Source organism: Lolium rigidum, chromosome 3 (genome assembly GCF_022539505.1).
Source record: "Lolium rigidum isolate FL_2022 chromosome 3, APGP_CSIRO_Lrig_0.1, whole genome shotgun sequence".
Lineage (NCBI taxonomy): Eukaryota > Viridiplantae > Streptophyta > Magnoliopsida > Poales > Poaceae > Lolium > Lolium rigidum.
The window spans coordinates 154,373,795-154,445,883 of NC_061510.1; the positions used below are offsets into that span (position 1 = coordinate 154,373,795).

The 72,089-nt window shown below is 43.0% G+C and overlaps 3 protein-coding genes across 5 annotated transcripts; all 3 read left to right on the plus strand.

Annotated features, from left to right (window-relative positions):
• Positions 1–2,834: 2,834 nt before the first annotated feature.
• On the plus strand, positions 2,835–8,348 carry LOC124702530 (polypyrimidine tract-binding protein homolog 1). Of its 2 annotated transcripts, none has more exons than XM_047234675.1 (10): positions 2,835–3,144; positions 4,117–4,326; positions 5,090–5,152; positions 5,229–5,302; positions 5,410–5,505; positions 6,126–6,183; positions 6,295–6,399; positions 6,494–6,575; positions 7,397–7,462; positions 7,653–7,770. In XM_047234675.1, exons 1-10 carry the CDS (start codon positions 2,956–2,958, stop codon positions 7,661–7,663), a joined length of 954 nt encoding a protein of 317 aa, XP_047090631.1. In that variant the 5' UTR covers positions 2,835–2,955; the 3' UTR covers positions 7,664–7,770. The 2 variants fall into 2 exon arrangements, with proteins under 2 accessions (XP_047090631.1, XP_047090630.1); XM_047234674.1 differs by having other exon boundaries at positions 2,837–3,144; positions 7,397–7,509; positions 7,653–8,348.
• Positions 8,349–11,525: 3,177 nt separating this feature from the next.
• Positions 11,526–17,894, plus strand: LOC124702532 (uncharacterized protein KIAA0930 homolog). Of its 2 annotated transcripts, none has more exons than XM_047234676.1 (12): positions 11,526–11,655; positions 12,117–12,339; positions 12,854–13,046; positions 13,148–13,222; positions 14,025–14,131; positions 14,647–14,764; positions 14,837–14,911; positions 15,339–15,485; positions 16,270–16,324; positions 16,547–16,669; positions 16,938–17,149; positions 17,603–17,894. In XM_047234676.1, exons 2-12 carry the CDS (start codon positions 12,239–12,241, stop codon positions 17,624–17,626), a joined length of 1,230 nt encoding a protein of 409 aa, XP_047090632.1. In that variant the 5' UTR covers positions 11,526–11,655; positions 12,117–12,238; the 3' UTR covers positions 17,627–17,894. The 2 variants fall into 2 exon arrangements, with proteins under 2 accessions (XP_047090632.1, XP_047090633.1); XM_047234677.1 differs by having other exon boundaries at positions 11,539–11,655; positions 12,121–12,339.
• A 2,625-nt stretch (positions 17,895–20,519) lies between these two features.
• On the plus strand, positions 20,520–21,505 carry LOC124698455 (expansin-A10-like). The gene is made up of 3 exons (XM_047230939.1): positions 20,520–20,646; positions 20,770–21,079; positions 21,199–21,505. The coding sequence occupies exons 1-3, from the start codon at positions 20,520–20,522 to the stop codon at positions 21,503–21,505; spliced, it is 744 nt and encodes a 247-aa protein (XP_047086895.1).
• The last annotated feature ends 50,584 nt before the right edge of the window (positions 21,506–72,089 follow it).

Sequence of the window (72,089 nt, forward strand, 5' to 3'; positions counted from 1 at the left end):
ACCTGAAGGTGGACTTTTTAGGCATAGATGCATGCTGGATAGCGGTCTATGTACTTTGTCGTAATGCCCTGATTAAATCTCATATTAGTCACCATGATATGTATGTGCATTGTTATGCCCTCTCTATTTGTCAATTGCCCAACTGTAATTTGTTCACCCAACATGCTATTTCTTATTGTAGAGACACCACTAGTGAACTGTTGACCCCGGTCCATTCTTTTACATCTGAAATACAATCTATCGCAAACTCGTTCTTTGTTGTTCTTCGCAAACAAACATCATTCTCCACACCATACGTTTAATCCTTTGTTTACAGCAAGCCGGTGAGATTGACAACCTCACTGTTAAGTTGGGGCAAAGTATTTTGATTGTGTTGTGCAGGTTCCACGTTGGCGCCGGAATCCCTGGTGTCGCGCCGCACTACACTCCTTCACCAACAACCTTCACGTGGCCTTCATCTCCTACTGGTTCGATAACCTTAGTTTCTTACTGAGGAAAAACTTGCTGCTGTACGCATCACACCTTCCTCTTGGGGTTCCCAACAGACGTGTGTCTCACGCGCCATCAGTGGTCATGAAGGACTTGGTCAGATTTGATGTGATTTCTCTAGCATCATCTTCCGAAAGCCTGGATAACCTCGATCGGTGCTTGCCTACGCCTTGACTGCTTCGGGAGGCGCTTCCTCGCGAGCCCCTTCGTCGCTCGCTAGATTGTTCCGCGGCGAATAGACGTTTCTCGAGGGTGGCTTGCTCTTTTGATAAGCGCTCCCGGTTCTTCTCCAATATAGAGCGATAGGCGTTGAGGGTTCCAACAGAGGTTTCTGCAGGGAGCGCTGTGTTGTTAAGCACGGCTGCCCTGGCTACTGCCCACTCTTCCTCCGCGATGGTGTAATCGCTGTTGTTGTTACTAGCGTTGTTTTCAAAACTTAGCCACCTGCTGGAGAGGGGGGTGTGATCTCCATCTCCCCTATTCCTTGTGTTTCCTGTGTTATTGGCGGCATAAACTTGGTGGTGCGCTGCTTTCCAGGTGGTCCTCTTGACGACGCTGTCGACACTGTCCTCTCCCGACGAATACTGGGCGCTGCAGATGAACGGTGTGTCGCTCGATCCCAACCCGTGCCTGGTGTCGCAGTTTAAGCAGTAGTACGAGGTCATCTCTGAAGATACGGGGTTGTCGGATCCAATTGATATTGAAGACGTCGACCGAGGGGTTGAGGGCGAGGATGAGTCCGTTGAGTCCGTCAGGCCAGCCGAAAGGTCGACTGATGATGACAGGCTTGGCCCTGCGGCCGGCGGTGGTGATTTCCTTGCTGACCTGGGGGTGTATGGTTCTAGCAACCGAAGGACTCCTTCTGCGTTGACGTTGTAGTGGACGCTGCCGAACGTCATCTCCATGTTTCCTTGTAGATCTGAGAAAGTCGAGCGTGAAGATTCGCTGTGCGGCGTGAACTCGTAGGAGCCGAATCGAATCGGGCTTCCTAGACTTGGCGATGATGACGATGATGGGGTCGACGAAGCTGTCGACGACATGACTGGATCTGCCGATGTCGGATCTTGTGCCGACAGGTTTCCCACAGACGGCGCCAATTGTCGAGGGTACTCCTCGGCAATGCCCTCCGATTGGGGCTTAGGGTTGATGAAATCCTGTAGGCTGACACGAGACATCGGTAAACGTACAAGCGCAGAGAGCAATTTACCCGAGTTCGGGGCCCTCGATGAGGTAAAACCCTTACGTCCCGCCTCGTCTCGATCTTGATTATGAGAATAATGGGTTACAATGGGGTGCCGAAGGTTTCGGCTGTGATCTCGTCGAGAGGCTAAGTGCTGCGGCGACCTAGCTCTAGACTTCTGGTGGCTAAAGTTGCTATGATTGATTTTGTCCCCCGGTAGCCCCTCTCTTGGCCTTTATATAGAAGACCAGGTCTCAAGAGATCTGTCCGGGTACGACTAGGTTTACAAAAGACCTAGCTCTAAATTTTCCTTGTTCGGCTTCTCTCTTGCCTTGTTCTTCAAGAGATCTTCTCCTGCACCATCCCAGTGGCCCGCCTTGCCATCGGGTATCTTCATGGGCCTCCAGTTGGGCCGCACAGGATAGGGCAATGTCAGTTACTCGAAGGGTAATGCCTACATCAAAGGCTCCAAAGAGCCAACACGCCGGAGCAATAACCATCACCAATAATGAGAACCGTATATCGAAAGAGACTGGCATGAAACCACACAAACAAAAACGAAGACCTATTTGATCCCCAGAGATCCACCATGCATATGACTCCACACGCCCTCCACCAGCGCTAGACAGCCCAACAAAGCGAGGATGAGGATAGAGAAGGTCTTATTTCGACTTCTATAGTTGTGACCTCACCATCTCAAAAAGACAATGAAAAACAACGTAAATAAATTAAAAAAAGTGAAACTCCCCACTAGCAAAAGGCCGTGGTCTACCACACCTCCAAGGCTCCAGAAGGCGGAGCGAAGCATGCAGGTAGAACAAAACCCTAGATGGGTCTTGGCCGCCCTTCCTCGCCTTTTTTTACATTTGGTCTCCTTTTATACTAGTGGAGATGCACACATCTTTCTATAGCATAGCTAATTTCTCCGCAAGCACACCTATAGACATCACAACTTATGAATATGAAATGTAAAATTCTATTCAACAACATAATAAACATTATTTGTAAACCGAAGTTTAGTAGAATTGTAAACGATTTTTTTCTTATTTTCTGTGGTATATATGCTCAGAGTACTACGGAGTATTTTCTATTTTTCATCATCTTGTAAATACGGAAAAACTCAAGTCTAGCAGCATATACGACGGCTTCCCTGAAGCAGACGCGGTCCTCTTCTGCCCCGCTGCGAACGAAAAGCACAAGTCAGTCCCTACAGGCAGGCAGACGGCGAACCCTAGCTTCGCCTCCTCGACCTTGGCCCTCCTCACTCACGCGTGAGACCCAGCGAGATGTCGTCATCCGGCGGCGGCGGGCAGCAGTTCCGGTACACGCAGACGCCGTCCAAGGTGCTGCACCTGCGGAACCTGCCGTGGGAGTGCACGGAGGAGGAGCTCGTCGAGCTCTGCAAGCCCTTCGGCCGCATCGTCAACACCAAGTCCGGCGTCGGCGCCAACCGCAACCAGGCCTTCGTCGAGTTCGTAAGGACCTCCTACCACTCCCCTCACTCCAGCCCCACTTGCCTGCCCCCCCCGTCGATCGATGCGATCCGGTGGGGAATTCCGGATTAACTCAGCTGCTGGTACCTGGATGCTCCTTTTAGTTTATTATTCGGCACGATCGTCAAGTAGTTGCAGGTGAATCATCGGATCTAGCTAGCTTTAGCTGTGCAATAAGTGGGGATTTCTTAGCCTCGCGGATACGGATTTGATATCGCAGGGGGCCGCAATATCCTCGCCTAGAGTAAGTACATGGTAGATCTCACCTGGTTGGTTTATCTGGCCTGCATTTCAAGCGTCGCCTTGTCTACCCTGGTGTTGGGCTGATCGATTCTTAACATATGAGATTGTATGGTAATGATCTGTTGGGTTTTACAGATCAGGCTCTTTGTAGTCACATGCTATTCCCACATCTGCTTTGTTTCGGCTGGTTTACTGTGGGGCTGGTGAAGAGCGATTTTCTCTGGGATTCATATGGATTGATAGGCTGGGGACTGTGGAAAGGATTTTGATTTTGTGCTGACATTGCTGGATCGGTTTGGAGGTGGATGATTCTATTTTATGATTCAAGTTAATATAGTGAATTTGGATTTTCTTATTCAAGTTAATATAGTTAGAGAATGTTTTATTATATCAATATTGTGAAGTGATCTTTAGTATACACCATCATATCACCAATCATGTGCAGCTGAGATCTCTCGTGGTTGCAAGATATCCTGGATGGCATACGTTTAATTCTATTGTGTGAATTTTGGCTCTGTTAGTAAGTTGGGACTGCTGAGTGGATTGCAGTTCTTTATGGCCTTAATGGTTTTTCAAGTAAGGCAGACATAATCTGGAAACATTCTACTGCTCGAATTAATGTGTATTTTTTTGCTTAATTCTTTACCACTGTTTTACTTGTTGAAATTGATAATACCAGGGTCACTTACGCAGAGCATTTGTTCTTTGCAGACCGATGTTAATCAAGCCATTTCAATGGTTTCTTATTTTGCATCATCTTCGGAACCAGCGCAAATTCGAGGAAAAACTGTGTACATTCAGTATTCAAATAGGCAAGAAATAGTTAACAACAAGAGCCCTGGAGAGACTGCTGGAAATGTGTTGCTTGTTACCATAGAGGGTGTTCAAGCTAATGATGTCACCATTGATGTGATCCATTTGGTGAGTTACAAATTTATTTATTTGCTCCGTCTTGATAAAAATACTTTGATGCTTGGGTTAATAACACGACAACAACTCATTCTGTATTGATTGTCATTGGCTGAAGATATCCAAGGGAGTCTACCTGAACTGATCCTTGTAAATCAAAGATTTTACATAGATGTTCTCGTAGTAACGTATTCTGCATGAATCAGCAGGCCCATGTTAACACGGAGAAAATGTCGTTATCAACACCTGCAATTGGAGATATACCATGTTTGTTTTGCTGCCTCTGTCTTCTAACTGTTGCATTTGAATTATGACATCTTGAGGATGCCACTCTCTAATTATCCTTCATCATCACGCTTATCTCCGGTGTAGGTCACCTCCCTGTTTATCCAAGTTATTGATGAAAGGTTAAATTCCCAACCTTTTTTAGAGATTAGTATATCTTTGGAGCTTCTTTCAGATCATTTTGTTAGGGGTTATTTCCAGCCAGCTGTAAATAGTACAGTTTAATCTCATTCATTGGCTGCTGCGTGCATTTTTCTAAGACCTTCCCCCTTGTATGGTAGAAAACGGATGAGCTTCAAGAGTTAATTACCTTTATTTCGAGTTCTGGCTCATGCATCCTTCATCATTCATCATGGCAAATTGAACATTTAATAATTGAGTGTATCCTGTAATTGTTAGTACGGCCTTCTGTTTACGGTAGATTGGCAACCTACTACTATTTTTCTTCTTTTACTAATATATATGACCCTTTTCTCGTATTGTATTTCAGGTTTTCTCTGCTTTTGGTTTTGTTCACAAAATAGCCACTTTTGAGAAGGCTGCAGGTTTTCAGGTAAGTTCATGTTTCATTTTTCTCAAGTACTTGATCATTACAAAATACAAGGCCCTGATCTTAAATTTTCCAACAGGCACTAATCCAGTATACTGATTCGCCCACTGCTTCAGCCGCAAGAGAAGCCTTGGATGGAAGAAGTATCCCAAGGTGATATCTTTTAATCTTAGTTTGTATAATGCTTTGCTAAATTCTGTTTATATACTGGCTTGTACCTCTTATAAACTGAATTTATATGAAACTTCCATGCAACGTAGGTACTTGCTTCCGGATCATGTAGTATCTTGCCACTTGCGGATATCTTTTTCTGCACATAAGGATTTGAATATTAAGTTCCAATCACACCGCAGCAGGTATAGTTTATAGTTCAATTTCCATCTGTTGATTGATTATTTCTATTTCCGATAAAGGATTTATATCTTTATTCCCTCTCAAGTGATCATTCACTGGTTGTTGGTGTTGCTAAATGAGTAGATTTCTAATGTCAATGAGACAATGACTTGTCATCACTTTTTGGAGCAGACTAATTGGGAAAATCAGAAGGGATAAAAAAATGCATCGGTGGATAGGATCTCTTTTATTTTTGAGAGAACAATAATACTACCTGCAAGTATGTTAGGACAATCAAGATCATATGTCAGGGGCCCTTAAGAAATCGCAAGTCCTTAGGTTTATTTTCCTATGGAAAAATATTCATACAACATTTGGTGAGATTCTCATTCCATGGATATTTGGATTGGGTGGGTTACAACATAATAACACTTTCCTTCCAAGTTTATGCCCTTTGAGGTTAGTTGTTTGGAACATAAGTTGGTTGGTTCCGTGGTTTAACCTATTGTACGGCGATATAGCAATAAGTCTGAACTTGTTACTGGACCTCATCCTTTTTCATTTCTTCCTCCTTATCTTGTTAGGAGTTCCTTTTCCTGTTAATCGAATTGCTTTATATGACATCTTGTTCAAAACATTGCAGAGATTATACCAACCCCTACCTTCCAGTTAACTCCTCTGCCATCGATAGTACATTGCAGGTAATCCTTCTACACATTATCACAAACATTCTAACGAGTTAATATTGTATGTTTTGCATTTTATGTGACCCTTCTATTTTTCACGGATTTCCCTTTGATATGCTTTGGCAGCCTGCTGTTGGTCCCGATGGGAGGAGGGTGGAGGCTGAGGGCAATGTTCTTCTTGCGTCAATTGAGAATATGCAATATGCGGTTTCAGTGGATGTTCTCCATACTGTAAGTAAAATTGGGGAAACACTTACTGAAATATGCCTTAAGATCTTGGTTGAGCGTGCTTATATTGTGCTGATTATGATTAATTTAATTTCAGGTGTTCTCTGCATTTGGCGTAGTCCAGAAAATTGCTATTTTCGAGAAGAATGGTGGAACACAAGCTTTGATTCAGTACCCTGGTATGCACCAAGTAGACCATATTGGGTGCCATAGTACTGTGTCATTTTTTGTGCTTAGCTACTGTTTTCATTTTGTTGTCATGTGAACTGGCAGAGGGTAGCACTATCTTTCTTTCTCCAATATTCTGGTTTCCTCTAAAAGTCTAAATATCATACAACCCTGTGTCCTTTGCTGAAGTAGTCATGTTTATGCATTCAGTAAAGGCCAAGTCCCCAATTTTGAACGATTTAAGTCAAAGCGCAAGAAAGCTTCACTGTACTGCAGAGTTTATCTTCTCTTTCATAAGGCTGTTTGTTTTGTTGCTTAGTCTTTCTTTAGCCTTTTGGTGCGTTGATTGTTATTCAGTAATTTGATTTCTGTTCGAAAAAAGCAAAAGCTTTGCATTTCTTTGTATTGATAGATAGAAGTTGTTTACAAGCCCAAGACTAGGCTGACACCTGCCACTCAAGACCAGTAATATGATTTCTGATTAGCACAAGTTGATGTATATTGGTGGTGGCCCCACACCTAATATTTTTTGTCATTCTCCGTCATTGTAGCAGAACATAGCTCATTTTCCCCTTACAGTAACAAATATGCCAATTCTTCTGACTGAATTGTGAAGGGGCAACCATTAGACCAAGTTATGTGAATTAAACAAAGCAGACACACTTTTCCTGTACTGTAGCCTCAAATCAGAGGCTTTGCATTTGTAGTCCTTTTACCTGAAACATCTTATCTTATCATGCTAGCATTCATTTTCTTTGTTGGCCGCATGCCCACACATGTGAGTTGATTTTGGTTATTCATTACCTGATTCTTTCATCACATTTCCACACAGATGTAAGTACGGCCACAGTTGCGAAGGAAGCATTAGAAGGGCATTGCATCTACGACGGTGGCTACTGTAAGATTCACCTGTCATACTCTCGTCATACTGATCTCAATGTAAAGGTATAATGGGTTCATTTTGTTTAGTGTGTTTTGGGCATGAAAACCATTTCGAGGATGTGATTTACTGCCTCTGTAGAACCCATCATTTCAAACTCCCTTGATTTGCCTTGCCATGAAAACTGTATCTCTCTTTGTTAATTCAGGCTCACAGTGACAAGAGCAGGGATTACACAATCCCAGAAGGAGCACAGCAAGCAGCACCGCAGTCAGCCGGTCTACCACCTACATCAGCTGGGTGGCAAGGTAATCCTCAAGCAGGTGGACCATACGGACCACCTGGTGTCCCTGCTCAAAACCACAACACCAACGGACAAATGCCAAATTGGAATCCAGGCAACTCAGGGTACCCACCAGCTCCAGGGAATTCAGGGTACCCACCAGCTCCTGGGAACTCAGGGTACCCACCAGCTCCAGGCCAGTATCCTGGCCAGATGTACTCCGCCCCGCCACAGTATGCGCCATCAGGGGGCTTCTCAGCCCCTCCTCCGCCACCACCTCATGAGATGCACTCTTCACAGCAGCGTGAGATGCATCCTTCACAGCAGATGCCACCTGCGCATCATGGAAATCAGCAAGGACCGGCAGGTGCCCCTGGAACTGGCCAACCTCCGTATTACCACAATTAAGTTAAATGTGTTTTCATGACTGTACCTTGGCCATTTCTGATTCAGTTATGGCACTATGTAATTCTGCAGTACCGCCATCTGGGTAATGCTTTTAACCCCTTCTGTCCTTCCATGAAATATTTTTGTCAATGTATTCTCACTCTTTGCATTTCGTTGGTACCACAAATTGGAGAGCTGCTCTGTTAAAATGCAAAAAAGGGTCTTTATTTGTTACCGTTGTCAACTTACTCTTGAATTACTATTTTATTATATGCTATGCAAACTATTTGCACAAATCAAGTTAGGATAGAAAGTAGGTATCTGGACCAACCACAGCTTTTATTAAACATTTTATCTGCCAAACGATTTACTTCAGGATAATTGATCATAACACTGTACCAAAGCAAGCAGAATAATAAAAAGATCCCAGCTTTTGCCTTGGCTGCAAAAAGAGAGAAGATCATAGCCAAGTAAATGTATACTGAACCAATGAAAAAACTGATCAACTAACGTTTACTTATGGTAACATATCTTGAATGGGCTGTATTTGTCAGGGCCAGCGTGAGCAGGGTTATGTATTTCCGAAGTACGTGTACGGGGTTGAAATCGAGGCACAAGTGACTGCCCTTGGGGCACTGTTTTCATCTTTGTGGTGTCATCGCCTCTATTCCCTGTGTTCTAGTTGTCTGGTTGAAACCCCTTTGGTTCTAGCTAGATTTGAGAATAGCAGCAATGTCGATGTGACCCTTTGATGCGCGAGTCGGTGGCAGACGCCTTGGCTCTACGCAGGTGTTCTTATGTGTTTGGGCATCATGCAAGCAGGACAACCTTGTGTGGAATGGGCAGTGGGGGAAGGCACTCGACGTGAATTGGCTGCTGGAGAGGTGAAGCGTTCGTTTGCGTCGGGTTGCTGGAGATGCCCTTATTTGTGGATCTGGACTCTTTCTTCATGTGGTGAGACACCTTTGCGCTCGCGGGGACGATATTTGTCATGGAAGCGCTCAAGCGCTACGATTCACAGATGTGTGCTAACTGCGGGAGCAAAACTGTAAGAGCATCTCAACTCGTCCTCGCTAAATGGCTAAAAAACTAAAATAGAGGCACCGGTGGCAAAAACCGCTCATAGCCGGCCCTCTATAGCCCTCCTCCCCCACCCCAAATGAAAAATTCATTTGGTGCCCACGATGAAAACCTTCCATTGGGCAAATATAGGTTCGATAAAGATTTGCTTTTCTAGAGACACTGGCATGGAAGCAAATGATAGTTTATTACCTCTCCTCACGTGATAGATCTACCTTCAGCCTCACATGCAGGAATCTTTACTCTCCTCTCACGTGCATGCTTATATGGGAGCAGTGGCATCAACCTTTAGTCGGCGACTCTCCAAATAGCCCCCAAAGGCCATTACACGAACATGAAGACAGTTATACATAGATGTACCTACCCATGACATATCAAAAGAGTGGCGTGCCACAGCTACTTGGTGGTGATATATGGATGTACGGTGCGTCACGCCTATCTGCTCTAGTTGTGGCTTTCCGCAAAAGTGGTTCGCCGCGTCTATTCTCTCACCTGGCTAATGTAGTACGCCATGGGTATTGGCGCACAAATACAAGTGCACCAAAATTTAAAATTTAAAATTTAGGGTCAGCATAGGCATGGTGCATGGGGCTATACCATTAAACTTTGCTGCTCGCACGTGCTCATCTGGAATGGATCCGTAGTACACTCTTGTTCTTCTCATGGTCCTTGCACCCACACAAAATCTGCAGCTCTCGAAATTGAGAGAAATGGGAGCCTTGAAGGGGTGAATATCCGCCAAAGAGGGGAGAAGGAAGCCATCACGGTCGATTCCCGATCGCACATTCGCACTCAACCCATCCGCCGACCGCCGCCCCGCCATGGTCGCCAGCCACCATCGCCCGCGGGAGAAGGATTGGAATTGATGACTGGGAGAGAATAAATCACGATTTGCGGATCTCCAGCGGCGCGTTGCAAACGGACGCTGAACAACCGTTTGTGTCCGCCGTGACCGGAAATGCGTCTGGGGCCTGATCCAGTGGGGCGACGGAAAGTGACCGGGCCGTCCGCGGAGACGCAAACCTGGCCCAAATATGCGCCAGGTTTGCGTCTTCGCGGACGCTCCGCGGTCGCGCCGAGTGTCCGCCGAAAAAGACGTAGGACCCGCATGTCAGTGGCAGGGAAGCCGATATTATTCCCGCCACTGGCCATTCCCCGCGCGAAATACCAAACTAGACCGGCAAACTAGACCGGCGCGAGCAGTCCAGAAGCGATGGACGTCCTCGCCGCCGTAGCCACCGCCATGGATGCGGCGCAAACCCTCGCACCCGCCGCCGCCGCCCCACACTCCCATGTAGCCACGACCATAGCCCCAATGGAGGTTGCAGCTCCGGCGGAAGCAAAGCGGGCCGCCACCGGTGGCGGCCGGAGGCAAAGCCGAAGGCGGCAAAGAAGGTGCTCTTCCCGGAGGAGAAAATCATGCTTGCCAACCAGCAGGCCTGACAGATGCAGATCAAAGCCGGCGTCGCGCAAGTAGCCCTCCATCCGACATTAGCGGAGGGCTCCATGCTCGTCAAGAGAGAGGGGATCGCCGGCGTCGCTCCTCCGGCCTCGTCGGTGAGCTCGGTAAGTTCCCAGTCGAGGCTAAATTGCATGCAGAAGACACAAGGATCATGCTTGCCAACTTGAGCGGCGTCAACGACGACACCAGGGCATGGTTCATGAAGAGGCGTGCCGAAATCCACGCGCGAGACGCCTGATCGCCATCGCCATGCGCCCAACACCTTGGCCTCCTTTTGGACTTTTTTTTATTGCTGTTCAGGCCTTGTAGTGCCCCTTTTGCTCCACTTTGCGCCCTACCTTGTGCAAAGTGTGATGAACATATTGCAGACCTCAATTTGCGGCTGTAATTTCATGCAAAGTCGATGCTAGTTCATCTTTTTTTGAAATCCGGCCTGCGCTGAAAATGCGTCGCCCCGCTGGAGTCAGCCCCAGACGCAAACGGACGCGCGACTATTTTCGCGTCCGCCAAGCGACAGCAATCGTAAGTTCGCGAATATTTTGGGTGTCCGAGATGCCCTCACGGTTACGGTTAGACTGCCACGGCCCACCAAACTTCTCACCCCACACGTCATCGTCCGCGTGGACAGCTTGAACCCTCCAACCGGTGCCACGTCATCGCAACCGGGGATATAGGTTGTGGGAGAAATAGGAATCCTCCCGTCGCCTGCGACTAGCTGCTCGCCGCCACATCTCCACCGCCCGCCGCCTCGATCGCCGTCCCACCCGGGCGCTCCCGCTCTCCCACCTCCAGAGTCCGGCTCCCCAGTTGCCGTCCCTTGCCCTGCCCCTGCCCCTAACCGGCTAACCCTAGCCGAGAGCAGGGAGGCGCCGCACCGCGGGCGTCCCGGCCCCAGCAGACAGCAACAGGCCAGCCGCCAGCAGCAGGGCTAGCGGCATCACATCATCCAGCAGCCGCTCCGATCCTCCAACCGCAGCGGTCAACTGTCAGCTCAGCCCGGTACTAGTCCAATCCCCATTTCTCCAAGCTTTGCAACCTGTTCACAACTGATTTGGTAGTTAGGGTTGATGTCCAATGGATCGTATTTAAATACTCAAATGTACTGTGATTGATCGTCACTGGATTGAACATTTTGGGTGGTAGATTAAACATTTTCTGCAATGAGTTTAGTGAGAGAAGTAAGATGGGTGACAGTCTAATACTAGATGATTGCCTAATTACATGCATTGAGCGAGACATTTTCTCCAAAGTGGATGAGGATAATATAATTGAGACTTTCATTCCCATGAGAAGGCGTAAGCCTGTCATATAATCTTCTTTGATCTTTTGTAGGTATATAGGCCTCCGTCTTTTTACTCTTAATTGTAATTGCTAATACAGTATGTTCACGAGACCATAGTGCTATTTGTGAATCCTACACCAGTAGGTTGGCATGTCTTATTTGTGTTGCAATTTTTTAGGAAGACGGACCATCCTGCTTCAAAATCCTAGATCCGCCACTGGCTGTGCGCTGCGGTACGCCACACTCGGTTCCTACACGCGTCCCCTGTTGATCCCCTTCCCAGTGTCGCTGTGCCACGCGATGGCAGCGGCGCCTTCCACCTCCTCACCGTCCGGGGAGATCCCCGTCGAGAGATCGCCTACTGTCTTCAGCAGCGGCGACGGCCATGCATCGCCCTCAAGGTATGTGCCATCCCATCTGACTTTCTCTTCTCCCCTCTTCGATGCAGTGGAACCTTTAACCTGTCTCCTGTTTGTTCCCACACTGAACTAAGCTTACAATCAACTGCGCCGCACGAGTAACTCGGTTTTAGCCTGGGTTGTCTGGCCAAGATCGTCATGCGAAATTTCTGTCCTCGGTTTATGGCTTTAAGAGGCACGGTTCGATCATAGAAGCAGAATTCCGATTGGCACAACTGCCCAGAAAGAGGCAAAAGTTGACTAGTTAAGGGTTAAGATTTCGAATTTGACCTCAGCATAGCTATGTTCATTGTTGCATGTACTTCAGTCGCCTTGTCCAATATGGTTGCGTTGCACACTGGCTGTTATGAAATGCAAATACACATCCAGTTTTCCTTGGCATCAGTTTGGTTATTTATATGACCATAACAGGATCACACTTGTGAGTTTTGCTGAATGTTTGTATATGGTCTGGACACTATCCAATCTGCTATCTTGTACATGTTTCTGCTTTCAGGGCCGAATTGCTTAGCATGGTGAAGAAACATTCACATTTGATTGGTTGGACTGTCGTTGAGGCTGAAGATGATCCATCAGATGTCGAGATGGATGATGAATTCTGGCATGAAATGCTTGATCTTTTCTTTGTGCGTGGTAGGGTGTCAAAGAGCAGGGAAGAGGATGACCTTGTCTTCTTTGTCAATAGCATGGTACCTTTTAGTCCTGCTGATGTATTTCTTATGTAGCCCGATACGGCACTACTCTGTGCAATATACATCTCACCATTTGATGGTACTGTGTGTTAATGCAGAAAATGCATGGCTATGGGTTCAATGATAAAATGGAAGATCCACCTCCCTTTTTCGTCCGGAGATGGGCCCCTGCGGTAAATAAAGCTAGACTAAAATCAGTTCACTTCAAATTGGCTATTGCATGAGGCTTTCATGGTATTAGATTAAAGGAAAAATTAGAAATTACGTATTCTATCTTCACTTTTTTGTATTTATATGACATGTGTTGTTGAGTGAATTCAGTTTTTAATTGTAACAAAGTGTGCTCTGTATTCAGTTGTGAATTTTTTGCACTGAATATTGTCACAACTGCTTTTATCCGCAACATTTTTTCTTCTTTATTTTACTTATCTAATGCAGTGTTTTTAGTTGTTTTCTTGCACTGAACAATCAATTCTTTTGCTAAATATATGAACGTGTACTAGTATCCACTTAAGCTAATTGTTTTTGCTCCTATAGTTCAAAGATATGTTTTCAATGCAAGCAAACCTATGTTTTCAATGCAAGCAAACCTACTGTTTTATTAACCCTCTGTATCTAGGAAACTTATTCTAACTTTTGCTCTTAACTTCTGAAGGAGCTCTTTTTGGGTACATCCTCCACAATTTTTATATGTATAACTTTAATGAGCATGCAGTACTGCAAATTTATATTTTTGAGTTGCATGATGACAATGTCAGAACCCTTAACATTATAATTTTGTATGCACAAACATGGTGCAAATTTCTTGTTTGTGAGGTGTAGTTTGCAAGACAAGTGACAATGTGCAAATCCTTATCACTGTTGTTTAATGCCTTACTTGGTTCACATAGTGTTTGTTGGAGAATACGTTTAAAGAAGAATAATTTTCTGTTGAGTTACTGAGCTAACTATGCTCCTTTTGTTTGCAATTACCAGCTTGAAAAGCTCATCAATGTTAATTCATCTGAGCTTGATTGGGAACGTTCGTTCTATTTGAATTTAGTCGCTCACACGTCATATACTGTCACAGTTGCAATATGCAGGTACGTTTCTGGCAGTTATGCTAAGATCTTGCAATCTTTTGTATACTCTGAACAATTGACTGTAATTATGCATAACAAAAACTAAAAACCTTTTCTGGTGATCTGATGAAGTAAATCCTCTACGATACTAAACCGACACTTTTGATCTGTTGGCCATAGCCAGCTAAAAACTCTCCAGATTTTGGTTCATCATTTCTCATCCTTTGTCAACATGTGATACGTAATGATTTTCATGTCATCTAAGTTCCATGTGAATCGCTATTCCCCTTTTCAGCAATAATGTTTAGAAATTTGTCTGGGTTAGTGGTACATTCACAATTTGTTCATTATCTGACTAAACAATTTACGACCACATATTTATCTTTCAGTATGAGTTTGGGCTGGAATGTGAAGGGGCTCACAAATCTTAAGAGTGCTAGTAGTATCCATTGCCATGCAAAACAAAACAATTTTTACATGCCTCAGTAATATTGGCATATATGTGCTTCTTATAATGATATAATCTACTTCCACAGAATTGGGGATCTCCGCAATCGTGCAGAGAAAAGCAAACGGGTGCCTCCAGTTTACAAGGTTTCGAAAACTGTATATGCATCTCCTAGCCGCGTAAATTTCCGTCTTGATCGAAGGAAGGTAAATTCTTTTGGCATCATCTTTTTAGAGAGAAGCCTTTAATATAAATAATCTGACATATCTCTTCAACAGGCTGTAGAAACAGTACCTGCATATCCTAACATTTGTTTCTCAGTTGATGACTTTGATGATCCTTTTGATGCGGTGGTGAGTTCTAGTTTAACTTACAGAATACTTTTGCAAATGTTGTAGCTGTTGGAAATATGTAACTTGTATTTCTAGGCCAAGGGCCAGTATATATTCACGTACAAGTGTGGTAAACATGCATAAAGCCCTTTATACAACGGGGGAAATTCACAGCAAAACACGATAAGTATAAAATACTAGCTGTAGATGCCTACGGTTGTTAATTTATATCAAAGATTATTTTATAAATGGTATCATTGTATTTATCTGAGAAATGCTTATATTTCACATGTACTTATACTAATTTTACAAGCATACTGTAAATGAAATTCATAGTCAAAGTTGTGTGTTGTTGACCAGAAAAAGTCAACTGTGTCTTATTTGGGGATGACGGGAGTAGTTTCTATGTTGACCCTAAAGAGGAAAGTGATCTTCTAAATTTGTGCAGGTTTTGTCAGACCCTGAGCACTGCTACTGTGTGATTCTCAATGCGCATGATGGGGCAGCATTTCCTGAAGAAACTGAATCAAACAATGCCAGTTCAAACATGCAATCCGGGGCCAACTCTGGGAGCAGTGCCGAGAACCCACCAAAGGTTCGCCGTCTTTCTCTATCAAGGTTGCTTTGTAGCAGTTTTAGGTTCACTGCATCAGATAATATTTCTGTATGAACTATACAGTATACACCCCCATATTTTATCGTTCAACTAACTACTTTACAAAATCCATCCATTGAACTATTCAAGCGTTGTCTCTGCTTTGTTGCACGAACCAGCTCCTCAGCCTGCCAAACCCCAATCCTTTTTTTTTTGAACCATGCAGGAGAACTGCATGTGTGATATTAAGAAGGGATGCCAAACTCCAATCCCCGCCCCCGCCCCCGCCCCCTTCTCTCTTTTCTCCTCTGTTTTCCATCTGTTTTGTTGTAACCTGCAGCTTCAGTCACAACCCTGCTCACAGTAAGGCCAACGGCCGCTTATAAGCACTACAAACATCTATCACTCCACAGCCCACACCATCTTTGTTTTATTAATCTATATTTGAACTACTCTCTGCAGGCCCGTATTACTTTTGTCACCTAGTTATAAAACACATGCAGTATTTGCCTCACACCTTAAACTTTGGTTCACCCCTTGTAAATATTTATAAATATGAAAATGACGCAGTAGAGAGTTTTCCCTACTGCTTTTCCGTAAATTGTTTTTGGCCTCACACCTGTCTCTTTAGGATGAAACCCATATTACTCCGTGGTGTGCTTCTCTAAAATCCAGTTTAGACTTTAAATTCAAACCGAAGTATTTCATACCTCATCCTTCTAATAAACAATCCTGGATTTTGTGCTGATTTGGCTACATGGATTTACGATGATTTCGACTGCAGAGAACTCTCTTCTCGGGCTTTGTCAGCTACCAAAACGTTCGTGAAGCTTATGATGGTTAGTCTTTCACCCTATTACTCTTTTTGCTGTGAACTATTGCACTGATGCTGATAGTAGTATCAATCAAATAGTTTCTTCCTCTGCAACTAAGCATGAGTTTGGTGTTAAGTAATACCATTTCTAACGTGGTCAACACTTTAGTCAACCTAGATAGGTGATGTCCTGTTTAAATTTGCAGTAGATTTAATTTTCTAACGTATGCTTCTCCTGTTGGTTTAGCTGGCAGATCCAAGTTCGGGAGCTTCCTCTCACTTGGTCAAGATAGTACTAAACTCGATAAACTTTTCATGAGGGGCCCTGAAGGACGCGGGGAAGTTGAAGTTGCTGTTTCTGGGATTGCAGGTCTTCTATGCTCTGTCTATTCCCTGCAAACTATACAACTCTATCGTCCAATGCTAGCTTACAAATTGCATCAAACAATTTCATTTTGAACAATAACAAACTTTATAGGATTCAAAAAGTGGTAACAAAGATATTTGATGACCTACTGACTATTTAGTGTCAACTCCTCCACAACCCTCAAATACGCCTGTGCACTTTTGTTTCACTCTAGCTCTACTGCATGTTGTCGACTTGTCAAACTGAAACTGTTATTCTTTTTCTAAACTAGATCAGAGCCGTGAGGGATCAAAGAAAGATCCTGGAGAGAACTTCCGGGTTCTTGTTCATAGGGCGGCTTCTGCTGCATCAAAGTTAGCAAAGCATGCCTTTGAGGCTGCTTCTGCAAACAAACGATTGGATGATGAGCTTCTTCCTCTGAAGTGTTGTTTGATGTCAGTATCTCTTCCTTGGGACTACATTGCCCACGACCTGCTGCACAAGGTGAGATCTTCATAATTAATGTTCAAATTGTATTGATATTCAAAGTTGTTGCAAATTAGTCCCCCTTTGGTAGCTTATTTCCTTCATACTAGTCATGTATTTTATATTATTGCCCTTACCGAGTTGATTATTGGTTATCTGACGAAAAGTATTCAGTCACTATTTTTCATGTGATTAACATTATATAAAGAAATACCGGTCTATACCTGTAAAAATTATCAGTGTATATTAGAGAGCTTAATGGATGTTTCGGTGGACAGGCTTGCTCGCACTATTCTATCTGAATATGATTGCTTACAAGTTACGACTGTCAGACATAAATTGTATCATCGTGTGATTGAAATACAAGTGTATTAGGTTCTGCTCATATTGGGTGTAATTCACCAGCATAATTGTTCAGGCCTAGTTAATTCAGCTGATGATGAAGTCTTGACATATTCTGCCATGCACCAGGAAACGCCACCATTGGATTTCTGAGGCTGTAACTCCACTGCAGCGTAAAGGGGTGGTTCGTAAAGATTGTGCAGAATATGTGTGCCTGAACATGTTGTAGACTCTGATTGCATATGTGAAAGGATGGAGCTACACAAGAAACTGGGATATTATGTACATGTACTTTATTAGACCAAACTTATATAGTTTGATCTTGTCTCTGTGCAGACTTGATAACTAGAGCATGTAAATAGTGAATGGTTTTCTCCTTCTGAGAAAAAAAAGATACCAGTGTAATCTTTCATGGTTCTTCTATGTTGCCTTTGACACAAATTTACCGTTTTCATCAAGGAAAAGTTATTGCCTTGTCAATCAACTGCATCAGCTTTGATTTTGCATTTCAGTCTGCTAAGCCTAATTATGGCGAAGTAGCAATGTTCTTCTTGCGTCAGTTGAGAATACGCAATATGCAGTTTCATCAGTGAATGTTCTCCATGCTGCAAGTACAACTGGGAAAATACTTGCTCAAATAGGGGCAGTCCACATTCAGATATGCCTCGTGAAGTTGACAAGAAGAGCCTAAAGAGTAAAGATCGCACTTGGATTTGGTGGATAGAATCCTGTGACACCACCAACCATACGGATCAACCATTTGGATGGCGATATCCTATCTACCACCAAACATAGCTCAAGTCAAACACATGTGGCATTTTAATTTCCTGTATGTAATACACTTGGTCTTATCCTCCGATAAAATTACCTGGGGTACAATCTTTGGAGCTAGAAGAAAGTCTGCAGGCAAACAAATCCAACTTTGCAGCTTTTGGAAATGTATGTGGCCAGAGATGTTTTCCTAGGACCGTTACACTGCTAGGTGCCTGTCTTGTTCTGATTATTGATCTTGTAATGTACTGAAAGTCAGCTAGAACAGTTTTTGGGTACACGGTGTACCAATCATTCAGTTACCAGAGGATAACAACAGCAAATCCCAGTGCACACTTGTAAGATCTGGTGCGCTGTGAGCCTGTGATTGTGATCGTACGTGTGTGCCTTCTATTTGATGCCAACAAGACAGGATCTGAATACAGTGACACGCCCATCACTCGGTCGATCCATGGTCTACGTTTCCCTGTTCCTGAAAACAATGCCTGCAGATCTTGGTTCCATCCACCAATTTGTTAGTTAAGAGCTGGTACAATTTACAACATTTATCTGGAGCCGGAGTACGCACAAGAAGTAGCTGGCTCAAGTGGTTGTGAACTGTGGTGGATCACGGCTTTGTTTTGCCTTGCATGCACATTTAGTGAACCCGCGTGCAGCTTCTGCGATCTTGTTGGAGTGTGGAGAGACTTGGCATCATGGGATGTGTCACGGTGCTGGCCCTATGTACCTGCACGCAGCATTCAACATCTGCAACCGACGGACGAGCTATTAACTGCAGGCCTCCATAGATAGACATATTTGGATACCATCTCATATATTTTGGCAAATGGTTAGAAACAGTTAGGAGTACTACAATATGACAGACAGAAACAAAATGTACCAAGGAGGCAAGGATAGAGAGACATGGATTTTACGCAGGAAGGTGTTGGCACGTTGTGACATCCGATTGATAGGATACTCATACAAACAAGTTGCAACTTCTTTTCCGAAAGCTCATCAGCAAAGAACTCTGATGCTAAGCGTGTTTGGTCCGAGTAATTGAGATGTGACGACCGAAGTAGTTTGGGCGCACGAGTGAGACAAAGTGCGGAAAGACATGTGTTGGTCATGGGCTAGTCAGGGATCCTAGAAGTGCAGCCGTCCGGGGGGGGGGGTCGGGGTGTTACACACGTGTGCCAAAAATCTTGCATTGTCATTGTCGAAATCGCCTTAAGTGGATGAGCTATGCATTTTTTTTATAAAAGAAATATATTAATATCAAAAGATACCAATTACATCCAGCCTCTGCAACAACGCAACACCTAATGGTATTAGGATGCACACAGCCAAAAAAAGAGAAAATAAAACTAAGAAATAAACTTATAAACTTATAAGAAAACTAAGTGGAGGAGCTATGCACTTAAGTTGAACTGTATTAGAAGTGGGGATCCCGTATGTATTTGGAACCAAACAGTTATAAACTCATAATCAATGTGATTATTATACCATGCATTGCAGAAAACAGATGCAGAGACGATATTCGTTAACGAGGTTCAACGATCAACGCATATATTTCTAGGGCATTCTGCACAGGAGCTGCACCACGTCGTAGTAAATCGACGACAGAGTCTAAGAGGGTCGCCTTATGACCGACATAATGCTAGTTGGCATAACCAATGAGTTTCTCTAGATTTCTCAAACCGTAAACAAGCATTGTGCATGTATCTGAAAATACATTGAACCGCTTTGCAATGCTCGTATCACAATTCATAAACCCGAGCCCCCACTAGAATTCAGATCATGTGTAGATCAGCATAAACAAGTCACGTGAGCTCCATATGTCCAGTGACAAATGCAGCTCACAAAACAGTTGGTAAGGCTAGTTTTGTTAGGGAAAAACTAGATGCGCCGATCGTCGACTTATCTTCTCTAGCTTTGTAACTTCAGATCCTGTCCTGGGAGAAAGACCTAGAGTTACCAAGATAGTGTATCACCAGTTCACCATGAAATGAACGGAAAATAGGACCATGCACGTGCAGTTGGACAGTAGCTTTGGTCCCTCGCAAATGCATAACGCTGTTGTCAGGTCTACTACCTGACCTGTGCATGTATATGAAAGAATCATGAGTATCAGCAGTAAAAAAAATCCCTAAAAAGGCGCAACAGAATGGAGTACAATAGAGTGTCGACTGAACAGCAATTGGAATTCACACGGTCCCGGCCATCTATTTATACCACCCCCACACTGCCATGGATACTTGGATCAGTTGATTTGCACGTTGTCCGCACGGACAGAATGGCTTTCCTAGCGCTCCTGCTGCTGCTCTCGCTGTCCTCTTCGGCCGCCCACGGCTATGGCCCCGGCCGCTGGATCAACGCCCACGCCACCTTCTACGGCGGCGGCGACGCCTCCGGCACCATGGGTAATCAATTAGTAGCTTCGACAAGCACTCATCCATTTGTGCGCCTTTCTTTGTTGATCGGCTGAGTGCTGCCTGCAATGTACGTGTACGTGTACGTGCGTGTTGATGGTGAAATATATGCAGGCGGTGCGTGCGGGTACGGCAACCTGTACAGCCAGGGGTACGGCACCGACACGACGGCGCTGAGCACGGCGCTGTTCGGCAGCGGGCTGAGCTGCGGCGCGTGTTTCCAGCTGCGGTGCGCGGGGACGTCGTCGTGCCTGCCGGGATCCATCCTGGTGACGGCCACCAACCTCTGCCCGCCCAACTACGCGCTCCCCAACGACAACGGCGGCTGGTGCAACCCGCCGCTCCAACACTTCGACCTCTCGCAGCCGGCGTTCCTCCGCATCGCCAGGTACCAAGCCGGCATCGTCCCCGTCGCCTACCGCCGGTGAGCTAACTACTTCTGCAACAATTAACTCTCTCGCTCAAACTTTGCATGCTCTTCTTAATTTTGTTACTTCACACACACATTAGCTAAGACTTTGTACAACATATATATATATGCAGGGTGTCGTGCAGGCGGAGAGGCGGCATCCGGTTCACCATCAACGGCCACTCCTACTTCAATCTCGTGCTGGTGACCAACGTGGGCGGCGCCGGCGACGTGCACGCGGTGGCCGTGAAAGGCGCCCGGACGCGGTGGCAGCCCATGTCCCGGAACTGGGGCCAGAACTGGCAGAGCGCCGCGCTCCTCGACGGCCAGGCGCTGTCCTTTACGGTCACGGCCAGCGACCGCCGCTCTGTCGTGTCGCGCAACGTCGCGCCGGCCGGCTGGGGCTTCGGACAGACCTTCACCGGCGGCCAGTTCCGTTGAGATTGTTCGAGTAAGAATCAAGACCAGATCGCACCAGATACTGGTATATCGAGTGTAATAATGCTGAGTTTGCTAGTATATAGTATCCGTGTGTTGATGATGAACGGCGCATATTCTACATGTATAATCGCGTCAGTACAACGTGTTTGGAATGCTGTATCATAGGAAGCACTACAAATTGCACAATAACACTGCAAATTTCTCTTATTTTTCCCGTTCTGTTTTGCGTCCATGTCCAAAAGCCCAAAGGCAAGAGGGTCAGGTGCTCGTGCACTTAGGAAAAAAGTCCAAGACAAACCTCGAACTCATAGACAAAAGCTAAATGAAACCCTCAACTTCCAATCCTTGAAATTGGTTAAATTTACGTGGCAAGTCAAACTAAAATATAAAAAAAAATTAATCTAGATAATTAGTTACTCCCACTTACATGCATGGCCCACCTGTCATATTCATCTTCATTCCCTTTAACCTCAATCCCCTCCCACCATCCACTGCACACACACCGTCGATCATGTGGGCCATGCATCTAAGTGGGAGTGTGTGTAAGTGCTCGACCCTCTCTCCCTCGCGTATAGGTGGCAACACCTTCCAGCGAGGCTTTTCCCCTGCCATGTCTAACGCGTGCGGCCGGTGCAACGGCTCCACGGAGGTGAAGCTTCCCAAGTCGAGGTATCCGTTCTCTGGTCCAGTTCTCTGCCCCTAGTCGGCTCTCCCTCCTCGCGCCCTCCTCAAACCCCTCCGTCCATGGTGGCGGTAGCCCCGGCTGGCGAGCCTTCCTCCGTCGCGTCAACAACCCCGGCCGACAAGACCCTTCAACCTTTGCTCGGATGGCGAGATCCCCTCAGCTCGCCTCTCCTATGCAAAATCGGAGCCACCCCACCATATGGAGCACCTCTGCCGTCCTCTCACTCCCTAGCTATCTCGACCCGTCGTCGCTTCGTCCCATGGGTGCGCACCACCGCGGAGCAAGCATGCTACCTGCTTGCTTGTTCTTCCTGATCGGCGCGACCTGGCCTCCCGCTACCCCGGTTGTGCTCCTCCACCTCCGTACCTTGCCCCTGTAGCAGCCCGAGGTACCCCCGCCCAGGTGATCCAGACAAGCGGCTACCGCCGTCTTGCCATGACGGATCCAACCATTGGGGAAAACAGCTACATGATGGGGAATGATTGGGAAAAAATGAACATGACATGTGGGGCCCAATGTCAGTGACAGTTTCCGTAATCCTGGTCTGGGTTATTGATTTCCCCGTGTGCCAAACAGATCCAAGGTTTAAAACAGACCGGGATCGATAAGTTTAGAGTGCCAATTTCAGGGATTGAGAGTTGAGGGTTCCATTTAGCTTTTTTCTATGAGTTCAAGGTTTGTTTTGGACTTTTTCCGTGCACTTATGTACCGTGTGATCGAGTGGCGATTACGGTTAATGTTATTTACATCGACTTCGCACAAATTACCCGTGACCGGCGCAAGAATACAAGATGTAACCATGCATTAGCAGTGTTGCATTATATGGGTTGTAGCCCAAGTTGACATGCCATGTATCTTACAAATTATGAAATCTCAAAGCCTATTTTTGGTGGTATTTTAGGATTTGTTAGAGATAAAGTTTAGTCCCACATTGCTAGTTGGGAAAAAGCTAGAGCAGCTTATAAAGAACGTTGGTCTAGTCCTTATAAGTGAGTGAGAAGAGAAGAGTTCATGTGCACTCCTCCACCGCCGCTCGCCTCTCAGGCATCGTGTGAATCGAGTTCGAGTTAAAAACCTCCTCTTATGGAAGATTAATTTTGTTTGCTTGGTGCACCAATTCAGTTGGGTGCGTGTCGACATGCGTGTGCATGTTCGATGCGTGTCCTCATCTTACTACGCATGGCGTTTTGGTCGGCGCTCCCTTCCCGGGCTATATGAGGAGACAAGACATATAATATATATTGAGTTCTCCACTCGCTTCTATCTCTCTCAAGTCCAATTCCTTTTGTTGCACCATCCTCTAGTCTTTCCCATCACGATGACTGCATGCACGGCCGTCCAGGAGAGCAAGCCTTTGAAGCCCCATCCACTAAGATCATGCACCGGGAGGAGGGCGATAAGGTTTTGGGGGAGCATCTCAGCGTTCTGTCCGTCTGCTTCCTCGTTGGCTTGCTTCATCGATAGATCCAACGACTCTGACAACACCATGGGCGACATTAACAACGGCCATGGTGATGTTGCTGCTGGAGCGACCATCCCGGTCGTGATATACATACTTCTCATCCCCTACCTTGCACTACTAATTGTTCTATATTCGGATCTGATGCATGAGCTTAGTTTGATGTGTATGGTTAAGTATGCTAGTGCATTTATGATGTTGTTTTCGGTAATTAAACTCACTTGAAAATTTCATAATAATCTAATAATCCAAAAGCCTTATATGCTTAGGCAATTTTCATTGTATGGTTTTGTTGATGCGCTCAAACCGGTCCCGTTTATAGGTTCTCATTTCAAGAGATGACAGATTAAAACCATCTTGTGGCTCAGTGCTATGGGTGTGCACTGGATTTCAGCTGGTACTCCTAGATGTCCGCTATCCACTGACGAGAATAAAGCGTCCAGGGAGGACACCGTACTCTTTGTGGGTGGTGTCCTAAATGTGCTTGAAAACAAGTTGGTTGATGCTTATCTGCACATCCCAGATGGGAAGGAACTGTGGGATGCACTGGACGCTAAGTTCAATGTTGCCGATGCCGAGGTGAACCGTATGCTATGGAGCAGTTCAATGACGACAAGATGGTTGAGAATCGATCATGGCAAATGAACTCGAGATCCTCAAGTTTGTGCTACCGGACAAGTTCGTTGCGGGATGCACTGTCGCTAAGCTTCCCCAGTCGTGGAGGAATTTTACCACTTCTCTGAAACATCAGAGGCATGAGTTCTCTGTTGAGACCATCATTAGCTCTCTAGTGTTGAGGAGAAGTCGAGGGCAAAGGACAAACACATTAGTGGAACCGAGGACGTTGTGCTGCCAACATGGTGTAGAAAAATGCCCACAAGTCCAAGTGGGAAGAACAAAGTCTCCCAGACTACCAACTTAAAGAACAAGGGGAAATGGAGAAGAACCTTGCTGAGTGTGTGGCGAGATGGGTCATTGGGCTCATCCTTGTCCACAACGCAAGAGGAAGAAACATTAGACTGGACATAACTCAAATTTTGTCAACATGGTCATTGGAAACACCGAGGAAGGAACTTCATGGTACGGTAATTTATTACTTATTGTTCTTTCGGTGTTTTCAACCCACAACATGGTTGGTTGATATGGGTGTTAATGCTCATGCGTGTGTTTATATCTCCATGTTTACCTCTTATCAGGCCCGAGGTTCCTCCATCATGATGGGGAGTGGGTTACATGCTACTGTTCTAGGTGTTGGCATGGTAGATTTGAAGTTTACTTTGTGCAAGATTGTGCAATTGAAGAACGCGTTGCATGTCCCTTATATCAAGAAGAATCTCGTTAGTGGCTCCCTTCTTATGAAAGATGGGTTTAAGTTGGTGTTTCAGTCCAATAAAACTGTAATGCCTAAGTATGGAGTTTTTGTTGGAAATGGCTATGAATGTGAAGGCATGTTTCCATCTCTTTGGGAGACTTTTATGATAATGTTGTGAACCATGTATGCACTAATTATGATATTCATGTTTTGCTTTGATGAATTTTTCGTATTAATTTCAGTTGTATGTCGCGGCTTGCTCGTATGAGGTTATTTCCGAAATTCACCTTAGTCAAAGGCTCTAAGTGTCATGTTTGTGTGCAATCAAAGCATCCTCGCAAGCCTCACAATGTTGCGAAGTAAATAAACTTGGCACCACTTGATCTCATACATTCAAATCTACGTGAGATAAATGGTGTGTTGACAAAAGGTGGAAAGAAATATTTCGTGACTTTGATTGATGATTCCACCAGGTAGTGTTATGTGTATCTCCTGAAAACTAAATTAAGATGATGGTCTTGATTTCTTTAAAATCTATAAGTATGAAGTTCAAAATCAACTTGAAAGAAAGATAAAAAGGGCTCGGTCTAATCTTGGTGGAGAGTACTTTTTCTAATGAGTTCAATTTATTCTATGTGGAACATGGTATAATCCATGAGAGGAAACCTCCCAATTCCCCTCAATCCAATGGGATCGTGAAAAGGAAAAAAACCTTACTCTAATATATTTAGTTAAATCCATGTTAGATACTTCGATTTTATCCAAGGAATGGTGGGGAGGCTATATTGACTTTGTGTCATGTCTTAAACCGTGTTCAAACTAAGAATAAAGAGTTCACCCCATATGGAAAAAGAAAAGGCTAACACTCTCCGACCCACGAAGTTGGAGTTGTTTGGCGAAAGTGAATTTACCAATCAATAAGTATCAAAAGCTTGGACCAAAAATCAAGGATTGTGTATTTCTTGGCTATGCTGCGCATAGCATTTCTTACAGATTTCTTGTGGTGAAATCTAGAGTGACATGAATGTATGCACCTTGTTTGAGTGATGAGATGCTATATTCTTTGATGATATATTTCCCATGAGAGATATGCATATAATGTCTAGTTGGGAATATGATCCAATTTTTGAAACTCCTATGGAGTTCGGTGAAGAATCTGATGATCAGACTTCAAATTTGAGTGAGGAGGATGGCAATGAAACTCCCACAAGGAGCAAGAGAAAAAGATTGCAAAATATTTTGTTAATGATTTCATTGTGTACCGTGGATGATACTCCCACCACCATTTCAGAAGCTCTTGCATCTTTTGATGCAGACTAATGGAAGAAAGGGGTTCCAAGAGAGATGGATTCCATCGTGGCTAATGGAATGTGGGAGTTAATTGGACGTCCATATTGGTGCAAACCTGTAGGATGTAAATGGGTATTTAAGAAAAAGCTTCGAGCTGATGGTACTATTGAGAAGTACAAAGCTCAGTTTCTAGACAAGGGCTACACCCAAAAGGGATGAAAATATTTATTTGGTACCTAATCACATGTTGCGAGATTGAGAACAATCAGTTGAGCCAAATGAAATAAAACAAGAAAAACCCTAAATTACAAACTACTAGAAACCTAAACTAAAAACCTAGACTAAACCTAGTCGGCTACCAATTGTTAACCACCACCATCTTGTTCTTCTACCCAACACCTTCTGGCTATCATCTCAACCAACACCATCATCTTCTGAACCTGTCAAACATAAACACAAAGACAAACCCATAGTTAAGATTAAAATGTTGGATTCACTCTTACGTGAATCCATATTAATGGATCCAATTTTAGTCCCAGGAAATAAATTATGGAACACTGGTGAGGGTTTAAAAGATCAGAAAATAAAATTATGAAGTAAAACCCAAGAAAAGTAGACAATAGGAATAAACCAACAAGTTTAGAGAATAACATCTGCCACTAGTAGTAATAAGAACTAAAATATAGCTAGTGAGAAACAACTAGAAATGAACCCATAAGTTCAGTAACAGAAATCAACTATAGACTAAGACTATATCTACTAAATAAACTCTAGGAACCAGTGATCATGAATATTTAGCACATTCCTTTAAGCATAAGTACAAACAATATAATCACAAGGGAGTACCTCACTTTACTTTGGATCCATGGAAAGAAAAAAATCAAATAAGGAGGTAGAATTCAACTTAAGAATCTCTAGAAAGCAAACCTATATCAAACTTCAACAAATCTTTGCTACTGCAACTACAAAATGTAAAAATTTAAGTTGAGAAGCACCAGAAATAATTCTAGGAACTAACAATAATAAATAAAATTTAGAAAGGCTTATTGGCACTATCCAAAATGGCTAAGTACAGAAAACCAATCACCCTAGTCTCCATGCCTATTTAGGCAAGTCACTAGAATCTAAAATCCGAGTCAACTAACCACTGAATCAATCACCCCTAGAGTATAAGTTAAATCAGAGATGCGGTAGAATGTGATGAGTCAATTAAATGCATGTAATAGGTGTCAATACAATAGTCACTCTAGACCACTATAAATAGATGACCTCGGCCTGCCAGAGCTCACAACACACTCCACTAGCTTAGACAAGAAACACACACATGGACACATAGAGAAAGATTTGTGAGAGGGCGAGATCAAGCAAGGAGTTGGAGGAGAAGGGCAAGTAGGAGGCATCAGCTACTCATCAAGAACAAGAATAACTAGGAGTAATACTTCAGCACTACTAGTAGAGTCTAGGTATAATAGATAGATGAATTGAGCCATTGGATCAATGCATAGTTAGGCATCAGTGTTGCATGAGCAATCATGTCTAGGCTGATTGCAATACTAGCACCTCTAGGCACCAGTTGTAATTGATGACACTCGTGTATATCGTCAATTCGTTGGAACTCTAAGAGCAGAGTGTTGTAGCAAGCGTTGTTTTCCCGGGTTTGTATCGAACTCTCGGGGAATTATCATCGAGTTACCTCCTCTTTCTCTTCTTCCAGCAATCCTGTGAAGCAAAGTTTTGCCTTGTGTCCCCAACTCCATGATGAGCGCAGATTGCACACCGTTGGGGAACCCCAAGAGGAAGGTATGATAAGCACATTAGCAAGTTTTCCCTCAGTAAGAAACCAAGGTTTAATCGACCAGTAGGAGAAAGACGTGACTTCTAAAGGTGTTGCTAGCTGACTTGTGGCAGGACGCACTACCAACGTCAGCAACAACGTGGAACCTACACACAACACAACCAAATACTTTGCCCCAACTTACAGTGAGGTTGTCAATCTCACTGATTTTGCTGAACACAAAGGATTAAATGTATAGTGTGGAAAGAGATGTTTGCAGTGAAATTAAAGAGACCAGTGCTTGCAGTAAGTAAACAGAACAAGATGATTGTATCAGTGTAAAAGAAAGGACCAGGGTCCACAGTTCACTAGAGGTGTCTCTCCATTAAGATAAATAACATGCTGGGTGAACAAATTACAACTGGCAATTGACAGAATAGAGACCATACATGACAATATGATTACTATGAGATTCATTTGGGCATTACAACATAATACATAGACCGTAATCCAACTGCGTCTATGACTAATAATCCACCTTCTGGTTATCGTACGAACCCCTTACAGTATTAAGTTGCAAGCAACATATTATCGCATTAAGCAATGTGTGTAAAGTAAACAATAGAATTACCCTTAGATAAAACATTGTTGTTTTATCCCTAGTAGCAACAACACATCTACAATTTTAGAAGTTATTGTCACTCTTCCAGAAAACTAGAGGCATGAACCTACTATCAAGCATAAATAGTCCCTCTTGGAGTCACAAGCATTTAATTGGCCAGAGCAACTACTAGCAACGGAGAGCATGGAATATCACAAATAACATATGACAAGTATATAATCGATCTCAACATAGTATTCAATATTCATCGGATCCTAGCAAACACAACATGTAGCATTACATAAAGATGATCTTGATCATGATAGGCAGCTCGCAAGATCTAAACATGAGGCACAAATTGGAGAAGATAACCATCTAGCTACTGCTATGGACCCGTAGTCCAGGGATGAAGTACTCACGCATCACTTCGGAGGCGGGCATGGCGATGTAGAGGCCTCCGGTGATGATCTCCCTCTCTGGCAGGGTGCCGGGAAGAGCTGCAGAACCCTCCCAAGCTAGGGTCTGCGATGGCGGCCCCGATGGAACTTTTTGTGGATGGAGGCTTGGGTGTTTAGGTTTTTCCCGATATCATGAATAAATAGGTGGAAGGGCGAGGTCAGTGGCCACATGGGGGCCCACACCACCCCTTGGCGCGGGACCACCCTTGGCCGCTCCATGGGGTGGTCTGGCCGCCCTGTGGTGCCTCCTCGTCCCCCCTCCGGACTGGGTCTTTGTTACGGTAAAATATTGACTTCGTCTTTTGTTTCGTCCAATTCCGAGAATATTTCCTGTACAACTTTTCTGAAATACAAAACACCAGAAAATAGGGAACTGGCACTGTGGCATCTTGTTAATAGGATAGAGCCGGAAAATATATAAAACTGAAACAAAGTGTGAGGAAAACATATATAAATTGGTGTAAAACAAGCATCAAGCATCAAAAATTATAGATACGTTTGCAAGGTATCAGCATCCCTAAGCTTAACTCCTGCTCGTCCTCGAGTAGGTAAGTGATAACACAAATAATTTTGAGGTGACATGCAGACAACACAATCTTGATCAAGTTATTGTAAAGCATTGTGAGCTGGGATCAAAGTACTCTAAACATAGGCATGATAGATATAATTCTAACAATAGAACTTAGCAACTATGTTATAAATGAGAAGTAACTCAAACTAAGGATCATGAATAACTTTGCATTGAAAGCAACTATTTGTTTATGAGCATAGAGAAAATATAGCAACGTGGTACTCAACTTGTCCTTTTATGAAGTAGCAAAACATAAATGCTAGGACACCTTCAAAGTTCAAAGGGTGACTAGATACAAGTAATTTGAGAACAAGCAATAGCATAATCATGAATCAATCAATAATAAATTTTGGGACTATGCACATTATACTCAGAATGAAAACTATGCTCTCTTAATTGGTGCATAAAGCAAGAAGATGAAGACTCAACATAAAAGTAAAAGAAAGGGTCCTTCGTAGAAGGAAGCAAGATTAACAAGGTTTATCAACCTTCCAAAAAGTATGGTACTCATTAGCTTTGAGCTCTCATTACCTATATCATAAGCATCTTGAATGGTTAAAGTTAATGTGAGGGCAAATATGAGTTATATGCTTGACGAATCACAAGTTGAAAATCTCGTGCCCCTTGAATACGAGTACCTAAACCTCATGCTACTCAACTTAGGTCCTAAATAAGTTCTTATCATTGTTAGTATACATGTATCATTGAGAACGCCAACGGGGTACGTCCTCCCCCCCCAATGCCAAAATGACAAGACAAACAGCCAATGAGCATCTCAGCAATCCTTTTATTTACTATGGGCATAGCTTTTTTTTTATTGAAGATGCGTCATAGAATGCTCACTATGATTCGCTGTAAATTTCCACCATGAATGATGCATGGCTTAAGTTGGCCGCCCAGGCGTTTCTCTAACATATATACAAATTCCATGGACTAACAAGTTTCCATTTTATTTCACACCGCTAGGCATCCATAAACAAAAGAACATGATATCAACTAAATAGCAATAAGTGCAATGTTGAAAGCGTGCCCCATGAAAGCATGGTTGTGCTAACTCCCAACTCATAATTTGCAAGCATATAATCTTCATAAGATAGTCACAATGGTTCAAGTTTATTAAGTACAAGAAAGTAAACGTGCCATCAAGTTCGTGAGAGCTTTACTAACTAATTTTCTCATGACAAAATTTAATTTGGAAGATAAATAAAAACATGATGAATATACTTGGAATAGCAATAATGCTAGTAGGTAGATATGGCGGACACAATTGGCAAACTTTGGTTTTTGGTGGTTGGATGCACGAGTAGAGCTCATACTCAGTACATGCAAAGGCTAGCAAAAGGCTGGGAGCGACCAACTAAGAGAGCAATAATGCCCATAATCATGCATAGCGACAAAACATTATCAATCAAAGCATAAAGTGATATTACAAGTGAAAAACTAAATGATCATAGAGGCTTTGGTTGACTGGTTTGTAGTCATAACATGGTATAAGCATGTGTCAAGTCAACCCAATAAAGCATCAAAGGAGAATACCATAATATTATGCTTTATATGATGGAAACAACACATGATTCTTTCAATATCACATTATGCACTCTCAGCTATTTGAGACAAGTCATGCTACACAAATAAATACTAAGCATATAATTAGAATAACATCCAACATCATATGCCAAAGTCTAGAAAGCTTCCTTGCATCACTATAAGCATGAAACATTTTACTCGTCTCCAACACCAATCAACTTATTTGAAACAACTTTCATAGATAAAAATTAATATGGACCAAAGAGCTAATTATACATAAATAAAGAATACTAACAAGCTCTGAACATAATAAGAGTGGAAGAACAAGAGCTAAACGCAGTACCAGCAAACTAGAACACTCGCAGAACAACAAGAGCAAAAACTAGAGCGTTCTATGCAATTAAAACGGAGTGTGTCTTTCTCCAAAACAAATATGCTGGAATCCAACCATATGCTACATCAAACAGAAAAAACAAAAAAAACAAAAATAAAGACGCTCCAAGAACAACACGTACTATAGGAAGCAATAATAATATAGGGCATAGAAAGATGACCTGATGCTTTGTTGATGAAGAGGGGATGCCCAAGGCATCCCCAAGCTTTGGCGCTTGTACCTATTGGATATTTCTTGGGGTGACATGAGCATCCCCAAGCTTGAGCTTTTGTCCATTCTTCATCTCATTGGGGAACCCCAAGAGGAAGGTATGATGAGCACAGTAGCAAGTTTTCCCTCAGTAAGAAACCAAGGTTTAGTCGACCAGTAGGAGAAAGTCGTGACTTCTGAAGGTGTTGCTAGCTGACTTGTGTCAGGGCGCACTACCGGCATCAGCAACAACGTGGAACCTGCACACAACATAACAAAAATACTTTGCCCCAACTTACAGTGAGGTTGTCAATCTCACCGGTTTTGCTGAACACAAAGGATTAAATGTATAGTGTGGAAAGAGATGTTTGCAGTGGAATTAAAGAGAACAGTGCTAGCAGTAAGTAAACAAAATAAGATGATTGTATTAGTGTAAAAGAAAGGACCGGGATCCACAGTTCACTAGAGGTGTCTCTCCATTAAGATAAATAACATGCTGGGTGAACAAATTACAGCTGGGCAATTGACAAAATAGAGACTATACATGACAAGATGATTACTATGAGATTCGTTTGGGCATTACAACATAATACATAGACCGTAATCCAACTGCTTCTATGACTAATAATCCACCTTCCGTTTATCGTCCGAACCCGTTCCAGTATTAAGTTGCAAGCAACAAATTATCGTATTAAGCAATGTGTGTAAAGTAAACAATAGAATTACCCTTAGATAAAGCATCGTTGTTTTCTTCATAGTAGCAACAACACATCTACAATCTAAGAAGTTATTGTCACTCTTCTAGAAAACTAGAGGGATGAACCTACTATCAAGCATCTCCCTCTTGGAGTCACAATCATTTACTTGGCCAGAGCAACTACTAGCAACGGAGAGCATGCAAGGTCACAAATAATGTATGACAAGTATATAATCGATCTCAACATAGTATTCAATATTCATCGGATCCCAGCAAACACAACATGTAGCATTACATAAAGATGATCTTGATCATGATAGGAAGCTCACAAGATCTAAACATGAGGCACAAATTGGAGAAGAGAACCATCTAGCTACTGCTATGGACCCGTAGTCCAGGGATGAAGTACTCACGCATCACTTCGGAGGCGGGCATGGCGATGTAGAGGACTCCGGTGATGATCTCCCTCTCCGGCAAGGTGCCGGGAAGAGTTTCAGAACCCCTCCCGAGTTAGTGTCTATGATGGCGGCCACGACGGAACTTTTCATGGATGAAGACTCGGGTGTTTAGGTTTTTCCCGAGATCGTGAATAAATAGGCGGAAGGGCGAGGTCGGTGGCCGCCTGGGGTCCCACACCACCCCTTGGCGCGGGCCCACCCTTGGTCGCGCCATGGGGTGGTCTGGCCGCCCTGTGGCGCCTCCTCGTCCCCCTCTGGACTTTGTCTTCGTTACGTTAAAATATTGACTTCGGCTTTTGTTTCATCCAATTTCGAGAATATTTCCTGTACAACTTTTCTGAAATACAAAACAAGAGAAAACAAGGAACTGGCACTGTGACATCTTGTTAATAGGTTAGTGCCGGGAAATGTATAGAAGTGAAACAAAGTGTAAGCAAAACATATATAAATTGGTGTAAAACAAACATGGAGCATCAAAAATTATAGATACGTTAACGTATCACTCCACCGTGTGGTTGTCAAGCACAAGGTTTTGTATTAGCGATTGTAGATAAACTGAGATAATGAAAGTAAAGTAAACCAAATAAACTAAGTAAACTAGATAAAAGTGGTAAATAGGTAGTTGTTTTTGGGTTTTGTGTGTGTTTAAGTCAAGAAAGTATTTTTGTATTTTCGGATTAAAATATTGCAGCAAATATAAAGTATGATAAAAATAATGGGAAGTTGTTTCTTATGATTAAAATTAGACCGGGGTTCATGGGTTCACTTGTGTACTCTTTTTTTAAGTTGTACTGCACACTAGCAATTCATTAATGACATAATATTGGTGGAACTTTAATATGTGTTTGATAAACATTCATATCGACATCACACGTCCTAACATAGAGATGATGCAACACATCTCTCTTATACTCCACAAGACAAGGAAAATTCCAAGCAATCCTCTATTAAGAATTAACAAAGAATAGGCTTAAGTATTTTGACATGATGTTTGAATATCAAATATGCTACCTTGATTCAACAAGATTATCACTATTGTCACATGATAAACATATCACATGCATTCACTTTATCCCTAGTGAGGCGGCAACGGAAAAGGTAAAACCATAATAGATCATGAATTTGTTGTCACTATTCAATCACTACAACCATGCTACTCCATCTAATACACACTTCTCCCCACACATGTTCTTGCATACAAGTTGAATTAGAACAGGCACTTAAGAACGAGATAGATATGCATCTATCAATGCATCTTAGACATAATAGATTCCAATCTCATATATCAATATCATAGAATAAAGATCTACCACATAGGAATTACATATATGACCATAATCATGTTAGGCAGCTCATATGGTACTAAGATCTATGAAGAACAAGAGATAAATAGATCAAGCTGAAAGGATCGTATGCCGCACCTAGAGGGGGGGGGGGGTTGAATATGTGCTAACCAATTTTTGGTTCTTTTTCAATTTAGGCTTGACACAAAAGAGTTGATGGCGTCCCCGTAAGCATGGTTATCGCACAACAAGCAACTTAATAAGAGATAAAGTGCATAAGTACATATTCAATACCACAATAGTTTTTAAAGCTATTTTGTCCCATGAGCTATATATTGCAAAGGCGAATGATGGAATTTTAAAGGTAGCACTCAAGCAATTTACTTTGGAATGGCGGAGAAATACCATGTAGTAGGTAGGTATGGTGGACACAAATGGCATAGTGGTTGGCTCAAGGATTTTGGATGCATGAGAAGTATTCCCTCTCGATACAAGGTTTAGGCTAGCAAGGTTATTTGAAGCAAACTCAAGGATGAACAGGTGCAGCAAAACTCACATAAAAGACATATTGTAAACATTATAAGACTCTACACCGTCTTCCTTGTTGTTCAAAACTCAATACTAGAATTATCTAGACCTTAGAGAGACCAAATATGCAAATCAAATTTTAGCAAGCTCTATGTATTTCTTCATGTAGCACCCTACCTTTTAATAAAGGTAAGATACCTGTGTATAGTGCTATTCCCGGGATCACTGATAGCACACACATTACAAAATATAGTAATCATTGCAATAGTATCAAATTACTACATCTTTGATCAGAGGGTAAAGTAAAACCTTACAAATTGCATAGTCACATGGACTAGCTCGGTACAATGTTCAGAACAAACACAGCGGAAATGTAAATCATCAATGAGCCTTCATCATCTTCATGTGCCACAGGCAGTCATGTTGGAATGTAGACTCGAGATCCTACCACGTACTTCTCCTCAGAAAATCCTGCACGTTTGAATATGCAGCCCAACGAATGGAGATCAGTACAATGATGTACTGGCAAATGACACTTATATAGTGGCAGTTTTTAGGCATAACTATCTACATGATATTTGGCTAGTGGATTCTAGGCTAATTTGCATAAAGCCAATTTTATCCTATATTTTGTTTAAAACAAAACATTTTGAAAATCTTTGAATGACATTATGAAATCACACCATGGTTAAATTCTCCATGAGTTTTACAATAATCACATGGTTACATCTCCCATGAGTTTTCAAAGGTTGATTCAAATTTTAAATACATTCAGAAAGGATGATGAGATTCCTCCGTACATTCCCTGCCTAGATGCTCAAATTGTCCATAACCGGGGACATGGCTAAGATCTTAGGTTTTCAACTCTCGAGAGGTTGCGCTCTTTACCCACAATTCACAACCAAGCCTTTTTGCCAAAATTCTTCACCTTCATTAAGGCCAGGACGAGGTCATTACGAAGCCTTTCTTTAGCAGCCCCTCTACCTATCGGATCCGCCCGTACCCTGAAACTCCACCCGCTGGCGGTACCCTAGGTGAGGTTTCCCACTAAGTACTTAGCTAAGACAGAGCCCATAATGTATTGTGGTTGCACTGGAAGCTATCTAAAACAAGGACGACATAATAATCTCTCTAATCCTGGGTGGCAACCCCTATTCAACCGCGCACTCTCAGGCACCCACCCGTCCACTGGTCCATCCCCAGGGATCGGAGCCCTGAGCAGCCGCCCACCACTCAAACAATCCACCCAGGTGATTCATTAAGGGTTGTTAATTTTCACTTTTCAAACCATCACAATCGAAACAATGAAACAACATTTGGCATTTGATGTTGCAGAGCAAAAATAAAGTATCATATCGATAGGTTCAGGAGTAGCTACACACTACTAGGGTTTGCTAAGCATAGCATAACTTTCAAAAACAAAATCCTACCATGCATACTAATTTGAAAATCACTAATGCATAATAAAATAGGTAGGAATTGAGCATCACTTGCCTTGATCAAAGCAACCTACACAATCACATCAATCACAAGCACCACCTTGATCTCCTCCACAATCTAATCAAACAAGCACAACAAAATAAACAAACATTCGATATGACAACCATAGACATGTATGCATGCATGCTATGCAACAATTTAACTTCACAAGAGAGGTAGTGTGTAAGTGTTGCATTATGTGTTCTCTGATATGTGCAAGGTTGATAAAGTATTCTGGACATTTAATTTTATTTAGAAAAACCGTTAATCGAGTATCTACTTAACATATACAACCTTATCAATTAGCTACAGCAAGCATTATGTGTTGTAAAAATATGAATTTGACCTCCCTGGATAGGATACAGTAACACTAGAACAGGGCAATTGGAATTACTCTTAAATCATTTATAAAATTTGAATTATGATTGAATTACTGATTTGAATAGATTTTATTAAAGCAAGTTTGTGCACGTATCAAAGTTGTACAACTCCTATACCATACTGTAGTACACGATCTGAGGATTCCAGAAAGTACAAAATCATAAAATTTGGCCGGGTAGATTATTTAATATAATTTTTATAGTGTATAATAGTCAAATTCTCTATCTGAATTTTACTACGAAATCTATCACAGTACCTATGCTATATTATTGCATAATGATGTTCTACAGATTGTAAGCTTTCCGAAACTATAAAATTTGAAAAATTTGGCCCAGTGGTTGATTTTATATTGAATTTACAAGACCGAGATGCAATCTGAGATTTGAATTTCGAATTTAAAACGGGTTTGACCAATCTGACCTGCGGCGCTGACTGGGACGCCACGTGGCGCGACGCGATTGGTACGTACCGGTTCGGTACTGGATCTAATCTGGGCCATGGGATCTAGATCTAACGGTGCAAGAAAAAGAAAATAAAAAAAACAAAAGGGGCAGCTTACCTGGCCGGCGGGACGGGCGGCGGGGAAGCTCGGTAGGTGGCGGGGGCGGTGGTTACGGCGGGGTCTGGTGGCGGCGAAGGTGTGTACGGGGTGCGGTGGCGCGCGGCGGTGTGGCTGGTGGTGGCGGCGCGGCGAATGGTGGGCTAGGGCGGCGGCGCTGCTCGGCTGGAGGTGGCGGCGCTAGCTGCAGCTCCGTCGAGCAATTGGCGGCGGCTGGCGGAGCTAGAGGCGGCGCGGTCTGGGGGAAAAACGGGCGGAGGTCTGGGGCTCTATTTATATGCGGTCAAACTTGATCTCCACGGCACGGACGTCGAGGTGGGGCCGATTTAGGGTTAGGGTTTTCGGGTTCAGGAGTCCGGCTCGGGCACGGTCGGAGGTTGAAGACGCGGCTGACATGTGGGCTCGGCTGACAGGCGGGCCCCACCTGTCGGTGACCGAACGGGAAAAAAAGGGCAGGGGAGAGGTGGTGCGGTGCGGGCCGATTTTCCAGGCCGCTTTGGGCCGACGCGGTCGGGCTGGCCCATCTTGGCCGGTCCGATCCGTTTTCTTTCATTTTTTTGTTCTTTTTGTTTTTCCTTTTTCTTTTACTGTTTTCTTCATAACTTTTGAATCCTAATTCCAAAATGACTCAAACCAGTTTCTAAAATTTTGTACTCCCTCCGTTCCTTTCTATAATGCCTATTGTTTTTTCGCATTTGTTTCAGAATATAAGAGGAAAGCTGTGTTTTTTTGCAAATAACCCCTTCCACCAATTTGTTTCCGTCCAGAAAATCTGGAACGAATCTGTTCACGTAGAGAAAATCTGGTATGCAATCACGTAGAGAAAATCTGGACGTGAGATTAGGAAGGAGTAGATCACGCACGCATCTGTTACGGAAATAGCAAATACAGATCACGTGAGATTAGGAAGGAGTAGGCCGCGCGTAGGGAGCAGATCACGTCTCCGATCTGTTTCGAGTTTCTTTTTTTTCTCTCAAATAGCGCTGGGGGGTTTTGTGCCAATAAATTTCCTTGCGCTAATTTCCGTGCCAAAAAACAATAGGCACTATAGAAAGGAACGGAGGGAGTAAAATTTAGGGCTTTGACTTAGGCAAAATAGTACATGATAGATAAATAAAATCCTTGCATTTAGGGCTTGTAACTATGGTTGTGTCCTATTTGTGCTTAATATTTTATGTGTAAATGAGCAAATGCAAAGATGCCATGAATGCATGAAAGTTTTTAATTTTTTTGAAAAACCTGGGATGTTACACTTCATTAATGGGTGCAAAGTATATGATGCAAGATCTTAAACATGAGCACAACAATTGCAAAGTATCACATTATCCAAGACATTTTAGAATTACTACATGTAGCATTTCCCAATTCCAACCATATAACAATTTAACGAAGAAGTTTCAACCTTCTCTTTGAATATTATGAGTAAAGCCTAAGGACATATTTGTCCATATGCAACAGCGGAGCATGTCTCTCTCCCATACAGTGAATGCTAGGATCCATTTTATTCAAACAAAAACAAAAACAAAACAAACCGACGCTCCAAGTAAAGAACACAAGATGTGACTGAATAAAAATATAGTTTCGGGGAGGAACTCGATGATGTTGTCGATGAAGAAGGGGATGCCTTGGGCATCCCCAAGCTTAGACGTTTGAGTCTTCTTAAAATATGCAGGGATGAACCACGGGGGCATCCCCAAGCTTAGAGTTTTCACTCCTCTTGATCATAGTATATCATACTCCTCTCTTGACCCTTGAAAACTTCTTTCACACCAAACTTCAAGCAAACTCATTAGAGGGTTAGTGCACAATTAAAAATTCACATATTCAGAGGTGACACAATCATTCTTAACACTTCTGGACATTGCACAAAGCTACTAGACATTAATGGATCAAAGAAATTCATCCAACATAGCAAATACGGCAATGCGAAATAAAAGGCAGAATCTGTCAAAAACAGAACAGTCCGTAAAGACGAATCTGAAAGGTGCACTAGACTTGCTCAAATGGAAAAACTCAAAACTAATGAAAGTTGCGTACATATCTGAGGATCACGCTCGTAATTTTGCAGATTTTTTTGAATTTTCTACAGAGACTTATGCCAGAATTCGTGACAGACAGCAATGCTGTTTCTCGCGAGCGATCCCAAATATAACATCAACTTTAACATAGAAACTTTACTTGGCACAAAAACATGATAAGGAGAGGTTGCTACAGTAGTAAACAACTTCCAAGACTCAAATATAAAACAAAGTACTGTAGTAAAAACATGGGTTGTCTCCCATAAGCGCTTTTCTTTAACGCCTTTCAGCTAGGCGCAGAAAGTGCAAATCAAGTATTTTTAAACGAAGAAGCATCAACATTATTATCTTGAGAGTTTGGAGTTTTCTCAACAATGCATTGTATCTGGTCTATATAAGTAACTCCTCTCTCATTGCTCCTAGGCTTACTATTCTCATCAAACAAATTTTCAGGAACAAGCCAAGCATAATTATTTTCCAAAGCTTCATGCATCCCTAGTAGCTTACTAGGTATTGGCGCTTTAATTTCCCTACCATCATTAACATTACTAGTATACTTAATTCTATCCATATCCATCTTTTCAAGTATTAGTTTAAAATCAGGAAAGAAACCAAGCCTCTTATGCTTGATAAAAACTTTTCTAGCTTCTTTAGCTATATCTTCAAATTCTCTAACAAGGACTTTTAAAACAAAATTTCTCTTTTCTCCCATCTCTATATTCGTAAGTGTAAGAAACATATGTTGTATTATGGGATTGAGATTAACAAATCTAGTTTCCAACATGTGTATTAAACAGGCAGCAGCACTTTCATAAGTAGGGGCAGTTTTTAATAATGGTATATCTTTAAAATCTTCATCCATACTAACATGGGTGAAAAATTCTTCTATATTATCTCTTCCAATGATACACCCACGCCCTACCGGTATCTTTTCCAAAGTAAACTTAGGATTAAGCATGATGAAATAAGCAAAAAGTAAACTAGGCAAATAAAGTAAAGACAAGTAACTAATTTTTTTTTGTGTTTTTGATATAGAGAGCAAGACAGTAAATAAAGTAAAACTAGCAACTAATTTTTTTGTGTGTTTTGTTTAGGTGCAGCAAACAAAGTAGTAAATAAAATAAAGCAAGACAAAAACAAAGTAAAGAGATTGGGAAGTGGAGACTCCCCTTGCAGGCGTGTCTTGATCTCCCCGACAACGGCGCCGTAAAACAGGCTTGATGCGCGTAGATGTACACGTCCGTTGGGAACCCCAAGAGGAAGGTATGATGTGCACAGTGGCAAGTTTTCCCTCAGAAAGAAACCAAGGTTTAATCGAACCAGGAGGAGCCAAGAAGCACGATGAAGGTTGATGGTGGCGAAATGTGATGCGGCGCAACACCAGGGATTCCGGCGCCAACGTGGAACCTGCACAACACAACCAAAGTACTTTGCCCCAACGAAACAGGGAGGTTGTCAATCTCACCGGCTTGCTGTAACAAAGGATTAACCGTATTGTGTGGAAGATGATTGTTTGCGAAGAAAACAGTAAAACAAGTATTGCAGTAGATTGTATGCGATGTAAAGAATAGGACCGGGGTCCACAGCTCACTAGAGGTGTCTCTCCCATAAGATAAAAGCATGTTGGGTGAACAAATTACAGTCGGGCAATTGACAAATAGAAAAGGACATAACAATGCATATACATGATATGATAAATATAGTGAGATTTAATTGGGCATTACGACAAAGTACATAGACCGCCATCCAGCATGCATCTATGCCTAAAGAGTCCACCTTCAAGTTATCATCCGAACCCCTTCCAGTATTAAGTTGCAAGCAACAGACAATTGCATTAAGTATGGTGCGTAATGTAATCAACAACTACATCCTTAGACATAGCATCAATGTTTTATCCCTAGTGGCAACAACACATCCACAACCTTAGAACCTACTGTCACGATCCCAGATTCAATGGAGGCATGAACCCACTATCGAGCATAAATACTCCCTCTTGGAGTTAAGAGCAAAAACTTGGCCAGAGCCTCTACTAATAACGGAGAGCATGCAAGATCATAAACAACACATAAATAATAGATTGATAATCACCATAACATAGTATTCTCTATCCATCGGATCCCGACAAACACAACATATAGTATTACGGATAGATGATCTTGATCATGTTAGGCAGCTCACAAGATCCAACAATGAAGCACATAAGGAGAAGACGACCATCTAGCTACTGCTATGGACCCATAGTCCAGGGGTGAACTACTCACTCATCACTCCGGAGGCGATCATGGCGATGAAGAGTCCTCCGGGAGATGATTCCCCTCTCCGGCAGGGTGCCGGAGGCGATCTCCCGAATCCCCCGAGATGGGATTCGCAGCGGCGGCGTCTCCGGAAGGTTTTCCGTATCGTGGCTCTCGGTGCCGGGGGTTTCGCGACGGAGGCTTTAAGTAGGCGGAAGGGCAACGCGGGGGCCACACGAGGGCCCCACACACCAGGTCGGCGCGGCCGGGGCACCGGGCCGCGCCGCCCTAGTGTGGCGGCGCCTCGTGGCCCCACTTCCTTCCCTCTTCACGCTTCCGGAAGCTTCGTGCAAAAATAGGACCACGGGCGTTGATTTCGTCCAATTCCGAGAATATTTCCTTACTAGGATTTCTGAAACCAAAAACAACGAGAAAACAGCAATCGGCTCTTCGGCATCTTGTTAATAGGTTAGTTCCAGAAAATGCGTAAATACGACATATAATGTGTATAAAACATGTAGATATCATCAATAATGTAGCATGGAACATAAGAAATTATCGATACATCGGAGATGTATCAGCAGAATCTAGAGTTTTACTAGCATAATGAATAACATTCAATTTTTTATCTACTCGCTGTCCAAGGACAGCACCTACAGCAAAATCACTAGCATCACACATAATTTCAAAAGGTAGATTCCAATCAGGAGGTTCAACTACGGGAGCAGTTGTTAAGGCTTTCTTTAGAGTTTCAAAGGCTTCCTTACAATCATCATCAAAAACAAAAGGTACATCTTTTTGAAGAAGATTAGTAAGAGGCTTTGAAATTTTAGAGAAATCTTTAATAAATCTCCTATAAAAACCAGCATGACCCAGAATACTACGAATACCTTTAACATCCCTAGGATAGGTGAATGGATCGTAGCGAACAAGAGGGGGGGTGAATGGGCGCTACGTCAAGTTTTAGTCTTTTTCAATTTTTAGTGCAACGGAAGATAAAGGTGATAGCTTTAGCGATGGGGGTGATCCTACAATGATCCTAGACGAGTACAACAAGCAAAGGAACAACACAAGGTAGTAGGAGTAGGGAGCGGGACAACCGGAGGGCGCGGAGACGAGACGAGGTTTGTTGTCGCAGTTCCTCCCACAATAGGAAGTACGTCTGTGTTGAGGAGGTGCTAGCCTCACACAAGAGGATAGACGGCCACACCACGAAGGAAGGCCTCACCTTCTTCCTCGAGAGAGCTCCACAAAGGTGCTCCACCTTCTCCACTAAGGCACCGGTCGAGGCGGTGATTCCTTCACAAGGTTGGGGCGAGCTCCACACCACAAGGAGGCTCCCAACAACCCACGGGGCTAGTACAACACCAAGCTAGCCTCCATGGATGCACTTCTTCCAAGATTCCACTATAGGAACTCTACCACCAAGATCCACTAAGGACTACCACGAATTGGTGAAATTTCTCTCGGTAGAACGATAGATCGGAGTCTCCTCCACCACTCCTCCAAGTATCAGCAAGCTTGATTGGGTAGGGAGAGAGATCCACTAAGTTTGAGCTCAGCAACAATGGAGGAGAGAGAGAGAGAGAGAGAAGAGCTAAAAACGAGCTGGGGAAGAAGGGGCCTTTTTATAGGTCCCTCCAAATCCAACCGTTATGTGCAGTTTCTGCCTAAGCGGTACTACCGCTTCTGGAAGCGGTACTACCGCTCTGGATTCGAAATCCCCACAGAACTTGTCCACGTGGAAGCATAGCGGTACTACCGCTTGCGGTACCGCTCGAGGTACCGTAATGGCCTCCAGAGCTTACTGGATGCCAGGCGGTACCAGAGCGGTACTGCCATAACTTAAGTTACGGTACCTAAGCGGTACCAGGGCGGTACTATCGCTCTGGAGCGGTACTACCGCTCGAGGTACCGTAAAGGTACCGTAACACGTTCTGTGGGACATTTTCAGTGCAATCTCCAGAGCGGTACTGCAGAGCGGTACCAGTAGGGTAGCGGTACTACCGCTCCTGGTACCGGTAGTACCGGCTTGGCTGAAACTGCTTTTTCCTCTTTTCCTCTCCTACCATGTCACCTCGCGACACACACGCAAAACCAGAAAACCTAAGATCTACGCTCCAGTCTTCCGATCATAGTATGTTTAGCGAGGGCACCGTACATCTGCAAATCCATCAAAGATAATCTTTGTGCATGGTTAGAATTATTCAAGTGTTGTCATCAAACACACAAAACACGGGATATAGATCTTGCTCTTTCAATCTCCCCCTTTTTGGTGTTTGATGACAACATAAGAATTTGCAACATAGCATATGATATTATGATAAGGCTCTTGATTTGTAAAAAGTAGATGGAGCTCCCCCTAGATGCGTGCATATTTGAAATATGCATTTGTATACAAATGCATGCATCCTAGAGAGAAACTCCCCCTAGATTCTACAAACCTAGCACAATTGCTAAGGAGAACATATGACAAGATCATATAGCACAAGCATACTATGGAGGCAAGAATAGTGCATATAGTAGAGTTTGGGTGAAACTTACTTTTCATACCTTTGCCTTGAGAAAACTCAAACTCATAATAATGAGAGCCTCCATAGGATTTTATGTAGCCAATCAAAGGATAAATAGTGAATACCATTAAGCTACGAACGATTAAGTCTTAATACAAACCGGGGGATCGGGAGATCCACAAATAGAGTAGCGAGCACACATACGAATAAGTTCAAAGTTCCGAATAACTAGGGAAAGATATGATGCCAAGGCCGAAAGAACCAAAAAGAAACACCAAGCCCTTGGCATCCCCATGCAAATTCCCGTCCTAATAGATCAACTTCTCCCCCTTTGGCATCGAGACACCAAAAAGGGAGAAGGAGCGTACTAACGTCCCGAGGTGAATCACTCGTCATCCTCCTCGTCCTCGTCTTCGTCCTCTTCCTCTTCGTCTTCAACTTGGCCTTTACCATGAGGTGTTGGAGAGGGACGAACCATGTGCTCGGGGATGGAGTCCTCGGAGCTCGACCAAGCAAGCTTGGACTTCCACTCACCGGGAGGGGTGATGTTGTCCTCAGAGCCCTCAGAGACAGGAAGCTGCATATGCCTCATCATTGCCTTTTGGCGTTGGCGAATCTTCTTGTTGTCATGGTGGGCTTGATACATCCTATCTTGGAGGTCCTCCTTAAAGCAAAAGGACTTCTTGAGGCGAGCGGTGAGCTTGGCGAAGAGGCCCTTGGTCTTGACGGAGTTGGGCACATAATCGGAATCATCACTATCGGCTTCGTCTTCGTCCTTGTCCTTAGGTGCATTCTTGCCATACCTTGGAGGGTCATGCTTCTTGACAAGGGGGCTCTTCTCCTTATGGATAGTGATGTTGGGGCGTCATTGCTCAAGAAGATCTCCACGGTTTGCTTGATCCCACTTTCGGCAAATGAGCCTCATGATGAAGGGCGCATATTGAGGGAGCTTGCGGAGGACAGCACAATCACGCATCTCATGCCAAATGAAGTCCATGATATCCAATTGTTTCCCACTACCCCTCATCTCATGGGTGCGCACGAGAAGGTTCACAAGGAAGCCATGCACCTCATCATGGTTGGTGTCTTTGGGGTTGATGGTGCTGCGGTAGATGCGGTTCATGATGTCGTAGACGGGAAGGAGGTTGTAAGCACTTCCACACAACATCCTTCCGGGGATATAGAGGTTGGCCATCTTCTCTTTGGCCATCGGCTTGGCCTGGAGATGGATCTTGAAGAAGTTGATTTCAAACTCGGGAAGTTCATATCCAATGCCCCTAGCAAACTCTTCCCATGTGGCTTCCATCACATGCTCCCTAGTCATCCACTTCAAGGAGAGGAAACCAACTTCATCCTCAAGGAACACGACAGTGGCATAGAACTGGCAGATTATTTCCTTGGAGTAGTCGTGAGACAAAGTCATCAAAGGGATAAGACCTTGTTCTTCGCATATCTCGAGTGCTTCTCCAAAGTACTCGGGCTTGGCTTGGAGCTTTTCCATGTTGATGGAGAATTGAGGGCAACACTGAAACTCCTTTGACCCATAGACATCATTGTAAATCCTCTCTTGATCGGCATGGTAGAAGAAGGTGTTGGGGCAGAGACGAGAGTTCTTTGGTGCAAGGTAGGGATTGGCCCCTCGAACTTGCAAGAATTGGGCTTTCTTGAGATCTTTCATAGAAACTTGAGGACCCCGCCTGGATACGAATAGCTTCCAAGAATGCTTCTCCACCACAAAACTCCAACAAACCCTAGCATATGCATCTAGGGAGTTCAACACACCCTAGAGATAGAATTTAGGATTCATACTGGAGGACATGGTGGAGAAGGGGTTGGGGAAGCTTCTCCACGGAGGAGATTTTGCTGGCGGCGGCTGGAAAAGGAGATCGGGGCCGATCTCCTCGAGGTCTTTGAGCTTGGAGGAGCTTTTGACTTGAGGTGGAAGATGAGTTGTGGTGATTTGGGGTAAACCCGACCCCAACCGGTACCTCTTGTCAAAAGATGCAAGCGGTAATACCGCTCCTAGAAGCGGTAGTACCGGTACTGGCCCGGTACTTAGAGCGGTAGTACCGTTCTGGGGATAATTGTTCAGTTTCGTCAGAGAACTGCCCCAGAGCGGTAGTACCGGCCCAAGAAGCGGTAGTACCGTCCTCCAAATTCAAAAACCTCAGATTTTGGTGTAGACTTGTGCTTTTAGACTGAGTTGTCTCAAGAGGTGGATGATGGCTTGGGATTAGATTACGGAACTGTTAAGGTACTACCCAACCAAGCTTGCAAGAATCAAAACATTAAAAGCCAAGCTTGGGTGAATCTCCCATGAAGATCATGAAGGAAAGAGAAAACAAAAAAAAACAAATGAAAGAAAAGAAATCAAAAGAAACAAAAGGCTCCTCAAGGAGGAGGTTGGTGGCCAAAGCCACCATGTAAGAGTTTAGTAGTGTGAGGTCGCGTAGATGTATCTAGGACTAACGGCTACAACTCAACATGAAGATCTTTAGTCACTTAGTTGACGAATAGCATATGCTTTGGATTTCTTTATGCATTATGGGGGGAGGAATAGCTCAATAAGTTTAAACCGCACTCCCCCTATATTCATGCGTGCTTTACATCTAGACATGTAGTACAAAAGTGGTGTTATCCACTCTTGACACGACGTCCGGATGAGAAGCACAAGGGTAGAGAATCAAACCTTGTCGTTGGTCGGTAGAGAATGAGTCCATTGGCTTGTCGGTCTCATTGAAACTTATTTATGAGCTTGGGGTTTCTATACCGTTGGACCCCTTCATATCTTGCTATTGAGTATATCTTGATGTACTTTGCTTGAGTCATGAAGGAATCTTGACGCATTAGAACCCCGGCGAGAATGGACCAATAGAATCGATTCTTGTGTGGTCCCTTGATCTTCATTATGGATTAGGTCCTCGCCTTGACCCTCATTGTTGTTGATGCCGACCTTGAAGTTGTGGAAGAGGTGATCTTTCACTTGTTTGTTCAATGAAAGGAGCTTGGCCTTGTGGTGTAGATGGCTCCATATAGATGGAACTTCGTCCTTCCCCGGTACTCATAGAAGGTAGCTTTTGAGATCGGCGAGTGCCAACACTCATCCTTCCTACGGTAACCGGGGGAATTGCATCTCCTTTCTCACAAGAAGCACTTCGACCTCTCCAAAGAACTATCATCTTCATCAAAAGAGTCTCATCACACAAAACCACAATCACACAATAGACTCAAACTCCATCATCATGTTTGAGTGTCTCCAACTAAGGTTTGTCTCTCAATTCCGGCAACCCCAAGAAGTTGGGAAGAGTATGGCAAGGAGTATAAAATGGATTCCTTCTTTGCCAATGAAGATATCCAAAATCTTGAGCACCAACTCCATTCCATTGTTGCTTCTTCTTGCAAGGATTGTGTCATAGAATTTGTTGAGAAACTTCGTCAAGGTTCATTTCCTTCAACACAATTCCTACAAAACACAATCTCTACACAAAGAAGCAAACTCCATTAGTCCTAGGCCGTGGTCTCTTGAAGAGACTAGCTCCACCAGAGAGCCACTACATGTTCATAATAGTAGGTACAAAGACCCAAGAGTGTAAAGCAATGAACAAGGAAAACATTGTAAACAAGGGTCTTGACAAGACCGGGTGTTGCGACCGCCTTGTCAAGGCCCAATACCTTTAAGCTTGCTTGTGTTGACGCCATAAGAGAGATAGAGTAAAAGAAAGCTCGAGGGCGTGATGTCTACGGGTGCTTCTATTCTTGTAGACAGTGTTGGGCCTCCAAGAGCAGAGGTTTGTAGAACAGCAGCAAGTTTTCCCTTAAGTGGATCACCCAAGGTTTATCGAACTCAGGGAGGAAGAGGTCAAAGATATCCCTCTCAAGCAACCATGCGATCACAATGCAAGAAGTCTCTTGTGTCCCCAACACACCTAATACACTTGTCAGATGTATAGGTGCACTAGTTCGGCGAAGAGATAGTAAAACACAGGTGGTATAGATGGTGGTAATATTGCAGAAAGTAAAGATGCTCGTAAAACAATGAAACAAGCGGTGCCAGAAAATAGCTTGCTGGCGTGGGAAGCAATTCTTTGTGGTGGAAACAAGGCCTAGGGATCATACTTTCACTAGTGGACACTCTCAACGTTGATCACATAATAAATAAGTTCTCTTTCCTTTGTGCTACATATACTCTTGTTGGATGATGAACACCACTAATTGTGTAGGGCTACAAGAGCTCCCTCAAGCCGGAGTTAACAAGCGCCACAACATTCGATATTCATGTTTAAGTAACCTTAGAGCATAATAGATCTTTGCAAAATAAACCAAGTACTAACATAGCATGCACACTGTCACCATCACACTATGAAGGAGGCATAGATCACATCAATACTATCATAGCGATAATCAACTCCATAACCTACAAGAGATTATGATCATAATCTACGACAAGAACTACACGATGCACACCCTGTCACCATTACACCATGCAGGAGGAATAGACTACTTTAATAACATCACATGAGTAGCACATAACTAGTAGCGATACAAAGCACATTGCAATCATAAAGGGATATAAATAAGCACTTCACTATGCCATTCAAAATAGTGAATAAGTATTCTGTGAAATATAGCCTAAGAGACCCACACGGTGCACACACTGTCACCTTTACACACGTGGGACAAGGAGTCTCCGGAGATCACATAAGTAAAACCCACTTGACTAGCATAATGACATCTAGATTACAAGCATCATCATATGAATCTCAATCATGTAAGGCAGCTCATGAGATTATTGTATTGAAGTACATAGGAGAGAGATGAACCACATAGCTACCGGTACAGCCCTTAGCCTCGATGGAGAACTACTCCCTCCTCATGGGAGACAGAGCAGCGGTGATGAAGATGGCGGTGGAGATGGCAGCGGTGTCGATGGAGAAGCCTTCCGGGGCACTTCCCCGTCCCGGCGGCGTGCCGGAACAGAGACTCCTGTCCCCCGGATCTTGGCTTCGCGATGGCGGCGGCTCCGGGAACTTTTCTCGTACCGTGGCTTATTCGTCTCGTGTTTTAGGTCAGGGACCTTTATATAGGCGAAGAGGCGGAGTCGGAGGGCTGACGAGGCGACCAAACAACAGGCCGGCGCACCCCCCCTCAGGCCGCGCCGCCTTAGTGTGTGGGGCCCCTGTGGCCCCCCTCTGGTCCCTCTCAGGTGTTCTGGAAGCTTCCAGTGAAAATAGGGTACTGGGCGTTGATTTCGTCCGATTCCGAGAATATTTCCTTACTAGGATTTCTGAAACCAAAAACAGCAGAAAACAGGAACTGGCACTTCGGCATCTCGTCAATAGGTTAGTTCCGGAAAACGCATCAAAACATCATAAAGTGTGAACAAAACATGTAGGTATTGTCATAAAACAAGCATGGAACATCAGAAATTATAGATACGTTGGAGACCTATCAGCATCCCCAAGCTTAGTTCCTACTCGTCCTCGAGTTGGTAAACGATAACACAAATAATTTCTGAAGTGACATGCTACCATCATAATCTTGATCAACATTATTGTAAAGCATATGACATGAATGAAGTGATTCAAAGCAATGATCTATAGTTCTCTAACAAATAGATAACATATAGCAAAACTTTTCATGAATTACTTTCAAGACAAGCATCAAAAATTCTTGCATAAGAGTTAACTCATAAAGCAATAAATTCAAAGTAAAGGCATCGAAGCAACACAAAGGAAGATATAAGTTTCAGCGGTTGCTTTCAACTTCAACATGTATATCTCATGGATAATTGTCAACATAGAGTAATATGATGAATGCAAATAAGCAAGTATGTAAGAATCAATGCACAGTTGACACAAGTGTTTGCTTCTAAGATGGAAGGAAATAGGTAAACTGACTAAACAATAAAGTAAAAGATAGGCCCTTCGCAGAGGGAAGCAGGGATAAAATCATGTGCTAGAGCTTTTCAAGTTTTGAAATCATATAGAGAGCATAAAAGTAAAATTTTGAGAGGTGTTTGTTGTTGTCAACGAATGGTAGTGGGCACTCTAACTACCTTATCAACCAAACTTTCAAGAACGGCTCCCATGAAGGACGTTATCTCTACCAGCAAGGTAGATCATCCCTCTTCTCTTTTGTTTACACATGTACTTTAGTTTTATTTATTAGATGACACTTCCCCCAACCTTTGCTTACACAAGCCATGGCTAACCGAATCCTCGGGTGCTGACCAACAATCACATACCATGGAGGAGTGTCTATTTGCAAATTTAAGTTGCTTACTGATAGATCAGGGCAAAACATGTGAAGAGAATTATTAATGCAAGTTAATTAATTGGGGCTGGGAACCCCATTGCCAGCTCTTTTTGCAAAATTATTGGATAAGCGGATGAGCCACTAGTCCATTGTGAAAGTCTCGTCGAAGTAAATGACAAGATCGAAAGATAAAACACCACATACTTCCTCATGAGCTATAAAACATTGACACAAATAAGAGATACTAACTTTTGAATTGTTTAAAGGTAGCACATGAAGTATTTACTTGGAATGGCAGGAAATACCACATAGTAGGTAGATATGGTGGACACAAATGGCATGGGTTTTGGCTCAAGGTTTTGGATGCACGAGAAGCATTTCCTCTTAGTACAAGGCTTAGGCTAGCAAGGTTGTTTGAAGCAAACACAAGTATAAACCGGTACAGCAAAACTTACATAAGAACATATTGCAAGCATTATAAGACTCTACACTGTCTTCCTTGTTGGTCAAACACTTTACCAGAAAATATCTAGACCTTAGAGAGACCAATCATGCAAACCAAATTTCAACAAGCTCTATAGTAGTTCTCCACTACTAGATTTAAACTACATGATGCAAGAGCTTAAATGATTTATGAGAGCTCAAAACAATTGCCAAGTATCAAATTATTCAAGACCATATGAAGCATTTTCTTATTCCAACCAAATAGCAACAAGTGAAGCGATCAACTTTCGCCCTTGAACATTAAAAGCAAAAATGAAGAACACTAGTGTTCATATGAAAAAGCGGAGCGTGTCTCTCTCCCACACAAGGATGAATTTGTTCAGAGAACTAAGATAACAAAACAAAACAAAAATAAAAGCACACAGACGCTCCAAGTAAAGTACATAAGATGTGACGGAATAAAAATATAGTTTCACTAGAAGAAACCTGATAAGTTGTCGATGAAGAAGGGGATGCCTTGGGCATCCCCAAGTTTAGATGCTTGAGTCTTCTTAAAATATGCAGGGATGAAGCACCGGGGCATCCCCAAGCTTAGACCTTTCACTCTTCTTGATCATAGTATATCATCCTCTTTTCTTGACCCTTGAAAACTTCTGCCACACCAAACTTCGAGCAAACTCATTAGAGGGTTAGTGCACAATCAAAAATTCACATGTTCAGAGGTGACACAATCATTCTTAACACTTCTGGACATTGCACAAAGCTTCTGAAAGTTAATGGAACAAAGAAACTCATTCAACTTAACAAAAGCGGCAATTCGAAATAAAATGCAGAATCTGTCAAAAACAGAACAGTCCGTAAAGACGAACCTGAAAGGGGCACTTAACTTGCTCAAACGGAAAAACTCAAAACTAATGAAAGTTGCGTACATATCTGAGGATCACACACGTAAATTTGCAGATTTTTTGGATTTTTTTACGTAGACTTCTGCTCAAATTCGTGACAGACAGCAAATCTGTTTCTGCGCAGCAATCCAAATCTAGCATCAACTTTACCATAGAGACTTTACTTGGCACAAAAACATGATAAGGAGAGGTTGCTACAGTAGTAAACAACTTCCAAGACTCAACAAAACAAAAATTACTGTAGTAAAATAAACACATGGGTTATCTCCCAAGAAGTTCTTTCTTTATAGCCATTAAGATGGGCTCAGCAGTTTTAATGATGCACTCGCAAGAAATAGTATTTGAAGCAAAAGAGAGCATCAAGAGGCAAATTCAAAACACATTTAAGTCTAACATGCTTCCTATGCATAGGAATCTTGTAAATAAACAAGTTCATGAAGAGTATAGTGGCAAGCATAGGAAGACAAAACAAGTGTAGCTTCAAAAATTTCAGCACATAGAGAGGTGTTTTAGTAACATGAAAATTTCTACAACCATATTTTCCTCTCTCATAATAACTTTCAGTAGCATCATGAGCAAACTCAACAATATAACTATCACATAAAGCATTCTTATCATGAGTCTCATGCATAAAATTATTACTCTCCACATAAGCATGATCAATTTTATTAGTTGTAGTGGGAGCAAATTCAACAAAGTAGCTATCATTATTATTCTCATCAAGTGTAGGAGGCATAGTATAATCATAATAAAATTTACTCTCCATAGTAGGCGGCACCAAAAGACCACTATCATTATAATCGTCATAAATAGGAGGCAAAGTATCATCAAAGAAAATTTTCTCCTCAATGCTTGGGGGACTAAAAATATCATGCTCATCAAAACCAGCTTCCCCAAGCTTAGAATTTTCCATATCATTAGCAACAATGGTGTTCAAAGCGTTCATACTAATATCATTGCTACTAGCATGCAAATAATATTCCATAGGTTTTTTAATTTTCGCAGCAAACAATCCATGTCTTAACTCAGGAAATAGAATAAGAAGCTCATTGTTACTTTCCATTATGCCTAACTAGTGTAAACAAAAAACCAAAAGATGCAATTGCAGGGTCTAAAGGAAATAGCTTCGAGTACTTACAACGGCGCCGGAAAATAGCTTAGTAGCCGAGATCCGGAGTGTGAGTACCTTTTACCTTTCCTCCCCGGCAACGGCGCCATAAAATAGCTTGATGTCTATGGGTGCTTCTATTCTTGTAGACAGTGTTGGGCCTCCAAGAGCAGAGGTTTGTAGAACAGCAGCAAGTTTTCCCTTAAGTGGATCACCCAAGGTTTATCGAACTCCGGGAGGAAGAGGTCAAAGATATCCCTCTCAAGCAACCCTGCGATCACAATGCAAGAAGTCTCTTGTGTCCCCAACACACCTAATACACTTGTCAGATGCATAGGTGCACTAGTTCGGCGAAGAGATAGTAAAACACAGGTGGTATAGATGGTGGTAATATTGCAGAAAGTAAAGATGCGATAGAAACAGTAGAACAAGCGGTGTCGAGAAAATAGCTTCCCGGCGTGGGAAGCAATTCTTTGTGGTGGAAACAAGGCCTAGGGATCATACTTTCACTAGTGGACACTCTCAACATTGATCACATAATAAATAAGTTCTCTTTCCTTTGTGCTACATATACTCTTGTTGGATGATGAACACCACTAATTGTGTAGGGCTACAAGAGCTCCCTCAAGCCGGAGTTAACAAGCGCCACAACATTCGATATTCATGTTTAAGTAACCTTAGAGCATAATAGATCTTTGCAAAATAAACCAAGTACTAACATAGCATGCACACTCGTCACCATCACACTATGAAGGAGGCATAGATCACATCAATACTATCATAGCGATAATCAACTCCATAACCTACAAGAGATTATGATCATAATCTACGACAAGAACTACACGATGCACACACTGTCACCATTACACCATGCAGGAGGAATAGACTACTTTAATAACATCACATGAGTAGCACATAACTAGTAGCGATACAAAGCACATTGCAATCATAAAGGGATATAAATAAGCACTTCACTATGCCATTCATAACGGTGAATAAGTATTCTGTGAAATATAGCCTAAGAGACCCACACGGTGCACACACTCGTCACCTTTACACACGTGGGACAAGGAGTCTCCGGAGATCACATAAGTAAAACCCACTTGACTAGCATAATGACATCTAGATTACAAGCATCATCATATGAATCTCAATCATGTAAGGCAGCTCATGAGATTATTGTATTGAAGTACATAGGAGAGAGATGAACCACATAGCTACCGGTACAGCCCTTAGCCTCGATGGAGAACTACTCCCTCCTCATGGGAGACAGCGAGCGGTGATGAAGATGGCGGTGGAGATGGCAGCGGTGTCGATGGAGAAGCCTTCCGGGGCACTTCCCCGTCCCGGCGGCGTGCCGGAACAGAGACTCCTGTCCCCCAGATCTTGGCTTCGCGATGGCGGCGGCTCTGGAACTTTTCTCGTACCGTGGCTTATTCGTCTCGTGTTTTAGGTCAGGGACCTTTATATAGGCAAAGAGGCGGAGTCGGAGGGCTGACGAGGCGACCAAACAACAGGCCGGCGCCCCCCCCCCTCAGGCCACGCCTCCTTAGTGTGTGGGGCCCCTGTGCCCCCCCTTTGGTCCCTCTCGGGTGTTCTGGAAGCTTCCGGTGAAAATAGGGTACTGGGCGTTGATTTCGTCCGATTCCGAGAATATTTCCTTACTAGGATTTCTGAAACCAAAAACAGCGAGAAACGAGGAACCGGCACTTCGGCATCTCGTCAATAGGTTAGTTCCGGAAAACGCATCAAAACATCATAAAGTGTGAACAAAACATGTAGGTATTGTCATAAAACAAGCATGGAACATCAGAAATTATAGATACGTTGGAGACGTATCAGGGCGACAACACCATCTTTGCTTCCGGTCAAGAGAGATGTGGCTTCAATCTTCCACCAATGAAGCGTCACCGGAAGCAAAGACCTTCATGGATCAAGCTTTGGAGATAGGGACCCATTTTTCAATGGGCCCTATCTTGATGCTCCTCTTTATCTTGATCCTCCTTCTTCTCTTCTCCTTTGGCTTTATAGCCACTCCTTCTTCATTGCAAGAGTCCTTGCTAGTCCGTTTACATTCCATCAAGGTTTCCTCATACATGATCTTGATCACCATAAGCTTGTCATTTCTTCTCTTTAGAGTTGCAATTTCGTCCTCGTGGTCACAACAAGTATCTTTTCCTTTACTCAAGTGAAAGTACTCCATCAAGGACTCATTTTGTCTATCAATCTCTTCAACTAGGATGGCCTTGTGTCTCTTTAGGGTGGCAATCTCCTCTTCATGATCACAACAAGACACCTTCTCCTTGCTCAAACGAAAGTGCTCATCCAAGGCTTCTTCTTGGCGAGAAATGATATCCAAGAGTCTTGCATTATTTCTTCTCAACCAACCAAGAGCATAATCTTGATCCTCGATGAGTCGGGAGATGAAGTAATTGTTGGAATCTTCAAGAACAATAGCACTAGTTTCAAGAGACATGCGCATGCACCATTCTTCCTCATAAGCTTGAGTGAGAGAGATAATTTCCAATTCCGCTTCAACACGATCTTGAGTCACAAGTTACTTATCATGAGTCTCCGAAGATACCTTTGCCACAAGACAATGGAAGTTGTTGACGATGAGGTTCTCGTTTGGAGGGTCGAATAGGGAGGTGGAGGGAGTAGAGATGGCGATGGCGGCCACTTCCCTTTCCTCCTTGTCTTCGTGCTCTTCACCTTCATCGGAGGTATATTCCTCACGAACAATGAAATCTCTATTCTTCTTGGTGTAGGTGGCCTTGGAGTCTCTGGAGTTGGAAGAGAACTTGGAGTAACCTTTTGAGAGAGATTTGAACTTGTCCTTTCGTACAAGCTTTCCACCATTGTCTTCTCTTCTCTCAAAGATACAATCGGCAACAAAGTGACTTGTGTCACCACAATTATAGCAAGCTTTCCCTCTTTGATCTTCTCTTGGACTTGTGGGAGAGTATCTTCTTAGTTTTGAGCCCCGTGTCTTGTTCCCACTCCAAAAGCTCTTGGCGGCAAGGGCCATGTGTTCATGATAATTTGCCTTGAGGTCATCCGGACTCCACTCGATGGGATCCTCATCACTCTCACTAGCCTCATGCACCTTCATCTTCAACGCAAGATTGGGCTTACGGACGTTGTGGGCACAAGCAACAAGATCTTCCGCATTCTTCTTGGAGATGTCCAAAGCGATGACTTCACTAAGGACTTCATCGGATGTCATAGCACAGAAGGAGGCATTTTGGCGGATGGCCGTCAACTTCACTTCCTCATAAGGAAGAAGAGCATTATAGAACTTTCGCTTGATCCAAGGGTCATCCACAAAAGTTGCTCCAAGATCTTGCATTTGCACGCACTACTAGGAAAAGGCTTACTGCCGGCGCACCAAAAAGCACTACTGCCGGTGCACCAGCGCCCACCGGTGCGAACGGGCCGGTGGTAAAGGCTTATTTCCGGCGCACCATCTTGTTCGCCGGCGGTAACACGATTTCTCACCGGCGCACCAGCCTAGTGCGCCGGCGGTATGTTTTCCAGGATTAAAAAAAAGCAGATCTAGATCTAGGTCGGTCGAGTTGTAGGTCGTCGGTCGAGTTGTAGGTCGTGCCTTGGAGATGTACCGCCGCCACCGTGGTCATTGATATGTCCAAAACGTATCTACTTTCCCGAACACTTTTGCTATTGTTTTGCCTCTAATTAGTGTATTTTGGATACAACTAACACGGACTAACGCTGTTTTCAGCATAACTGCTCTGGTGTCTCGTTTTTGTGCAGAAATCCAACTTTCGGGAAAATCCTCGGAATTTCTTCAGATGGCCCTATTTTACCAAAATATTGACGGAGCCAGAAGGGCAAAGGAGGTGGAGGCCCGAGGGCCCCACACCACATGGCGGCGCGGCCCAGGGGGGGCCCGCGCGGCCATGTGGTCTGGCCCCCTCGGCCGGCCTCCGACGCCCCCCTTCGGACTACTTATTGGTTTCGACCTGAAAACGCACGGGGAGAAGTCAACATCGCCAGAAACCCTCCAGAGAGCCGCCACATCGCGAAACTCCGTCGCGGGAGCCAGAAGTCTCCGTTCTGGCACTCCGCCGGGACTGGGAATTGGAGGAGATCTTCACCGCCATCACCGCCAACGCCTCTCCATCGACCAGCAATGTTTCCCCCATCCATGTGTGAGTAATTCCCCCGCTGTAGGCTGAAGGGGATGGTAGGGATTGGATGAGATTGGTCATGTAATAGTCATAAGATTGTTAGGGCATAGTGCCTAGTATCCGTAGATGTCACTTTTATGATATTGTTGCAACTTGTTATGCTTAATGCTTGTCACTAGGGCCCGAGTGCCATGATCTCAGATCTGAACATGTTATTGATTCATGAAGATATTCGTTGATTATGATCTTACCTGCAAGTTGTATACACATGTCGCTGTCCGTAACCAATGGCCCCGAAGTGACAGAAATCGGGACAACCGGAGGGGATGGTAGTGATGTGAGGATCACATGTGTTCACGGAGTGTTAATGCTTTGCTCCGGTACTCTATTAAAAGGAGTACCTTAATATCCAGATAGTTTCCCTAGAGGCCCGGCTGCCACCGGCTGGTAGGACAGAAGATGTTGTGCAAGTTTCTCATTGCGAGCACATACGACTAAATATGGAACACATGCCTATTGATTGATTAGTACTTGGATACCGTTTTATTATTATCTGCAAATGCCCATGCTTTGATTGTTACATGAGTTTCTGTCATCCATGCAACGCCCGTTAAATCCATCCCTGTGCCTACAGTATTTTTAATCCTGCTATTTACTATAATCACTACTGCTGTCTTTGTTTCACCGCTGCTATTATTTCACTATTTCCACTACCATAGAACTGTTACTACTCGATAAACTCTTGCGAGCAAGTCCGTTTCCGAGTGCAGCTGAATTGACAACTCCATTGTTAAGGCTTACAAGTATTCTTTGTCTCCCCTTGTGTCGAATCAATAAATTGGGTAATACTTCCCTCGAAGACTCGTTGCGATCCCCTATACTTGTGGGTCATCAAGACTATTTTCTCGGCGCCGTTGCCGGGAGCATAGCTTTATTTGGAAGTTCACTTGGATTGATATTGTTCGCTGCAAATTCTCCATTATGGGTAAACCTCGCGATACTAAGATCGCCATATTACCATCCACTACAAGAAAAGGTACAACTCTGAGTACCTCTGCTGCTCTTGATTCACCATCTGTGATTGATAAACTTGTTTCACCGCCACATGCTTCGCGTGCTGGTACTTCTGCTGAATCTGAAAATTCTCATAATATTGATAATGTTTCTGCTGTGCTTGATGATAGTGGTTCATTAGGATCTTTTCTAGATGCTACAATTGCTAAGTCTAGACAAATTGAAAATACTGAAACTCCTAATGCTGCTACACTCGTTAATTCACCTGAGTCTGTTGAATATTCTAGTGATGATCTTGATGAAGATTATGTAGAGCTTGATAATGATTTTATTGAAAAATGCAAGGCTACTACTGATGCAAGAAAAATTAAAAAGTTTCTTGCAGAACATGCTGTTAGATATACACCATCTCCTGATCCTAAATTTGCCACATCTCCTATAAACATTAGGGATAAAGATTATGATTTTTCTCTTGATCTATCTCATATAGCTATTGTTGAGAAAACACCCTTTTGTGGTACTGAAAAAGAAAGTGCTGTTGAACACTTGACCGAGTTATCTACTCTTAGTGGCGTGTTTTCTGATGATGTCAAGATGCGTACTTATTTTGTCGCTAAAATTTTTCCGTTCTCATTAAAGGATGATGCTAAAACTTGGTATAATAATTTGCCTCCTGGTTCTATTAAAAGTCCAACCGACTTGCGTGATGTTTTCTTTCGAAAATACTTTCCCGCTAGTGCTCAACACGCCGCTTTGCGGAGAATTTATAATTTTGACCAGGAAGATGGAGAGAAATTGCTCGAGGCTTGGGCTAGATTTTGTTCTCTTATTAGAGCTCAGCCTGACCATGATTTGGAAAAGCATGATTTACTTGATATATTTTATAGTGGACTAACTATTGAGTCTAGGGCATACCTGGATAGTTGTGCTTGGTTGTGTTTTCGAGGAAAAGAACTCCGGACGTACGCTGAAGAATTATTGGCTAAAATAGGCCGGAATCATGATGATTGGTCTACACCTGAACCAACCCCGACACCGATAGTGAAGAAGAGGGGTATGATTAAATTGAATGATGAAGATATGAGGGAAGCCAAGAAGTCTCTTAAGGAGAAGGGTATTAAACCCGAAGATGTGAAGAATTTACCTCCTATTGAAGATATATGTGAGACAATTCCCCCTTCATCCATGATTGAGGTACACTCGCTTCAACACTTTACTAGGGAAGATATTCCGTATTCAAAATCTCCTGCTCAATGCTTAGATGAATTTGATAATTATATTGTTAAGCAAGAAAACTTTAATATGAGAGTAGAGAATCATTTAATGGAAAATTCCCGAGCTATTAGTGAATTGCATGGTATTGTGGAGAGAACCTCCAATGATGTTAAAATACTTGTTAAACATTTTCAAATGGTTCAAACTCAAATTGATCAACTTACTAAAGTGCAAAATGACTTGTTGGGAAATAATTCTAAAGAAAAACATGCTTGTGAAGTAACAACTAGAGGTGGTGCTTCTACCCGAGATCCTCTATATCCCGAAGGGCATCCCAAAAGAGTGGAACAAGATTCTCAACTAATTAAAACTAGTGCTCCATCTAAGAAAAAGAAAAAGAAACATAAGAATGTTGTAGAATCCTCTCGAACCCGTTAATGATCCTAATAGTATTTCTATTTGTGATGCCGAAACCGAAAGTGGTAATGAACATGAGGAAGATAATGATAAGAATGATACTCCCGATAAAGAAGAAATTGAAAAAGAACCTGAAAAGCCTGCTAAAAATAAAAAGTACACTAAAGAAGACTTTATTACTGAGAAGCATGGTAATGAAAGAGAACCTTGGGGTCAAAAGCAAATGCCTTTTCCTGCTAAGAAACTTAAATCAAAGGAGGAGGAACATTATAATAAATTTTGTGATTGGATGAAACCTTTATTTTTGCAAATTCCTTTGACTGATGCTATTAAATTGCCTCCTTATTCAAAGTATATGAAAGATATTGTTACTAACAAAAGGAAAGTCCCCAATGAGGAGATTTCCACTATGCTCGCTAATTACTCCTTCAATGGTAAGATTCCAAAGAAGCTTGGAGACCCAGGTATACCGACTATTCCTTGTTCCATCAAGAATAATTATGTTAGAACTGCTCTATGTGATTTGGGAGCAGGTGTTAGTGTAATGCCTTTTTCTCTTTATAAGAGACTTGATTTAGATAAATTGATACCTACTGATATATCTTTGCAAATGGCTGATAAATCTACTGCTATTCCTGTTGGTTTATGTGAAAATGTTCCTGTTCAAGTTACTCAACATTGCTTGATATTAACTGATTTTGTTGTGTTGGAAATGCCTGAAGATGATAATATGTCCATTATTCTTGGAAGACCCTTTCTTAATACTGCAGGGGTTGTTATTGATTGCAATAAAGGCATGGTTACTTTCAATGTTGATGATAAGGAACACATCGTCTATTTTCCCAAGAGGATTGATAAAGTATGTGGAGTCAATACAATTTTTAATGTGAAAACTATCAAAGTGGGATCCATTGATTGTCCTATATATGAGCCTAAAGAAGAATATCAAACTCTTGTGATTGGATCCATATCAATTAAATATAAGGTAACATGATTGATTTGAGGTTTATTTCTTCTTATGTCATATAAAATTTATTTGATAGCAAGACTTGATCAACCTTGTTAACAAGTATATTTTATTGCATAAAGGAGCTAAACAACATTTCTTTCTTTCTTTCTCCCTTCACTTATTTTATTTGCTGTAGCACTTTTATTTTGCAATATGCTTTAGTCATTTAAGATTTTAGAAATCATTTTCCTGCGCAGTAATCATTAATTTAATACCCAGAAATGTGCATTTTTCAAAGTTCTCTAAAAATTACAAAAATTACACCGTTGGTCCTATTTTTTCGACGAGGCACCTGGGAGCACCAGAGGATGACTGTGGGGCACCAGGGGGTGCCACACCATAGGTCGGCGCGGCCGGCAAGGGGGCCGCGCCACCATGTGGTGTGGGCCACCCCTTGCCCCACTACACCATCTCTTCCTCCCAAGCACCTTCTCTCTCCCGAAAAAACTCGTACCAAGTTTCTCTCACTCGTGTTTCTGCTCAAGAACTCGCGATTTTTCGATCTCCTTGCTCAGCCCGGATTTCGCTCGAAATTTGGCACATTTACTCCTTGGTATGTGACTCCTTTGATTGTCCAATTAGAATTTCATTTGGTTGAGTATATCTTGAATATTTTGCTGCTGTAGATAACATGTTCGAGTGAGCTTGCATGCTTGTTCTAAGTGGTAGAAATTAGTTTTGATGCATGTTTAGTACTCTAGCAAGTTCCTATAGTAGTTCCCTTCAATTACACACCTTGAAATCAAATTTTATAATGATTGTTGAAAATTTCAGAAAATGGAAGGAGGTGTGCCCCAATTGAACCAAGAAGAATTGGAAGTCCAGCAAGTTACGAGAGTCAATCGTGAGGAGGGAGTATACCCCTCTTACTACCCATGCGTGGACTTTATGAGAAGTGCGGGGATTTTACAAAATGTTCAAACTCTAATCTCTCGTGCAGGGCTGAGTGGTTTTGTTGAAGGAGAGCCAAGACAATATGCAAAATTAACTATGTCTTTTGTGCAGGACTTCAAGTTCAATTGGTCGCGATCTGACCCCACGGTCCAGTATAAAATTTACAATAAAGCTGTCAACTTGCCATTTAGTGTTTTTTGTGCAGCAATTGGAGTACCGCAATGGGGATCCTGCGAGAAGATCAGGGGAACACCGCGGGAGCTCTCAGATCTTTATACAAGGATTTGTAATGGGAGGAGCCTCTCCAATGATGGTGGTAAGATTAGTAGCATTCAACATCCAGCCATCCGCTACTTTGCCTATTTCATTACAAAGTGCGTTCTTGCAAGAAGAATCTGGAGGTAAATTATCCGTCCCGGACTTAGCTTTCTTAGCTGCTGCTTTGCAACAGGATAGGACTTATAATTTGGGTGCTTTAATAGCTTGTAGACTTGCTACTAACCGTGAGAAAGGAGGAATTTGTGGAGGTCTTATCGCCTCTCGCTTATTAGCTATGCATGGTGTAGAACCTCACCATTTAGATATTCCGCTTTCTATAGAGAAGCTTGATGTGGTTTCCATGATTAGACATGAGTTTATTTCAGATGCATCTAGTTTGAACAACCTGCATTATAGGATAACTTTGCATAAGAAAAGTTGGAGTATAACTAAGAAAATTGAAAAACTAGTACGATTGCCTGCACCTGCTTTGTTTAACCTTGATGCCAGGAACGGGTGGTCGATCACAGAAAATGAGCTAAATGCATACATAGAAAGAGAAAGCCATCGTGCGAGGGAAAATGTGGAGGAGACCGAGGAGAATCCCGACTCTTCATCCGATGCAGCAAGCTCCTCATATCAACATCATGGTCACGTGGAGCCTCCACGATATTCTTCTGCACGGGGGCCCTATTACCACTCCATGTATGATCCACCGGCGTGGAACTCCGACCCTCGTTGGGAATGAACTCCACTTAGGCCAAAAGCCTAAGCTTGGGGGGAGGTATACCGGCATCACTCATTCTTTGCATATTATGGTTGCTGGATACTTGTACATATTTGTTTAGTCTCTAGAGTGGTTTTCTAATGAGAGGGAGATGATATTTGGGGAAGTGCTGTCCAAAAACAGATTCTGTGCTGTTACCAAAAAATTCGTACGCACAGCCAGAACGTTATTTTGAGTTGCCAATTTTTGAGCATGTTCCCCAGGTTGTTATCTAACTTTCATTAGTTGAACACTTTTTGGTCTGAGCATTGGAAGATTTTTGTTAAATTCGATTTCTGTACTGCTGTCAGGATTTGGCAGATTTCTGTCATCCTGCTTTTCTGTGTTTCTGTTAGTTTGCATTCTTTTGTTTTCGCTTTGTTTCCTTCCTAAAACACAAAAAGACCAAAAATATTTCTGTTGTTTCTCTTCACCATTTGTTTATTTGGTTCCTTGCTCTTAGTTTACTTTATTTGCTATCGTTAGTTTGCTATAAGAAAACCCAAAAAGATTTTGCTTTGTTTGCTTGTTTTCTTTCGTTCTTGTTTCTAATTCGAAAACACCAAAAATATTTGCTGTTCTTCTTTGGTTTGTAAAGTTCATCATGAGTTCAATGGTCTTCGGTGGCTGGAGCGTGGTTTTCATTTCATATTATCCAAGCTACACAAGTGAAAAGGCAATAATGACGATCTACGACAATCCGATTGTGGTGAGAGGTCTGGTATGAACTCTATTTGCTTTCATTTTTGTACATATACTCATCCATATGAGCATACTTAGTTGGTTCATGTGAGGTATATGTTATTTGAGAAAGTCTAGTAGCTCATGATCTCTCATGTTTAGTTCCAATTTATTAATATGAGTAGCATGTCATGGATGTTTGCTTGCATTGTTTTATTCATAAGTAAGTATGGCATTGTGGTATCCTCCTCTCGAATAATTCATTTATATCGACTTGGCACATGCTCACGCATGCATATGACTGAACAAAAAGTCAATTAAGCCTCGATGATTTATATTGCTTCGAGTTATTGTATCACTTTTATGCCTCCGTTAATTTATTTTGCCGCAAGCATGATTATGACGATTCATTGCTCTCTTGATTTGTCGCTCCCTAGTCTTTTGCTAGCCTTCACTTGTACCGAGCGGTGACGCCGCTCGTGCTTCCAAACACCTGAAAACCAAGTTGTTCCAAAAGTGTCCACCATAAATACCTATGCATGGCATTTCAAACCATTCCAAGTAAATTCTCATGCGCTACCTTTAAAACTTTCAAAATGCTTCTCAATTTGTGTTAATGTTTCATAGCTCATGAAGAAATATGTGGTGTTTAGCTTTCAACCTTGTCATTTACTTTTGACGGACTCTCATATGGACTAGTGGCACATCCGCTTATCCAATAATTTTGCAAAAGGAGCTGGCAATGGGATTCCCAGTCCCAAATTAATTAACTTAAATAGACACTCCTCCATGGTTTGTGATTGTTGGACGGCACCCGAGGATTCGGTTAGCCATGGCTTGTGTAAGCAAAGGTTGGGGGGAGTGTCATCATCATAATAAAACTTAAATAAAAAGGCACTCCTTCATGGTATGTGATTGTTGGCAGGCACCCGAGGATTCGGTTAGCCATGGTTTGTGAAAGAAAGGTTGGAAGGAGTGCCAACCAAAAATAAATAAATGGGAGCCGCTCTTGTGAGTCCGGTTGATGAGGTAGTTAGTGTACCCATTACCATTCGTTGACAACAACAAACACCTCTCAAAATAATTTTACTCCTGCTTTACAAATAAAAAGCTCTAGCGCATGTTAATCCCTGCTTCCCTCTGCGAAGGGTCAATCTTTTACTTTTTATGTTGTGTCTCCATTCTTTCTTTGAGCACTATCTTGAGAGGACGACTGTCATTCTTAGTATAATATGCTTGTCTCAAAATATGATTGATTTTGGTATAACTTTGATGCTTTTATCTTTGACAATCACTACTTCTAGTCTTTCTATGAACTCAAGAGGTGCCTCGGCATTTATGTTTTGCCGATCAAATACAGGCAAGCGAGATACCACTTTATCATACTCTCTTATGAACATTGCAATCCTGCTTATATACATGATTCATGGTGCTTATTATTAATTGTTGGTACCTCTCCATGATTGACATAACTGTTGGATGATCTTATTTGCATGTATCTCAGTATGAACTGCTTAAGTATTAGCCATAGCATGAGAATATATACATCATATGAGCAAATGTGTTCGTGAAAGTTCTTTTATCGCTCGGCTTGTTAATCGAATTGCTTGAGGACAAGCAATAAGCTAAGCTTGGGGGAGTTGATAAGTCCAAAACGTATCTACTTTCCCGAACACTTTTGCTATTGTTTTGCCTCTAATTTGTGTATTTTGGATACAACTAACACGGACTAACGCCGTTTTCAGCAGAAGCTGCTCCAGTGTCTCGTTTTTGTGCGTAAATCCAACTTTCGGGAAAATCCTCGGAATTTCTTCGGATGGCCCTATTTTACCAAAATATTGACGGAGCCGGAAGGGCAAAGGAGGTGGAGGCCCGAGGGCCCCACACCACATGGCGGCGCGGCCCGGGGGGCCGCGCGGCCATGTGGTCCGGCCCCCTCGGCCGGCCTCCGACGCCCCCTTCGGACTACTTATTGGTTTCGACCTGAAAACGCACGGGGAGAAGTCGACATCGCCGAAACCCTCCGGAGAGCCGCCACATCGCGAAACTCCGTCTCGGGAGCCAGAAGTCTCCGTTCTGGCACTCCGCCGGGACGGGGAATTGGAGGAGATCTTCACCGCCATCACCGCCAACGCCTCTCCATCGACCAGCAATGTTTCCCCCATCCATGTGTGAGTAATTCCCCCGCTGTAGGCTGAAGGGGATGGTAGGGATTGGATGAGATTGGTCATGTAATAGTCATAAGATTGTTAGGGCATAGTGCCTAGTATCCGTAGATGTCACTTTTATGATATTGTTGCAACTTGTTATGCTTAATGCTTGTCACTAGGGCCCGAGTGCCATGATCTCAGATCTGAACATGTTATTGATTCATGAAGATATTCGTTGTTTATGATCTTACCCGCAAGTTGTATACACATGTCGCTGTCCGGAACCAATGGCCCCGAAGTGACGAAATCGGGACAACCGGAGGGGATGGTAGTGATGTGAGGATCACATGTGTTCACGGAGTGTTAATGCTTTGCTCCGTACTCTATTAAAAGGAGTACCTTAATATCCCAGTAGTTCCCCTAGAGGCCCGGCTGCCACCGGCTGGTAGGACAGAAGATGTTGTGCAAGTTTCTCATTGCGAGCACGTACGACTAAATATGGAACACATGCCTATTGATTGATTAGTACTTGGATACCGTTTTATTATTATCTGCAAATGCCCATGCTTTGATTGTTACATGAGTTTCTCTCATCCATGCAACGCCCGTTAAATCCGTCCCTGTGCCTACAGTATTTTTAATCCTGCTATTTACTATAATCACTACTGCTGTCTTTGTTTCACCGCTGCTATTATTTCACTATTTCCACTACCATAGAACTGTTACTACTGATAAACTCTTGCGAGCAAGTCTATTTCCAGGTGCAGCTGAATTGACAACTCCGCTGTTAAGGCTTACAAGTATTCTTTGTCTCCCCTTGTGTCGAATCAATAAATTGGGTAATACTTCCCTCGAAGACTGTTGCGATCCCCTATACTTGTGGGTCATCAGTCATCCGCTTGCAAAGAGGAGGTGGTTGCCGGTGTGTTCGTCGGTGGTCGTCGGGGTGAGAGGAGGTGGCCGGACAAGGGGTGATAGGAGGTGGCCGGACCAGGGGTGAGAGGAGGTGATGCTTGAGGAGGTGCTCGCCGGCGAGATGCTTGAGGAGGTGCTCGCCGGCGAGATGCTTGAGGAGGTGCTCGCCGGTGAGTAGCTTGAGGAGGTGCTCCGGTGAGTAGCTTGAGGAGGTGCTCCGGTGAGTAGCTTGAGGAGGTGCTCCGGTGAGTAGCTTGAGGGGTAAGAAGGTAGAAGAGGGGGAAAAGTAGAGGAGAAGAGAAGGTGGCCGGAGGGAGGAAGAGAGGAGGAGGAGGAGAAGTGAAAGAGAAGATGGGGGAAATGGAAGAGAGAGAAGGTGCGCCGGGCTGGTTTGGCATATATAGCCTAAGTTACTGCCGGCGCACCTAGTATGGTGGTGCGCCGGGGGTAATTTTTTTCTTTTTTTCGCCAAAATCTAAAACCTGAAAAAAGTCCTGTTTCTGTTTTCCAATTGACGAATCTATTTTTTATCCAAACGGCCATAGGCCGTTGAATTCGGATAGGAAATTTCGTGTAGATAGATTTTGATATAAAAAAGTTTTTCATCGGAGGTCGTATGCAACCAGAAATCCCGTTTTACCGAAAGATGACGCCATTTTGCATAATATATCGAAATTCATTTTTTCAAATTTTCTTTAAAACTAGATTACATAAGTATTTGACATATTGATGGCGTGTAACTCACACGTTCGTTGGGAACCCCAAGAGGAAGGTATGATGCGCACAGCAGCAAGTTTTCCCTCAGAAAGAAACCAAGGTTTATCGAACCAGGAGGAGCCAAGAAGCAAGTTGAAGGTTGATGGTGGCGAAATGTGATGTGGCGCAACACCAGGGATTCCGGCGCCAACGTGGAACCTGCACAACACAACCAAAGTACTTTGCCCCAACGAAACGAGTGAGGTTGTCAATCTCACCGGCTTGTCTGTAACGAGAGGATTAACCGTATTGTGTGGAAGATGATTGTTTGCAAAGAAAACAAGTAAAACAAGTATTGCGAGTAGATTGTATGCGATGTAAAGAATAGGACCGGGGTCCACAGTTCACTAGAGGTGTCTCTCCCATAAGATAAAAGCATGTTGGGTGAACAAATTACAGTCGGGCAATTGACAAATAGAAAAGGGCATGACAATGCACATACATGATATGATAAATATAGTGAGATTTAATTGGGCATTACGACAAAGTACATAGACCGCCATCCAACTGCATCTATGCCTAAAAGTCCACCTTCAGGTTATCATCCGAACCCCTTTCAGTATTAAGTTGCAAGCAACAGACAATTGCATTAAGTATGGTGCGTAATGTAATCAACAACTACATCCTTAGACATAGCATCAATGTTTTATCCCTAGTGGCAACAGCACAACACAACCTTAGAACCTGTAACACCTCAAGTTTTTATCAATTAATAAAGAAAGAGGAATGTTCAAATACTCAATTTTTGACAACAAACAAAAACTTTATTTACTCATATAGTGCTATATATAGTTGCATGCATAGTATGTGTTTTTGGTGTGCTTTTGCCGTGATGAGTGTAGTAGTATGGATCAATGGCACTTAAACCCTAAACCATGATCATCTCATCTCAAGTTGAGAAAAATTCAAGAAATGCCAAATAAACAAAAACCCTCACATACACCTTAGACCAATAATTCAAATCTTCAACTAAGGCCACCAAGGCTTGATCCAATGCTTGTAAAACACTTATATAACAAAAACAAACCTAAATGCATAGAAGAAACTAGATTCAAATCAAAGAAAAATTCAAATTGGACATACATATGATAATGGTCAATTTGGCCAATTATAAAATGTTGCCCTCTTTACACCCCTGGTTTGGAGAATTCTTAAACTAAACCCCTCTAATTCTTTCCACCTCATCCAAGAGCATGTCAAGAGGAGCAACTTTGTGGTTGACCACCAGGGTTGACTCTCGCTTAGTTTGACTTGAGTAAATAAAACAAAATGCTATATGAGAGTAAAGTGAAGATGAGCACTTTTTGGAAACCTTGCAAACCATCACTAAAATGACCACCACCACCATCATTAGATCACAATTATTATATCAATGAGCTCCACCAAAAAGATTTCAAAAATTCAAATATTTTTCTCTTGCGGCCATTCTGTCAAACACCTGGCAGGCACAAAACAGATTTGATCAAATTTGATTTTTGTCCAACAGTTTTTAGAGTGAACCCTGGGTGAATCTTGTTGATCATTGCACCTGGAGTACCTCTCCATCATTTCCAGTACTAGCTTGTGCAAGTGGAGGCATGGAGGAACCCAAACTCACCAATGGCAAGATCATGCCGGCCACCATGCCATCTCTCTCTCTGGCTCGATTCTTTCCCCCTCACCATGTCTAGGAGGTAGCCCAGTACATAATGATCATCACACAGCACGGCCCAAGGTCGCCAAGGCACGGCATTGGCCGCACCAAGCGTGCCCATGCGCGCCCAGGACATGCCACGGCATGCCAGTGCACGCGGTGAGCGCGCACTGGCCGCGCCAGAGCATGGCGTCGCACCGTCGCCGTAGTCCTCGCCTGCAAGCCTACCCCCTACGTCAAGCATCACCACCATCCCCTCTACGCGCTAGACATGCTCGAGCATCGCCGGAAGACCTGTCGCCGTCGCCATCGTCGGAACCATGCCGCGGGTACCGTGGCATGATCATCAAGCGCTCGAGCCGTCCCGTCGCTCCCGGGACGCTTTCGCTGTACCCGAGCCTCGCCATGCCGTCGCCAATCGAGTGCTGTCCTCGCCTTGCCCTTTGGAGCGCCGGAGAGGCCGAGGCCGTCGACGACCACCCACAGCACCCACGGCACCATCTCCCCTCTATAAATAGGGACCTCCCGCGGCCTTCTCCTTCACACCACCACGATCGCCTCACCTCACTGCTTCTCCTCGACCAAACCATACACCCAATCGTCGCCGGAGCCGCCGGAATTTGGAGCTTGAAGCCGCCGGAGCCCGCAGATCGCCGTCGTCGATTCACGCCGCCCCGAGCCTCGCCACTGCTACCAGGAGCTTCCTCACCGTCGACAACACCGCCACGCACCCTCCGGAACCTCGCGGGAGCACCGGTACGCCCTCCGGCCCCCTAGGCTCGCCGCCGGACACTCGGCCTCTCGCCGGAGAAGACGACGATCGTGCACCGCACGATCGCGTTCGATCCAACGCACCCCCTTCATCCATACCGTTTCGGGTTTTATGAGGGATCGGCGGGTGGAGCCCACCATGTCGGCGGCCCGCGCGTGGGCGACACGCTGCTGGGCCGGCCCACTTCTTTTCACCGTGTAGCCCATCTAGCCTTCCCGCCAAGCCCATTTAATTCAAATCCTATTTTTCTGTTTATTTCGAATATGCTTGCAGATGCTTTTTCAAAATTAAATACAACAAAATCCACTGAACCAAATTTAGTAAATTTTATATCTTTGGAAAGCTTAGGAAATTATCTAAACAATGCCACTAGCCTCACCTCCAAATTATTTGTAGAATTTAAATGATAAAAATAACAAGGCAGATCCTTTTCCAACTTCAAATAAATATTAAAAATTATCTATAAATGATTTTAAGCTAATTCCAACTCTCATAAATCACAATGGATATCCTCTAATTGTTTATGCAGAAATATAGTGTAGTTGTTTTGCATGATCATGGACTAGAATGAAATAATGGCTATGTAGCCATTTCTAGTTCATTTAAACTACTTTAAATTAATTATAAAATAGTATGAGAGCTATTCTCTCATTAAATTGTGATCTCAAGTAATTCAAATAGAGGTACTGACTTTGGTCTAATAAACCTCATACTTGATTATTTAGAGATATTAAATTATGAGCATGTTGATATTAAAATACATGAGGTGTAGCACCTCCTTTAAATTTCACTCTCAAATAATAGATATGAAGTGTTGACCTTGGTCAACTAACACTCATACCCTATTATTATTTGAAGAGATTAAATCTTAATAAAATTCAATGAGAAGGATTTATCTCCTCCCAAAACATTTAAGAGAAATCTTAATAAATAATTATAATGAGAGGAAATTATTTTTCTTTAAAACAAGGAATTAAATCACCTTTCTAATAAAGTGTGATGTTAGCATATACTTGTGTGTAATTTGGTGTGTGCTTAGCTTAGCACTTAATTGTGTGTAGTGATCGTTATACTTGTATTCGTATATAGACGCTAGTCTCGAGGAGTACCCGGAGGAGGAAGGCTACAACCAGGAGGAGGAGGAAAACTTTGACTCCTACCCCAACCAAGGCAAGCTAATACTCTTGCAAGCCACCTTAATGCAAAGCTCTTCATGAGCAAGGCATCATTACATATTACTTTATGCTTAAGGATCCTATCCCATGTTTTTACTTTGTTTTATTCTAAAGTATCGTACTTCAAAGCGCTTTTGATTTATGATTCACTTGGTTTAGAATAGAATAAGATTGTCAAGGTTAGCATAAGCAAATCAAGCTAGATAGAACCCCCCCCCCTCATGATTAGATGCTATTGCAAAATAAATAAAATTGACTACTCTAGATGGGAACATTATGGTGAAATTATGAAAGAAATAGTGAAGGTGAATATGACCAAGAGAAGATGGTGATTTTTGATTAAAAACTGATGATGGTTGGATGCGATACCTTTCCAATATACAAGTACCCCCACAATACCTGATTATGGGTAGGGTCTAACTAGAAGTTTATATGTCTTAGTATGGGTTCCCTCTAAACAAGCGTCATAGGGGTTACGCCGAGGCTGCCTCCGAGAAATGTGAAATGACGTGAATGAGGTGAATTGTCCGGCCCAAGCCCCGTGCGGTTCCGGGTTAACAGTTGGTTTTCACCGGGAGGCCAAGCTCATGGGGAGAGGTGCCTATACTAGGGGGTGTAAATGAAAGGTTAGGGTTGATGATCCGCGTCTTGAGTTACGATTATTCAGAGTTGTCTCCGACGGATGTAATCAAATGTTGTGGCACAAGTGTGCAACCTCTCGCGAGTGTTAAACCTATTCGAATAGCCGTGTCCACGGTTACGGACGATTGGAAAGGCCATACTGTTCCGTTGTCAGAACTTGTCTTACAAAGGAATGATGATTCTTGAACGGTGACTTGACTTGTTGAAATACACCACTGAGGTGGTGGGAATGACACTAATGTTCCCACTTGAGTTAGTCTAGAGATTCAAGCATCTTTACTAAATACTTACAAAATAAACTTGGCTTTATGCAAATGAACCTAGAGCTTAGTAACCATTAATATTGATAATTACTTACATTAGTGTTAGTTTGCGAGTACTTAAGTACTCATGGCTGTGTCCCTGGCTATTCCAATGCCAGACTTTGAAGAGGAGCCCCAGTACGAGGATGACGGTCAACAAGACGTCTACCAGAACTAGGATGCTTCTAACGTCAAGCGTTGGCCTGTGGATAGATAGTTCCACCTACTACGACGCTTCCGCTAGTTATCTATGTTCGTTGATCGTTTAGATCAACTATTTGTGTAATCTTGAATAATGTAATATGTGGTGTAAGACTTTATGTGTTGTAATAAATGATGACTCTATGGTATTCAACTGTTATGTCTCGCAACAACACTATTCCTGGGATTGCGATGAATGACATGATAGGCATCTGGACTTAAAAATCCGGGTGTTGACAAGTTGGTATCAGAGCCATTGTTTGACCTTAGAAGCCCCTAGTTTAGAATGGACGATTGAAACACATAGATTCAAAATTAATGAAAGAAATAGTTATGAAAACCTACTCACACTCTTACCTTTGAGATCTTTTGCAAAATAACAAGTTCATGTTTTCTTCTTACAATAAAATTAAAAGTTGAACACTTGCACTTCTCTAACTTACTCATCCATGTCTCTACAGATGGAGCATTTCGCCCAGACAGAGTCTTACCGCCTAGGCAACGCAGGAGG

What these genes read in the sequence shown, in the direction of transcription:
- LOC124698455 (XM_047230939.1), top strand. Translation starts at nt 20,520, where the DNA reads ATGGCTTTCCTAGCGCTCCTGCTGCTGCTCTCGCTGTCCTCTTCGGCC. An exon ending in CGACGCCTCCGGCACCATGG is followed by an intron (nt 20,647 to 20,769) that starts GTAATCAATTAG and finishes AAATATATGCAG; the next exon opens with GCGGTGCGTGCGGGTACGGC. An exon ending in GTCCCCGTCGCCTACCGCCG is followed by an intron (nt 21,080 to 21,198) that starts GTGAGCTAACTA and finishes ATATATATGCAG; the next exon opens with GGTGTCGTGCAGGCGGAGAG.
- LOC124702532 (XM_047234676.1), top strand. Translation starts at nt 12,239, where the DNA reads ATGGCAGCGGCGCCTTCCACCTCCTCACCGTCCGGGGAGATCCCCGTC. An exon ending in TCCGGAGATGGGCCCCTGCG is followed by an intron (nt 13,223 to 14,024) that starts GTAAATAAAGCT and finishes TGCAATTACCAG; the next exon opens with CTTGAAAAGCTCATCAATGT. An exon ending in ATGATCCTTTTGATGCGGTG is followed by an intron (nt 14,912 to 15,338) that starts GTGAGTTCTAGT and finishes AAATTTGTGCAG; the next exon opens with GTTTTGTCAGACCCTGAGCA.
- LOC124702530 (XM_047234674.1), top strand. Translation starts at nt 2,956, where the DNA reads ATGTCGTCATCCGGCGGCGGCGGGCAGCAGTTCCGGTACACGCAGACG. An exon ending in CCATCGATAGTACATTGCAG is followed by an intron (nt 6,184 to 6,294) that starts GTAATCCTTCTA and finishes ATGCTTTGGCAG; the next exon opens with CCTGCTGTTGGTCCCGATGG. An exon ending in CAGTGGATGTTCTCCATACT is followed by an intron (nt 6,400 to 6,493) that starts GTAAGTAAAATT and finishes ATTTAATTTCAG; the next exon opens with GTGTTCTCTGCATTTGGCGT.